The sequence below is a fragment of the Peromyscus leucopus genome, unplaced genomic scaffold (genome assembly GCF_004664715.2).
Source record: "Peromyscus leucopus breed LL Stock unplaced genomic scaffold, UCI_PerLeu_2.1 scaffold_1029, whole genome shotgun sequence".
Classification (NCBI taxonomy): domain Eukaryota; kingdom Metazoa; phylum Chordata; class Mammalia; order Rodentia; family Cricetidae; genus Peromyscus; species Peromyscus leucopus.
Genome location: NW_023504148.1, coordinates 1 through 56006, shown reverse-complemented (window position 1 = coordinate 56006; position 56006 = coordinate 1). Strand labels below are relative to the sequence as shown.

The window sequence follows — 56006 nt, the reverse complement described above, 5'->3', positions numbered from 1 at the left end:
CGTTTTAAGGGTTGGCCTTCTAGCTTCAGGAAGTTGGCAGAAAGTAAGACTTCACGGACGACAGGCAGCCTGCTTCCTCTGGCTCCCAGGTGACGCCCAGGGGTCCAGTCAGATGCTCTATATTCGTGGGTTTGTATCAGACCTGAGGAGCCCCAAGCTTGAACACCTCGAGTCTTAGGAGGCAGCCGCTGGAAAATCCACCCAAGGTATTTGCCAAGGAAAACATTAGTTTTCTTGTCGGGGCCAGGAAATGATCTGGCCTTGTCCCTCCCTCTGTGTTCTGAGGGTGTTTGCTGCGTAGATATTCTGGGGCGGGATGTTTGGAGCAGTGGCTGGTACAAAGACACCATGAAGTGAATCCTTCAGCACAATGACCCGTTTCTGTCTGTCCTGCTCTCAAACCCTTCTGTGTGGAAAGGATCCGCTGATGACGGGCTGCTGGAGGACAGTAACTGGACAGACAGAGACCACAGGCCTGTGCTGATTCCTGTGTGGTGGCAGGTCTGTTACCCAGAAAAGGCTGTGGAGCAGCAGTCCAACACCAGGTGGAGCTGCTGACCGCACAATGGCCCAAGCGCTTGGGTGATACAAGTCTGAAATAAGCCGTGGGCTCAAGCACACACCGAGCACACCAGTGATGGTTTCCTCTGTCACCACACGGAGCAGTAGTTTAGATAGAATGGATTAAGTTACATTTTCCAGTTAATTTTTCTGTTGGTCATATTTCTCAGTGTGACTATTAGAAAGAAGCTTTAGAATTGCATGTTTGAACTTCATTGTAATCCTGTTGGAAGGTTTACTCTAGGGCCAGAGTGTACAGAGTCACTCACTCCTGCCTTAACCTGCTGCGGTGGGACGCTTGAGTCGTCGGTGTCTCCGTTTCTTCTTCCCCTAAAGGTGCTGACTGACAGTGTGTACGCCACAAGGCTGCTGCAGTGGCTGGTGGGACGAGGGAGTGGAAACATGTACAAAGCCCCAGTCTGTGCAGAAAGAACCGACATGCATTACTGTCGACATTGTTAGCATGCCAGAGGACTTGGGAGTTTATCATTGTGGGTGATGTGGTAGGATTGGCTTTACACTGTGGAATTGCTAAGAAAACAAGCAAACAAAACCAATTTTCAGTGGATATTTATGAAACCACGTGTTTTAACAGAACATTTAAAATAGTGTTAAGGAAGTTTTAGAATAATCTTCTGCCTATGAGGCGAATTTGTCATTTATTGTTTTCTCTCGTAACTGTCAGCAAAGCCAAGGTGGCAAGACAGCCAGCCCTTTTCTGCATGGTGGCTTTCGTCCGATCTTTCGTGCTTTGCATTTTCTGTAACCACTGTAAGTGTTCATCTTCTGTATCTGTGTGTGAATGTTTAGTTGTTGTGATGTGTATGTGTGTGTGTGTTGTGAGATGTGTATGTGTACATTATGTGTGTGTGTTGTGTGTGTGTTGTGTGTATGTGTTGTGTGTGTGTGTGTGTGTGTACACATGCCAAGGAAAACTTGCCTAAGTCAATCTTCTTCCGTCATTCGTGTCCAGGAATCAAACTCAGCCTTGGGTCGGGCAGCAGGCATCTTACCCACTGCATCGTCTCTTGCTGGCCCCCTTTGCTCACGCTTCTAATAATATTACTAGCTTTCTAATGTAACGACCTTCTCTCTACATGTAACTGTTAGTCTTTCCACCTGTGAGTGGTATAAGCACCGCGTGTCATGATATCGGCCACGTTCTATGTGGCTGTGACGTTTCCTCCAGAATATTAAGGATCACGGTTAAGACGTAAACGGCTGTGTTCTTAGGACCGCATGCAGGAATTTCATCTGATACACTGGTGCCTGGTCACATGGGGATAGGCCTCCCAACGTTTGGATTTGTGTCTCCCTGCTACCGGATGTGGTTCTGTTTGCACAGTTCACAATTTTACCGCTTCTCTGCATTTTTACATTTTGCATATTTGACCAACAAATTCCGTATCAATACTGTATAAAATTATAATTTAAAAACTTGATGTTGCAAATAAGTGGATATTTTTCCCCCCATGGTGAAATTATATGTTCAGATAAAAATAACATAATTTGTTTACAAAATCTTAGGGATCGTGCGGCCACTTGTATGGGGAGCGTTGCTCACCTCTGCTGTGTGGTCTTCTGTGGAAAGCCAGTGCGTTGACAATGGCCACCAGCTGGGAATGCAGGGACTTGGCCCAGTCGGACTCAGAACGCTTGCACCAGCTGTGCCGAGGAGGAAGCAGAGATTTGGGTTGACCAACTTCCCGCAGATCCGCAGAGGCCAAGTCCTGACTTGAGTTTGGGTACAGCCATGATCCTCTGCGTTTCGATTTATTCCTCCTTCATATGATAGGAACCTAGGGGAATATTCATTCTTGTCTTCTGTTTCTTCTTCTAATACACATGAATGTGGTGATATTGTGTTTCCCAAAATATTGTGCACCCTAGTAAACTTATATGGGGTCAGAGACAGAACAACCACTTGATACAAAGGCTAGAAAATGGTGGCACTCGCGCTTTTAATCCTAGCATTCCAGAGGTAGAAATCCCTCTGGATCTCTGTGAGTTCAAGGCCACATTGGAAACAGCCAGGCGTGGTGACACACGCCTTTAATCCCAAGAAGTGAGCCTTTAATCCCAGGGAGTGATGGCAAAAACGGAAAGACACACAAGGCATGAAGACCAGAAACTAGAAGCATTTGGCTGGTTAAGCTTTCAGGCTTTTGAGCAGCAGCTCAGCTGAAACTCATTCTGGATGAGGACACAGAGGCTTCCAGTCTGAGGAAACAGGATCAGCTGAGGAACTGGCGAGGTGAGGTAGCTGTGGCTTGTTCTGCTTCTCCGATCTGCCAGCATTCACCCCCAATAACTGGCCTCAGGTTTGACTTTATTAATAAGACCTTCTAAGATTCCTGCTACACATGAACATCATTAGAGTACATTATTCACTCACCTGAACTTTGGTGTGTGGTCTTTAGGTAAGACACAGTGCCGGGAGTGGGTGACCCAGCACAGAATTAACACCAATTCTTCTGAGTATGATGTGGGCTCAGGGAAAGCTTATGGAAGAGGAACAGGGTGCTATGGAGTGAAAAGCATTTGAGAATGGGGAGATGGGCTAGTGGGTAAAAGTGCTTCCCCTCCAGCCCGAGGCCCCAAGTTTAATGCCCAGCACCCATGGAAAGGCAGGCCCTGAGCTCATGCATCTGTAATCCCCGTGTTCTTAAAGGGAGAGGGGAGCAGAGAGCAGAGAATCTCCTGACGTTCCTGGGCCAGCTAGCCTAGCACACAGAGCAGAAAAACAGCTAGAGACCTTTTCTCAAAGAAGGTGAAGGTGAGGATACCTGATGTTGTTCTCTGAGCCCTGCATGAGTGCCGTGGCATGCACACACGTGCTGGATCCGCACACACCTGCTGGATCGGCACACACATGCCTATCATATCGATAGACAGAAGAAACATTTGAGCATGCTTTCCTTCTTGGTATATTATCCTCCGCAGTCTTAACGGCCAGCTGTGAAGCCACTGATGAGTGATGATATGTGTTGTGTGTGTGTGTGTGTGTGTGTGTGTGTGTGCATAGTTCCTCCGCACTGTGCATTTCTAACTATGCTGTCGGCTGGAAAGTGAGGCAGACACCTCTAGGATGTTTAAGTTTAGGCCCCAGACCAGCCCACAAACAGGAGACAGGAGGAGGAGAGCTATGAGTGGTGTAAGTGTGGGGAGGGGAGGTGGCTGCCCAGGAGAGAGTCACCTAGCTCAGCCTTGATGGGGCAGGGGACACCCCTCACAGGATGATGGGTAACTTCAGCCTGGTTCAAATGGCACTCGTATTCTGTACGGAGAGAGTTTGAAAAAGTAGACTCTGGAGAACAGAGAGTAAAATCTCCTATATGGACTGCCAGGGTTGCACCTGGGGAGAAGCATTGCATCACTTTCTATTGGTGCTTTGCTAACATTTCATGATAATTAGTGTCGGAAGGACCGTTGCTTTATTAGACAGGAATAGAAAGAGACGGAGAAACAGAGAGGCAGCTTCTACGTCCCAACAGAAGCATTGACTCTGCTTAGATGGACTGTTGTCAAGAACAGGGCACTAGGTTAACATGGCTCCTGTGGAGGATGTCCCAGTGCCTGCTCAGTGTTGGGACTTGACACTGCTGGGCAGCCTTCTCACACTGCCGAGAGAGGTTCCACAGTGGCCCCTGAGACTGTCTGAGTGCCTTCTGTTGAGAATAACGGTAACTTGGGGAAGGGGTCTCAATCCTCGGTAGACAGTGTATTTTGACTATGCAGACAGCTTCCTGACACTGCTGACATGGAGTGCTTTACGTTTACAAATGGGCATCCCAAACCACCCCTCAACGTGTTTGTAGACCCTCCTAACATTGGGGAAAATGGGCAGGAGGGGATGGCAGGGTTAGGGGGGGAAGCTCTGATTTAGTTTTAAAAGAAGCCCGTTTTTACTGTAGCGGTGGTAACTGCTCTTGTCTTTGCTTAGTGCAGGTTGAGACAAATTCACATTATTGCTTTTACACCCGAAAGCTTCGCGTGAGGGTATAGAGTAAGCGTGGAGCGGCCGCCGTGTCTTCTTGTGTGGCCTCTTTGGCTGCCCGCACAGCCGCCTCCCTGGATGCCATCCTGGGTGCTGGCTGTGCCCTGTGTTAATGCTCAGGAGGAGGCTCTTCCCCGACTGCCCGGCCATGCACATTAGGGTTTGAGACTTCCTACCTTCCAAGGGGATTTGGAAACATTGATTCCTACACCACTCCAAAAGCCTTTCAGTCCTCTTGAAAGAAGTACAGTTTTTTTTTTCCCTCCTTATATAAAGCTTGGTGGCTCGTCACCTCCAGTGAGGGTGTGATGCTGCTGTTCATTCCTGTCTTTTCAACAAAATAATATCTGCATCTTCACCAATGTCATTTTCATTTTGAAAAATTCCAACTTCAATTTCACTCAGGTATTCCCTTTTCAAAGCAGTGATGCCCAGTGCAAGAGATGTGGGCTGAGAGGCATGAATGCTAGGCTTACATCCCCCTCTCCAAGGGCTGAAGTAAAAGATAAAATGTCAGAACGTTACACAAGAGCCTTGCTCTGTGCCTGACAATTAGGGAGTCAATTTCCTGCAGATTTCCGATTGGGCATTTGCTGTCCTTTGCTGATGCGTCTCCCGTGACTTCTTGGATAGTACATCCAGTGCTCAAGAATCTCAACCCAGCATGTGCAGGAACTTGCAGTAGATTGTATTCCCCGCATTACCAAATTTGTTCATTTCTTGTGATTTATTCCTTCAGCTATTGTCAATTTGAATTAGACTAAAAACATAAATCATGTTTGCACCGGAAGATATAGGAAAAACCAGAGAAATGGTGTCTGAAACTAGGTGTGAGCTGCCATGCCAGAACACCAGACTTAGCTCTGAGTCATGGTAGTAAGGTCAAAGGCCAACTCAGCACACTCAACACACACACCCCTACACCTACGTAGATGTGTGCATGCACACATCTTTAGAGGACAAATGATACCTCTTCTGTATAAAATCATCTTATTTCAGCATTTAGAATCTTAAAGAGAGAAGCTTGCAGATGTTATAGATCGTTTTCTAAATGGATCTGTCATTGAAGTCAGTAAGGATCCACGTGAGCCACACTTAGAACAGAAGGGCCACTGTGTACGACCTGTGGGTAATGTCTTAATTCTGTAAGTGAACATTTTACTCCAGAGCAGCCCTCGTCCACATCATTGAGCATGAGCAACACTGAGGTAGTGTTTTCAGGGCAGAGTTGAGCACAGTTCAAGTGAGCTGTGTGGTACGATGGCACCTTCTAGATTTCTGAAATACGAAGTGGAAGGAACACCCATCTGGTGAATGACTTCATACCCACCCACAGAAGAAGAAAGCTTATTTTTCGTGAATTTTAGCATAAATTAAAATTTATATTGGCAACAGTAAAAACACTTTAACCTTAGAGCTTGTGTGCCAAACTTTCTTATAGCCTAGTCGTTATTTTTGCATGGAGTACTGAAGTTAAAAAGTGATTCTCGTCTTACTCAGAGAAGGCACAGTGCTGTGTGGATACTGTCTTTAGTGCATTGCTTAGAGTGGAGTCATACACGTCGGTACGGTATGACACTGAGCCTCCTGGGCATGCTCAGAAGGCAGTTTCTTTAGGGTCTTGGCAAAGAGATAGCCATTAGTGGCCTGTCCTATCCCTGGGGGAACTAAGTAAAGCAGGTGTGGTTGTCCTGTGCCAAGAGACATGTCACCCTTGGCATTAGAAATGAAGACTGTGATCTGTTATTCTCCTCCAGGCTGTGGGGGCAGAGCCTAAGGTTCTGTGGTGTCTGATGTCTGTCTCCACCCTTTCTTTGACAGGAACATCTGATCGAGAATGAAGTGTCAATACTGCGCCGAGTGAAGCACCCCAACATCATCATGCTGGTCGAGGAGATGGAGACGGCGACGGAGCTCTTCCTAGTGATGGAGCTGGTCAAAGTAAGAGGGAGGGCAGGTTTCGCTGGCGTCCGATCTCAAATTGGCTTGCAACTAGTCAGGAAAGCATCCTGCGCCCTCTTCACTTTCGCTGTTGGTACACATCGGTGTGGTGTGTGGCCCTTCCTTCATCTGCTCTAAGCTGATGTGGCATCCTTCTTACCTCACAGGACTGAGCTGTTGACATTCCCGTACATCTCTTTTTCTATCCTATAGGGTGGAGATCTCTTTGATGCAATTACTTCTTCAACCAAGTACACGGAGAGAGATGGGAGTGCCATGGTGTACAACCTAGCCAACGCCCTCAGATATCTGCATGGCCTCAGCATTGTACACAGAGATATATCAAGCCCGAGAATCTTCTGTGTGGTAGAATCTCTGCTATTTCATTTTCAACTCATGCTTCTGTTCTTTTCAAGTGATTGTAATACTGTGAAAACCATCACAACGTAAAATGACATTTAGAGTGTAAACCACTGTCACAGTAATGAGTAGAGCGCTGGAGAGAAACTTAAGGAAAATCAGCAAGTTCAAGCTGACTTAGGTGTTTTGCATGCACCCACAAAATCCTAAAGGGTTTCCTGAATTGATGTGCATTTTGTTTTCTAGGCATTAGAATATACGTTTTCATTTGTCTTTGATTATTTAGTTCAGCTTCGGAATGTGGTAATGGAATACATGACATGATTAATGGGTAAAGAGAAAAGTTCGGAGGTTCCAGTCCAGTATAGGTGGCCCTATTGCCTCAGTCCCTGATGGGATTGTCGATGGCGTCTGTGAAGAGCATGAGATGAGGTGGGGTCATTTTGCCCACTTTCTGCTTCCTTGAGGAAGCAAAGTAAGGAAGGAGACTCCAGGATCTTTGAGCGTGTGTCATGATGGACCTTGCCCAAAGCTCTGCCTGCTAAAGGCTCCACACCCGCTGAGCATCAAGCCTCTTACACAGGGTGTCTGGGACCTCTAACATCTAAACTTACAGCAGCAATACTGACTGAAGGAAGGCGAACAAAACTGTATGGCACAGAATGTGGAGAGAATAAATTGGAGACAAGTAGTGGCATGTGGGTGAGAGGATAGAACAGATGTGTTCATTTGCAAACTGAAGTTTTGGTAGTCTGTTCCTTTCAGCTTTGTGGGTATGGAAATTGAAACTAAGATACACTAATTTTTTTTTTTTTTTCTACTTGAAAGTGTCATGTATTCTATTCTACGGAATGAGACATGATTTCTACTGTGTGGCTCAGGGACCTTGGTACATGGGCCCTGTTCTGTTTTTACCAGCTTCCTGACCTGTTATAACCCTGTCTCCTCCATCTGGCTCATCATGACACTCACCTCTAATCCATGTTCAATTCCCCTTCATGGTGAGCCACGATAGCTAGAGCTTATTTTGGTGAGTTCTGTTCTTGAGATCTCAGTGTCTGTGAGGAGCTGGAGGAGCTGGTTGGGGAGTTTGGCATGTACACACCTCCCAGATGCAAGGTAGCTAGCTGGCCTCTCTGTCACCTTCATAGCTGAGTGTCATCGTAGTTACCCTTTACTAGAGAGGCTTATCTGTGTGCTGCTCCTGTCGTCTTAATCCCAGACGGTCTCTCCATCCTCAGCAGTCGAGACTCTCCAACAGTGTCACACCTGCATTTCTTCCGTCTGTCCCAGTCTGTGTTGGTAACGTCCTCCCCCAGTGTGGCTAACCTCTTCCATCTTGGGGGTGCAGACAGACACTGAGCAAGAGTGCAGAAGCACCGCTGCCTTGGACAGTCTCTGGCACAGTCCTGCCCCAGTCACAGCCTTCTCTTGCAGCAGGCTCTTCAGGCCTTTCAGGCAGGCCCTCCCTTCAGATGCTCCTGGGAGATGGGGCCGAGATTCCCTGTGCTGTCTCATGTCCAGCAGAGTAGAACCCACAGAGTGAGCTCCTGTTGTGTGGGGCGGCAATGTCTCTGTGGCATGGATGTCATGACATGAAGCGTGGCGGGCAGGTCGGCACAAGAGGCTTCTAGAGAGGCTGGTGTCAGCTCCAGACCGTGCTCCTGGAGGCTGCCCGGACGGATCTGGTTAGCCAAGGACCCAGGCACGAAGTAGCTAACAACGGAAGAGCTCTGCTGGCAGCCGGAAGCTCCAGCGCAGACTGCCAGCTGGTTTTCCTGGAGGAAATGACGGACAGCGACAGGGTTTCCCATGGCTGAACTGCCTGCAGAAGCTGTCCTGAGTCCTCTTCAGTTTGATAGAAAATACCGCCGACTTCTTCTGTAGCATGCAGTGCATCTGGAAATCAGGGTTACTGCCACTGACGTACACTCCTGCTGCAAGGGATTCAAGGACATGTTCCCCTTCATTTTCGGGACATTTTTCCCCTTTACAAGGGAAACTAAGAACAATGCTATGTGCAACCCTCTCTGGGTATCACAGAAAGGCAGAATTCTTTTTCTTTCTGTCTTCTGCCTTGAGGTATTTACATAGGTTTAGCACCCATAAAACCCTAGTCTGAAATTCAGAAGCATCCCCCCCCCAAAAAAAAATGTACTTTGAGAGCTAGGCGTGGTGGCACATATCTGTAATATAGTGAGTTTGAGGCCAGCCTGGGGCTGCCAAGTGAGATCCTGTCTCCAAAACAAACGAGACTTTTTGTGTGCCAGCATGTCACCAAGTGGAAAATTCCATATCATGAAATGTCATTTCATACTCAAAATAATTTAAAAATACTGCATGAATTTATCTTCAAGCTATGTTTTTAAAGTGTACGTAAACCATAAATGAATTTTGTAGTTGGTATTGGAGCCCATCCCCTAGATACCTCATTATGCTATATTCTAAAGTCTGAGACATTGCTTCTGAGCAGTATTTATTTATTTTAAGAGCTTGTGACTCACTGTGTTTTCAAGGCTGGTACTGAATTCTGAATCCTGGCATCGAGATCATCCTAGCTTCTCGAGAGGCTGGTGCTATAGATGTGTGTACCTCCATGCTGGCTCCAGACATTTTTGTGTGTTTGTGGAGCTAAGGGTTTACCACGAGGCCTCGCTCATGCTGGGAATCACTCCACCACGGAGCTGTACCATAGCCACTCAGTCTCTTAATCTGAATGGTCATCTCCAAACTGGAATGCTGCCTCAAGGTGGACTATGTGGAGGGTAGATATTGCAGAACACTGATGTCTCCAACATCTACCTCGGCAGTAATCAGGAAATCTGATTGGAGTTCCTCTTCTGCTCTAAGTATGTTTTCACCTCTTCTAAATCTGCATTAAGGGCCTGGTGGTCCCCAGAGGGGAGGAAAATGGTTAGAACTAATGGTTGATGTAGACAGGCTGTGGAGTCGGACTCCGGAAATGGCCTTAGTAACATACACATGTCAGAGTGGCGTGTGTGTCGGCCATCTTGTATCTTAGATTAGTTAGCAGGCCGGCATTGGCCTGAGGAGAACGTGCCATTGAAGCACTAAAAGTCGATGCCCCTCGTGACTCTTGCTCTCTTCCTGTCTGAGAACTAATTCAGTTTTTAAGCAGCAGGGCATGCTGACATCTGATTTGCATCCCGTTCCCTGGTAGCAGTGTGATAACTTAAAGCCCTGCCAAGGCAGATGTATGGGCCGTGTGTCAGGAGCATGGAGGTGGCCGTTAGTGCCGTGAGTTACAGCCCAGGGGTGCCCTGTCATAGTTAACTATGGGAGAGCAGTGATAAATTCAGGTTTCCAGGAGTTTCTGGGGACAGGAGAGAAGAGGTGTGGTTTCTCCTAGTTGATGTCCTTCTAAATCATTACGCTGGCATTTTTATTTAGAGAGCATAAGGGATTGGCTTTGGCTCTGGGACCTGCGTTTCTCACGCTCTTCAGTTTTGCATTCTGCCAGCCATTTGATGGAGCATCTCTCAGTGTGAAGTGGGCCATTTGACGTGGCGGGGCTGGGTTTTCACAGTTGTTTAAAATTCATTCAGAATCTGCACACTTTGAGGCTGCCTGGGTTTGGGCATTGTGTAGCTACAGAACCCATTGCGTGGTGGTTCAGTGTGTCGAGATGAGGGCTCCTGGCTGCAAAGCCTGCTTGGTAGCTGAAGCTCGGTTCCGTGTGCCGGTTTCCTTGCCTGCCAAATGCAGGTAGCAGTTCCTTTTCTGGTTGGCCAGTGTGGTCCTCATCTAAGTCTAGTGGCGTGCTTGGGAGAGTATGTAAATCTGCAAAGTTCCCGAGGCTGTCGGTAACTGCCAAGAAGCCTGGGGAACTGCTGTTCTTCATTCCCTCCTCTCTCCTTCCCTTCCAGGCCTCGGGCAGGGTAGGCCAGCTCCCCACCTCTGAGCTGTGCCCCAAGCTCCACGGTCAGTCTCCTAAAACAGTGTCTCTTTGCCATGCGGAGACACCGTGGTGTTTAATTTTCCCTGTCGATTTTAAAGAGAATCTCCAGTTCAGATTTAAAGATGATTAATATTTTCCCTATTTTCTTCTGCATGGGGAGGAGGTGATTCAGATAAATCACTGTGATTCCCCACTTCTCTGTCCAAGGCATACTTCCTCTTCGTGTTTTAGCCCAGGAGGCCTACTTGTCCCGACAACTCAGCAGCTATCGGCTGCTCTGTCCTTCTGTCTGTACTTCGGCGTCTGACGCTGGGTTCTGTGGGGGATGTGAAAATGGCTTCCGAGACCGTCTGACAACCACCTCCCAGCACCCCTAGACATTTCTAAATGAGGGTTTAAAATAAACAGCTTTATAAAAACAGTACCTAATGAGTTGTAAAAATAAAATAACAGTGACGTATCTGAGACTTTGACTCATGGTACAGACATTTAGGAAATCATGCTTATACATGGCCTTATCACTACGGTGTCTTAGGGAATTTGGTTCTAATGTTTGGGTTTCAGTAAATGCACCATAAATCCTAACTCTAATTATATGAGATTGTTCTCACTCATGTTTACATTAAACACCATGGGTGGAGATTTTGTCCTATGTGGCGTGACTAAGAATCTCGACTCTTGGCTTCCAGCTAGACCATTTGTATATTGGAGTATGTTTCTGCTGTGTTGTGCGGTTCACACAGAGCGATACATACTTTAGAGATACAAACCATCACCAGTACTCCATGACTCTCTAAAGTCATGAAGATGTGTATGAGCTGTGTACATGCTGTGGACAAACATGGAATATACTTCCATTACATGGAAGACACAGCATGTCCCAAAGGAAGAAACGTTCTGTAACAGATGAAGACAAGCAGGAGAGGGAGGCAGGCCATCAGTGGTCCTTCAAAATGCCTATAAAGCTTGGATGGCACACCATAGGGTCTGTGCTTTCTATTGATGGCTGCCTAAATCACTCCCCTCAGTGGGTGATACTCTTAGCTGCTTATGTTGAGAAAATGGCACTCTAAATATTTCCCCTTCCAGAGTTTGTAGTGGTTGAAATGAAAGTTCAGTTCGGTAGTAAAACACAAAGAAGAACAAGTAGTATGTAACATGTAAAAATAGAGACTTGCATATTGGTTTGGTCTGTGCAGTTACTATTCTCTGAAATTCGGTGCTTTCCAATAGACACACAAGCGACCGGTGTATACTGGCCAGTTTTGGATTATGCAGCGAGTCCCAAGTTAGCTGTGTACATGCTCCTTGGCTTCCAAAACTGTCTGCTTGTAATGTTATTTCCAGGCTTTTATCACTTAAGGAAGGTTTGCTTGGATATAAGGTAAATCTTACTCAATTATGTGGCCATTGTAAGCACATGGATATGTCTAAGTATAAGAAATCTCAAGAAGGAAGTTCAAGTGACTCAGTGCTGCTCAAAGAGAGCCTTGTTAAGACTGGGACATCGAAGTTCATGTACACTTTTAACTTTTGAAAAACTAATAATATACTCAGTAACTCTCATGGTAAGTATTTTATTGGAAATAATGTAATATCAGCTACATATCATTTTATTATATGTACCACAATTTACTTAGCCATCACTCTGTTTAGCCAGTTGATTGAAAACTGTGTTTAAAAATCATTAAATAAGACATTGACAGCTGGATATAACGTTGGGTCTTTCTGTTCCTTTCGAAGGGATTCTTAGTTATAGATTTTATTGGGCCGAAGTTCCTGTTTAGATTCATGCTGTCTGGATTCTAAAGTGCATTTTCTTTCTAAGCTTCTGAGTTTTTTCCCATGCAATGTTTATTTTTAGGTTTAGGGGTGTTTCAGTGGTTGGACAGCTGTTAACATAACTAGACACTGAGCTCAGCCCTCAGCACCACACATGGAGCTAGGAAAGAGCCCATAATACTCATAGTTCACCAGCTGTCCAGAAAGCAAGCCTGCTGGAGAAAGCCCTAGCATTTACGTTTGATGAAACCCCTTCTTGTTGGGTGCTCCAGTATCTTAAGAACCACATTAAGCACTACATACAGGTCGGTTCCTGACCTGCTGGCGTTGGGACCTTGGCTTCCTGCAAAGGGGAAAAAATAGCATGTTTCCAATTTCACAGTTGAACAAAAATCTCTGAAGAGATATCTTGGCCCTTTAAGACTGTGGTACTCTTTTTTTTTCTTTTCTTTTCTTTTCTTTTCTTTTTTTTTTTTTTTTTTTTTTTTGGTTTTTCGAGACAGGGTTTCTCTGTGTAGCTTTGGCTTTCTAATAACTCACTTGGTAGACCAGGCTGGCTCGAACTTACAGAGATCGCCTGCCTCTGCCTCCCCGAGTGCTGGGATTAAAGGCGGCCCGCCGCCACCGCCACACCGACCACCACACCACCACCACCCGGCAAGCCTGTGGTACTCTACCAAAAGAACTTTCCTCAGGTCTTTCCTGTCCTAATTCAATGTCCCTCTCACAGTTATTGTAGGAGGAGAGAGAGAGAGAGAGAAGAGAGGTGATCGTTGGCTTGTTTCTGTTTCAGGTGTGCGAATATCCGGATGGAACCAAGTCTTTGAAGCTGGAGACTTTTGGCTGGCTACAGTGGTTGAAGGCCCTTTGTACACCGTCTGTGGTACCCCAACCTACGTGGCACCAGAAATCATTGCAGAAACAGGGGTGAGATTCTCCTGGTCTTGGGTCATGCCTTGTCATCGGTGAGAAAGGCACATAGCTGTCCCTGCTGCTTTGTGCTCAGTGTATCCTGGGAAGAAAGCCTGGGAAGCCGAGAGAGATGTGACCTAAAACCACGACCTTAACGTTAAGGAATAGCTTGTTCTTTTTCTGGCTAAGAGCCCTAGGCCTGTACTTCTGTGCTTTGGTCAGTGTTGGGTTGGGGACAGTGGTCCCTGATGGTGGTTAGATTGAGAGAAAACAGATGGCTTTTTCAGAGGACAATTCCTGTGACAGGAATGAAGGCAGTTCTTGAGCAAGGAGGCACGTGCTCAGGTCAACCCTTACCTGCTGTGGATATCGTTCTATATAAATAAAACACTGATGGCCAGTGACCAGGCAGGAAGTAGGTGACCAGGCAGGAAGTAGGTAAGACAAGGAGAGAGGAGAATTCTGGGAAGCGGAAGGCTGAGGGGAGAGACACACTGTAGTCACCGCCAGGACAAGCAGCATGTAAAGACTCTGGTAAGCCACCAGCCACGTGGCAAGGTATAGATTTATAAAAATGGGTTAATTTAAGATATAAGAACAGTTAGCAAGAAGCCTGCCACGGCCATACTGTTTATAAGTGATATAAGCGTCTGAGTGATTATTTTATAAGTAGATTTTGGGACTGTGGGGCTTGGGGAACCTGGAGAGAAGCCCTCCAGCAACACTTACCTGCTCTCCCTCACTCTGTTTTCCAGTTATGGCCTGAAGGTGATGTTTGGGCAGCTGGTGTGATTACATACATCCTTCTCTGTGGATTCCCACCATTCCGGAGGTAACTCTATTTGAATTACAAATTCTCAGACACTTAACTCCTGGCAGAAAGGACCCTAAGCTGGTGAATAAAATTACCAGTTTAAAATGATATAAATACACCTTTCACTATTTATCTTAATTTACAGCCTACGAATACAAACTCATGTTTTTTCCTTGGTGTTTTGGTACATATAGATATAAATTGTGCTTTGAACACTGGGTCATGCTGCATACTCTGCTCGGGGCTGTGACTAGCCGACCATACTTCAGATGTGAGGGCTTTGCTTTGTGTATGAACCTGTGAGCTCCTTCTTGGTGTCACACAGACTCTAGACTTTGCAGCTTCTCACTCATTTTAAAGAAGGGTCGGGTTAAAGCTCCTTGAGTGGAAACCGGGATCAGCTGGGTGTCCGTTTCCAAGTCCCTGGTGTAGGTATTACTTTTCCTTAATTCGAGAGCAGTGTCGTAAACATCTCGATTTTTATATAAATTTCTAAAACATTCAATTCTTGTAAAACCAGCAACTCTTTATGGTAGTCTTAGCCCTACATGTGACATTTCTTACCTGAGAAGTGGAGTCACAGAAAATCTTGGCAGCTCCATGCTGGCCTGGTGGGAACAGAGGCGAACACAGGCATGCTTCAAGCCGGTCATGGTTCCAGGGCTGAGCCAGCCACGTTGGCTACAGCTCTTTTGCTCTGTTTCATCACCTGTTCTGGGCAGGTGACTGACGTGGAAGCAGAAGGGCATCTACTAGTGTGTGGTTGCCTTCCTGCCCCTCCCTCACTCTGTTGGTGAGTGGGTACCCGTGGTGAGCCAGGTAAGTGATGGCCGGAGTGCACAGGCCCCGTCCTCAAAGCTGAGATTTTAGACCCATCTCAGCCACTGTAGGGAACCTCCACAAACTATGTGGCCAATTGAGACTGGAAACTTATTCTCACGATGCTGGAGGCTGAGGGGTTCAAGAACAACACACCAGCAGGTTTGGTGTCTGGTATGGACCTACCTCCTGGGCAAGGCGCAGCCATCTTCTCTGTGCAAATTCTCACAGCAGAAGAAGGATGACCTCTAGGATCTTCTTACTGCCCTAGCTTTTTTTTGTAAATGGTGTTGTGGTTTGAGCTTAAGGCTTCATGCTAGGCAAGGCCTCTACCGCTGAACTATATCCTCGCCAGGGTCTTTCCCAAGAACACTACAATTGTCTTCATGAAGGCTCTGCCCTCCTAATCTGGCTGTGACCCGAAAACCCGCCTCCTAATGCTGTCCAAGTGAGGATTAGGTTTCCCCATAAGGAGTTTTGAGGCGTACACCATGGTGTTTAAATGTTGCATTGGGTCAGCAAATGAAAAATAGTTTATCTTTTCTTTCCTAACATTTGCTATGAAAACTTCCTGGAGCAAAGGAAGTTTTTTAATTTTTTTTTCTTTGAATTCTGACATTTTCCATTTGAGTTCTACGGTGATTTAACTGATAATTGCTGTGAGCAGAGTGCCACAGAAATGTTAGTCTGCTTTGAAGAGCTGCTGGTACAGAGACATGGAGCCCAAGAAATAATGACCCAGACCAACTGACTGGGGGTGTGCTTGCTTGCCTGGCTCCGTGGTGGCTAAGCATAGCGTAAGTGTGAAGAAGTTATCTGATGGATCTTATGATGTAAGGCCAGAAAGGAGGAAGTAGAGGGTGGATTCCTGTGTGGTCTTTTTACAGCCACTTGGGGACTGGGATGGTTTGGGTGATGATTTTGGGGGGGACGCGAGTCAAATGTAGAAGGATGGTGTGTTTTGATGACATGTGATATCTGGACCAGTTAACATGGAGTTCCTCTTCATATCAAGTTCATATCAAGGACGAGGGTTTGGGGATCAGCATTAGGGAATGTATATACTCACAACTCCCTCTAGTGTTTATAGTTTCTGATGCAGCCATGGGAGCGTTGTGTTTGAATTGTCATGGAAGTGGGTTCAAGTCTGATGTCTCTGTCACTGTTGCTGGAGGGCAGCAGCCTTGTGAGATGGAGAGGGGAGTGGGGCTCATTAGAACAGCCCACTGCCTTCTGAAGGGCTGCCCAGTGTCAGAAAAAACCTGTCTCACTTTTACGTTTTAAGAAAATGCTTTTCCTCTTTGCTAGTGAGATAATCTGTGACATGAAACATCTCTTCTAGAAGCATCTTTGACGCACAGACATGTTAGGCAGATTTACAACCCACTGTTATATAAAAACATATATGGGACATTAAGGATGTGTTGATTTAAATGATTATTGTCTAGTTTGGATGGCATAAACTTGGGCATACCGGGGCTGGGGAGGGAGCTCATTGAGTTGTTAGAGGGCTTTGTGACACGTGAAGCCCTTGGTCCAGTCTCCAGCACTACATGAAACCCAGGATGACAGCACACAGGACTTGGAATCAAGGAAGATACAAAGTTCAAAGCCATCCTTGGCTATGTAGCAAGTTTGAAGCCATGCTGGGCTATATGAGACCCTGTCTCAAAAATAAATAAATATATATATATAGATAGATAGATAGATAAATAAATATAAAAATAAAAAGCAACAACAACATATACATGTATATGTATGAATATTAAAGTTCTCTAAGCAAGCATTCCAAGTGCTTTCTTTGTCCTATACGAAGTCACCTTTAACTGGAAGTTTTTGAACTGAGATTGTTACTCTTTCATCATCTGTCACTGAGAGACTGTTTTCTTCTTTTTTTAATTTTTAATTTTATTTATCTTTATTTAATGTGCATTGGTGTTTTGCCATGGGTGTCAGGTCCCCTGAAACGAGTTACAGACAGTTTTGAGCTGCCATGTGGGTGCTGGGAATTGAACCCGGGTCCCCTGGAAGAGCAGTCAGTGCTCTTAGCTGCTAAGCCATCTCTCCAGCCCTGACTGTTTTCTTCTTAATTGCCTGTTTTATACTCACAGCCCATTCATCTAAGGGACATATTGTCTTAGAATAAAAAAAAAAAGCACCCCAAAGCGGCTCCACCAGACCTTGTAGTATAAATGTGATGATGAATCCAGCGTGGATTCAAATGGAGTAACTGTTTGTACCTGATTACCAGGCACGGTGGACCGTCTGCAGGGAGATGCTCTTCACTGGGTGCACAGCTCTGATGATTGACAGCGTTGATCCTTGGGGTCCCATTAGCACTCTGGGGTCTCTTTTGCTGAGTTGGGCTATATTACTTGGAGTCTGTGGACTGCTGTACATGGCTGTTGCAGATGGACTCCATCTTTTAGCTGTGTATTGGCTACATGATCAGGTCAACATAAGCTACCCTTGACTCCAGGGGAAAAAAATGAAGAGGGGATGAATAGAGTGATAGGAACAGTTTTGAAAGTAGATTCTATGTATGTCTTCTTCTAACATCGTCTGGTGTGCTCTTGCTTCTGAAGGCTTCTGTAGAATCCCGCTGTGTTCTTCTTCAGTTTCACTCTTTTTGAAGGGGCACTAAACTGATTACAGCAGTGCAAAGGAGAGAGAACATCATGCTTCCAAAAAAATGTGTGTGCACTCACTTTCCAGGCCAGCAATAGTGACTCTTGCCTTGCCTGGCCGTCCCACCCGGCCCTTGCTCCGCGGTGTACCTCTGTCCTTCTGTGTGGACCAGCAGGTGTCTCCCAGTGCGTCCCTTGACTGTAACGGTCAGTTGGGTCATTAGAAAGACCTAGCTACTGTACCCTAGACCCGGCCCTACGTGGTCTGTTTCTAAGGACTCCACGCTTTGTGCCCTTTGAGAAGGTGGCAACCAAACCCCTAAAAGCTTGGCAGAGATACTCTGAGCAAGCCTAGCTGGCATCCTCGGAATGTTCTTTCTCTGAGACTGAGCACAAAGGAAAGTTGAGTTGTGGGGAACAAGTCAACATCGTGTTCCTTAAATCTAGGTCTGAACTCTGAATGATTTTCAATAATCTTGGTGTTTTGTTGAAAATGTAGAAAAAGGAAGGTTGAGTAGAGGCTGCTTTTGTGCTGTTAGAGGCATGAGCCGTGGGGAATGCCAGTCTTCCCCACCATGGTTTCCATTATCTGTAATTTCTGGTTTTTTGTTGTGCTATATATATAATTATATGAGATCTCTCTCTCTCTCTCTCTCTCTCTCTCTCTCAACACACACACACACACACACACACACACACACACACACTAGTTTTTCTCCCTGAGATAAGCTCTGGCTGTGTTTCTTTGGTTGGTCTTGAACCTCTGGGCTCAAGTAATAATATTGCCTCAGCTCTCCCAGTATCTGGTACTACAGGGACACGCCCCAACACCTGGCTTTCATTTTAACCCTTTATAAGCACCCTTTGTGGGGCATTAAGTGCACAGCCATTCATACCATCCACTGCTGGAACTTTTTCATCTTTCTAAAGAACTGGAACACTCTGCTTGGGTCATTTTCTGTCTCTCTGGCTCCCAGGCCTAGGAAGTGTCCTTTGGCTCATTGTCCAGAAGGAAAATTCTGTTGTCACCATGCAGCTCTGACCCACAGCTGAGCCTTGACTCCGACCCGTTGCCCAGAGACCCCTAGGGACTCTAATTTTTCCCATTTCCTTGTCACCAGTGAGAACAATCTCCAGGAAGATCTCTTTGACCAGATCTTGGCTGGAAGCTGGAGTTTCCAGCCCCCTACTGGGACAACATTACAGATTCTGCCAAGGTACTGTGCGGGGCTCTTCCTGTGTGTACGCAGGGGCCTGTGGGAGGCGCTGAGCAGCCCCAGCTTGGGCTCAGAGGCTTGACTTTTAAAGTGTGGTCTTTTTGTAAGTGTACCCTATCATAGAGTCTCTGAAGTCGCTAATTAGATCGACATCTGCACCACAGCGCTCTCCACTGCTCCACTAATGTCGATAAACGTTCACGCCCTTCTTTCTTAAACAAGTGTATGTTGGGCGCTCCTCACAGTATAGTAATGAATGAATGAACTAAGTGATGAAAGGGAGCGCAATATCCTACTGTGGAGTGAAGGTGAAGGCCCGAAGTCTTAGGAGAGTCAATCTTAGTTGTTGCAGAGTCAGGGGAGACTTCTCATACACTGCTGCCCCGGCCGTGGATGTGGGCCATGTCTCCGCTCTGCAAGTGTGGGTGGTTGGCTTCATGCTCGGTGGCTGAGCTGCTGGGTTGGCTCTTGATTTCTGTATTTATGCCGGGATTCCCCTCTTTGTCCTCTGTGGTCTCCTACCCCTTCCCTCCCCTTCCCTCCTCTTCCCTCCCCTTCCCTCCCCTTTCTCCCCTTTCTCCCCTATATAGGAATTAATCAGTCAAATGCTTCAGGTAAACGTTGAAGCTCGCTGTACTGCGGGGGAGATTCTGAGTCACCCCTGGGTGTCCGTAAGTACCCACATTCCCAGGGATTTATATTGTATGGCCAGCAGCATGCTCCCTTCCTTGTGTGTGTTTCCCACAGAGAGAGTTGGGCATTCAAATTCTATAGCAGATACAATGTCTGTCCTTGCCGGGCGGTGGTGGTGCACGCATTTAATCCCAGCACTTGGGAGGCAGAGCCAGGCAAATCTCTGTGAGTTCGAGGCCAGCCTGGGCTACCAATTAACCCCCCAGAAAGGCGCAAAGCTACACAGAGAAACCCTGTCTCGAAAAACAAAACAAAAACAAAAACAAAAACAAAACAATGTCTGTCCTAATGATCAAGTAGCGTGGGAGAAGATGGCTGACTCCAGAGTCCTCCATCTGCTCAGTGAGTAACCTGGATAGTCTGTCCCTTGCTGGATCTCAGTTTACTCATCTGCGAAGTGATGGGGTTGGCCAGGATGCCCCTTAAGGGTCCCTCCCGTGGCTTCTTTCTAGTTGTGGGGTTTATGTTTCCCCGGAGGTGAACATGTTTCAGACTGTGACTCTGTGTCCTCATGGCATGCAGTCCCTCCTGTGGACTGGAAAGAGAGACGATCTCTCCCAGAGGTGGCAGAGAAGATGTGCTGGTCACATGCTCCCTCTCGAGGTCAGCTCCTGAATCCTGGGTTAGCTAGCCCCAAGGCCATGTCACTGTGTACCTCCTCCACCCTGCAAACTGCTTCCCTGCCGAGTGACTAGTGGAGAAGGTGCCACGTCTCTGTCTCTCTGAGAATTAGGGCTGTCAGCCCAGTGACTTGTGTATTGGGGACCGAGCTTGAGCATGGGGCATGTTCTCTGCTACTTTCTTCTTTTAACTTAAGAAGTGGGTCAAACATTAGGCTCAAGCCACATTCCCTCCTCAGCCTGCCCATAACCAGAGCTACAGCAGAGAATCACCACACCAGACACACCTTCTTGATTAAAACGATAAGCTGTTCATTTTTGTATTTCCATGGGAAGAGTTGTATTACAGGTGCCCCGGGAGAGGGTCTCAGAAACCCAAACAATGCCATCCTTCCTTTTCGTGGAGACCCGTGCTTTCTCCTGGGTCAGAGGTGGGAATGGATGGCACAATGCCTTTCTGAAGGCAGGAGGCCCTCGCTGCAGTGTTGTGTGTCTCCGCCACGCTGAGGATGGAGTGCAGGGTCTACTGCATGCTAGTCCCGTGCTCTTCCACAGCGCTGTACAGAGGCAGCAATGGCCTTCGAAAGAACTGAACTTCTTCTTGTGGCTGGGAGGCGCCTGTTCAGGAAGGAGTCCTTAGGGTGAGGGTGGGGGAGGGGCCGTAACTGTAGAGAATCGACCAAGTGTTAAGGGTCCAGGGTCAACTGTGTTTGTTTTTCTTCCTTTCTGTAGGATGACGCATCCCAGGAGAATAATATGCAGGCTGAGGTTACAGGTAAACTCAAACGGCACTTTAATAACGCGCTCCCCAAACAGAACAGCACCGCCACCGGGGTCTCCGTTATCATGGTGAGTGGGGTGCAGAGCCCTGCCCCAGAGAACTGGGGGCGTCTGGCCTGCCTGCTGAGCTGGAGTTGTCTCTGAACTAGATAGCCAGGGTCCCACGCATGGAAGCCGGTGTCTTCCATGTTCCCGTTTTCCTGGGGGGATTGACTGGCATGTGAAGGTGCTTCCAGCCCTACCCCTGACTCTGCATGGCAGGCTAGAGGCTGGGAGGTGATGTGGAAGCTATAGTGGTAGGTAGGCGCAGGGGGCGCCTGGGCTTGGGCCTTCCTGGGCAGTTGCTGCCCCTCTCATACCCGCTGCTACATCTAGGGAGAGGTTGCCAGGCAGCCCCGCAGGCTGGGCCCGGAAGGCAGTAAGGCCCTGCCTCCTCCAGGCTCATGATTCTCGGACGTGCCATTTCCTTGGGACTTGGGATAAGAAACAGCCAAGTTAACAAACGTCCCCTTTTAAAGACAGCGTTTAATTAAAAAAAAAAAAAAATAGTTGGTGTATTTTTAAAGCCATAGAAGAATACTTTTTTAAAAAAATAGTTTTTCATGGTTAAAATTTTATATAAAAAAGTAACAATGATCCTATTTTTGCACTTCTTCCAAACTACTTAAGGCCACATATCTAAATATTTAAACACATCAAATGAAAACCAAAAGAAAATATAGGACAGAAAAAGAAAACACAAGCAAGGTCATTAATTTCCTGCCCAGGCTGGAGCTCTTGTGAAGTGGGACTGGGGGCCGCTCCGAGCATCTCCCACCTGCTACTCGGCCAGGGCATCTCCAGCAGCAGCTACTCGGTCCTGCCCTCTCACAGCAGACAGCAGGGCCAGCGGCCCCGGAAGCACCCTCTCCCGAGGGGCAGCGGCCTGTGATGGGCCGACTCAGCAGCTCTGTCCCCTCCTAGAGCAGCCTCTTGTCACCTGGGAAAGGTTCTGTGTCAGGCGAATGTGGGCGTCCAGAAAGCCACAGCCTGCACATGGCCCTTATGGACGTGAGCCCTGCTGTTGGTGAAGCCCTGATCCTTCCTGGTACCTGCCGGTCTGTGGTGCTGTGCCTTCCTCCAGGGAGGCTGGGTTCATTCGGTAGGCTCCCTCCATTGTCCTGGTGACGCCCCGTGCCCCGTGCTGGGGACTCTGTGCCCCCTTTCTTCCCCAGGCACAGCTTGAGTCTACAGACTGGACTTTGTGCCGTCTCGTAGGACTTTGGGATGCTCCATGTCGAACCCCAGAAGAGTGGAGTTGTGGTTTTTCTTTCCACCATGGCAGTGTCTTACCAAAAACCCGAGAAAGTCTGAGAGGTCACAGAAGTCCGGCTTCTGAGTTGAAAAGAACCACCCCTGTAGAGCTGACAGCAGGAGGGGGGCCCCTTCCCAGGGGTATTTTGAGACCTCTCCCATGAGCAGAAGCAGGGTGCCTCTATGCCATGCACGGTGGTGTGGGCAGCTTCTGAGGAAGAGGAAACCATGAAGAGTCTGCGTTTGTGCTGGGGTGCAGTGTGCGTGCTTACGTGTGTAGACCTAGCAACATCTAGCAAAGGCTTCAAGAGAATCTGTTGTAATCAGACTTCATATGGTACGGTGATTGGCTTTCTAGTCTTCTGAGACGTGTAACCTTGCAGCCCTGTAGGAGAATTTACCCAGTGGCTCACTGGAATCCATGGCCATAGGCCTGGGCCCTGCCTCCTGACCACTGAAGCTCAGCTGAGGTCCCTAGAGTGATTGACAGTCCTCCCGGGGGCCGAGTGTAAGCTGTGTTCTGGGTAATAATGCAGAGAACCTCTCATCACTTTACCAACAGCAATTTCCCCCTTGCTAATGGAGTTGGTCAGATGTCAAACCCTCTGTTTTAATGGGGTGTTCCTGTGAAAGAACAACCCTTAAGAAGGGGACTGAATAAAAATTGCGTGTTGACGTATGTGCAGGAGCCGTTTGGCACACGTTGGCGGTGACATCCAGCTCACCTGGGTTCTCTGCATGAGCCTGCAGATTGTGAGCACTAAGGAACTGCCGGTGGTATCACTGCATTCAGGATCTCCTGGAGATACTCCCGGGACTCTTTTCTGGCGGTCTCTGTTCTCAGTGGTTCAAAGCCAGCCTGCCAGATTTGACCTATTCCTCAGAAGTAGCCGAAGGCTTCTTGCTTGTCTGTCCCCCAGTCAGGGCTGGGCCTAGGTGTGGTTGCAGGGGAGGGCGTGTGTAACACTTGGGGCCCTCCATCATGTTATGACTGTGCATCGAGGCATCCCATTCCTGCGGACAGTTTTAACTTCTTTTTATGTTGAAAATAAGCACAGAATGCCTGTCTCTGGCATTAATTGGTCATTACTGAGTATATGATCGCAGAAGCAGAAGGGTGGGGTGTGTTTTACAGCTGAAATGCTACTGACCTCTGTGCATAACTTAAAGATGGGGCCTTGCCTTGTGCCACCCCAGCATTGTCCCCAAAGTAGGTACCCAGGCTGCAGTGGTAGGATAGGGACTGATTTACAAAGGTGAGGGACAGGGAAGCTGATGCTGATGTCTGCGTTTCATTTGACAGTTTGATTTGACAGTTTGAGAGGCACCTCACAGAGAGAGTCCCGCTCTTTCCCCAGTTGAGACATGGGAAATCCAGAAGCAGACCCTGGTATTCAACATACTGTGTTTGTGGGAGCCCCCCCAATTCTCAGCCCCTCTTCCAACTGCATGCTTGTCTCAGACTTCTGACCCTCGGCTTCCTGCTGGTCTGGGTCCTCTGAACCACTGACCTCCTTCTGGCCAGCCCAGCACAGCCCAGCACAGCCCAGCACAGCCCAGCACACCTTTGGGGAGCTTCGTGTTAGACCTCTCAGCTTGTCAGCCTGCTTTCCTGCTCAGAGCAGGCTTCCAGCTGTCCTGTGCCCTGCTCCTATCCACATAGGTGACAGTCCTGTGCCTTGTTCCTGTTTATATAGGTGACAGTCCTGTGCCCTGCTCCTGCCCACATAGGTGAAGGTTCTGTGCCCTGTTCCTGTTTATATAGGTGACAGTCCTGTGCCCTGCTCCTGTCCACATAGGTGACAGTCCTGTGCCCTGCTCCTGTCCACATAGTGACAGTCCTGTGCCCTGCTCCTGTCCACACAGGTGACAGTCCTGTGCCCTGCTCCCATTTACATAGGTCAAGGGCATCTTTCTGGAAATGATAGCAGGAGATGAGTGTCTTTGTGAGGTTTTTGTGCTTTGTCAAGAGCTGCTGTGTTTATCCAGTAAGACAACGTGTGTCAGGCGGTCTCTAGGAAAAGGACGTGATCACATTGGAGAGAGTTTCAGAGAGGCCGATGGTCTTTGTCACACTCTGCCTCTCCCTGACAGTCCTCAGCATGCAGATGAGGAGAGTGTATTTGGGAGGTGGCTTCTTTGTCCCAGTGAGGCACAAAGCCTCGGCGACCAGAGGGGCCATCTTGTGGCCGAGAAGGGAAAGACAAGGCAGCTCCTTCCCTGGTCTGGCCGAGGAGGAATGTCGCCAGATGTACATTCTTTCCACCCCAGGGGGCGCTCTGCTGACTTGTAGGGGGTGATGGTGGTGATTCGGGGTTACTGTTTGGATCGTGTTGCTTCTGTTGAAAGTAAGTCCGGTTTCTGTCCCCGCTTCTCTCCCTTCCTGCCTCTCTGCCGCTGCATTGCTTGCCCTGACTAGGTCCAAGGCCATGGTATGTACTAACCGCACCGCCAGCTTCCGTCTGCCATGCACGCTCATGTTCTCGGGGCCAGAAGCGAAGAGGGGGAATAGCTAGGGGCGTGGCTTTCTTCTACCCTGGAGAAAGTCTGTTAGAAGTACGTGCTGCCTGTCTCGTGGGGGTCAGGGGGGCAGAGTGGCCGGCCTGGTCCCAGCAGCTCGGGAGCCAAGTTTCAGGCCAGGGTTCACCCACTCACCCCAGTTGGCTGAAGCTGCCCTCTGAAGGCAACGAGTGCTCAGCTTGAGGTTGGCAGGAGCTGTGGAGGACGCGACCCGCGCTGCCTGTCTTGAGAAGCCTCGTTACCTGTTCTTTCTCCATCCCTTTTTTATTTTTAAATCTGTGTTATTGTAGTGGACGAATCAATGGGACCACTCCCCTGCCTTGGGAGTTAGACTGCAGAATGCCTCCCGGTCCCTTCATCTTAGAAGATGGTACCCAAGACCCACAGTCTCTCCACCTTTAGGAAACCCAGTGAAGCGGCTGTTGCTGGCTCCCAGAGCACCCGGGCTCCAGTGAGGCAGAGGAGACTCCATGCCTGGGCCCCCCAAGATGGTTCAGAAGGAAGCCCTTGAGGGGTTGAGTAGATGGATAATGCAGGGGTCCAGCAGGTGCAGGCTCTCTCACAGGGAGAGGGGCAGGCAAAGATACCATGGAGAGTCCATGTGGCTGCACCCCAGTGGATTCCTGGGCATATTACAGATGCCCTTCGGTTGTAAGGGCATTGTTTCTTTCTGACATGTAAGGGCCACCTATCTGTGACAAGAACTTTCTTTAGATAAGTGTACTAGTGTACTAGAGCAGCTGGCAGAGGCTGCCTGTCGTCCAGCACTCGTGGGTGTGGGCGTGGGCCAGACACTCAGAATTCAGGTGCAGCTCACCCCAGATTCGCTCAGGCCGCCTTGTGCGGGCCAGCCGCGTTTCCCGCCACCCCCCACCCCCCCAGCTCCCAGCACAGGCTGTGATGAGGGCAGAGGCAAAGGGCAGCTGCTGGGATGGGGTGGGGGTTGGGGGGAGTGGGGCTCAGTTCCCTTTAGACGTCCCTCCGCTGGAGGCCTGGTGTATTTCTCCTCTTCTGTTTCTGTGTCCTGTGCATGCATGCTGTGTCTGTCCTGCTTTCTGGTCCTGGGAGTGGGATGGAGCCAGGCCTGGATAATGTGGTGTCTCTGCCGCTCTCTCCCCAGAACACGGCTCTAGATAAAGAGGGGCAGATTTTCTGCGGCAAGCACTGTCAAGACAGCAGCAAACCCGCCAGGGAGCGGACCTCGCCAGCCCCTCCCCCAGCCCGGGAGCCCCTCCCCCAGCCCGGGAGGCTCCTCCCCCAGCCCGGGAGGCCCCTCCCCCAGCCCGGGAGGCCCCTCCCCCAGCGGAGTCTCCCAAGCCCCCTCGACCTCCAGCCGCCTTCTGCTGTGATCCTGCAGGGACCTGGCGCCGCCACCGAGACTGAACGCTGTGTAGACAGGCCCGAAGCTGCTCGCCGCCTCCGCCGCCGCCTGCCAGGAAGGCGACTCTTCACCAGGCCTCATCTCCTTGCTGAAAGAGCCTTTCCGTCCTGACTGCTGTTTTGACAGTTTGTTGGCATGTTCTGTCACGGCCTGGGAACAGGACTGGGGTATCCTGGAGCCCGTGTTCAGGATGGCCTCGTGTACCCTGGGTTCTGCCCTCTCTAGTTCCTGGCCATGTCAAGCCATGTCAGTTGTGGAGACATATTTGGAGTGACTCATTTTAAATCAGCTGTGTTTCTAGTTCAGTAGACACTTGGCGGCTTTACACAGAGAATGTGCAACTTTTATCCGGAATTACATTCTTTTTATAGAAATGCATCGGATGAACTAGGGTTCTCCTACTGAAGGATACTCAAGTGCTCCCTTCCCCCGGGGACACAGTTGTGATTGTTCCTTTGTAATGTCCTGTGAGAAGCAACATGGCCGCCACCTCTTCATGGGAAGCCTGAGGCTCCTGGCTTCTGAATAGAAGAACTGATCACCTCCGATTCCTGACTGAGGGAATGCACCCTGATGCCCCAGGAAGCAGCTCCCCTCTGGCTGGGGTGCAGGGCTCACAGACCTGTCAGACATGCCCTCAGTTTCCCCTAGCGTTCCCTACACATGTATTAATAAATGCTTATGAAGTTGGCCTGGGCTTTTCAGTGGACTGTGCAGCAGCTCCTGGAGAGCAGGATGACCTTGACTGTGTCCCCACCAGGGGCTCCTCCCCTCTGCTGTCTGTGAAGAGCACTCCAAAGCCATGGCAGGTCTGCTGAGACCCAGCGGGGACTGGGGCGCATGGTGCTCCTTGAATGTCCTGTGACAACCTTCTGGAAGGCTGCTGGCAGTTTTTCCTTTTTTTCCCACCGCCCTACTCTTTTTAATAATTGTATATAACTGTATTGTCTTACCTGCTTGTCTTCTGAACGGGTGGGCCCTACAGTTCACTCTCATTGTTAGATTTTTGCCTTCTCCAAGTCTCCCCGACCTGCAATAAACTCCTCCCTCTTCGGAAAAGCCATGGGGTGGCAGAGGTTTCTGTGTGGTTTGATTTGGACAGTGCATGTGATCAGAGCACCTCTCCTTGGTCCAGACCCTCGGGGGCCAGTGTCTGGGGCCACTCCTGCGAGAGCACACAGATCTTTGCCCTGGCTGAAGTGTATGGGACCACAGGTGCTGAGACTCGGGACCAAAGCACCAAAAGGAGCAAGCTGGTCAGAGAGGGAGCTAGGGACAATCATAGAAAAGCTGGGGCTCAGAGAAAGTGGGCTGGAGCAGCTTCCCATGCCTATCCTGGCTGGGGCCCCGCTTCTCTGACTTGTAAGTTACAAGTTTCCCCGTGAGGCCCTGCTTTCTGCTTAGGACACTGCTCATCTGTGCCTCTGGTCACCCAGAGCTGTCTCTGTCACCTTCTCGGAGCTTTACATCGGTCCGGCTGGAAACCCCTGGCCAGGCTCCAGATCTCTCGGCTCAGGATGCTGAGGGAAGGAGACAGCGGATGGCCGGCTGGTCCTGGGTTCCACCCAGAGCTGTAGCAGACACGGGAGGAAGAAGTGTTGAAGAACACTGAGCTGCAGGGTTAGAACATTTTGCATGTGTCTCTTCAGTAACTGGTTAAAAAAAGGTTGAGTCTTAATTATGTGTGTGCCTGTCTGTGTGCATGCAAATGCATTGTCCATGGAGTCCAGAAGAGGGCAGCAGATCTGAAGCTGGAGTTCCAGGCAGGTGTGAGCTGCCAGGCGTGGGTGGGTGCAGGAATCATACTCTGGTCCTCTTGAAGAACAGTAAGTTCTTTTAACCTCTGAGCCATCTCTCCAGCACCAAGAACAAGATTTTTCACAGCCTTGTGGCCGTTTTGTTTTCAGAGAGGGGAAGAGTTAATGCAGAAGAAGGAAAAGGGCAGGTGGTGGCCAGGTGTCTGCTGCTCATCACAGCCTCCTCCCTGTCAGCTGTGGCGCTAATGGGAGCTAAAAGACTGAGTGCGTGGTCAGGGCAGGGCCCACCCGTGTCAGGGAAGAAGATTCCTTGTTCAGCATGTGCCCTCCCTGTCCCTGGGGGAGGCAGGCAGTCAGGGAAGCCCGTACTGTCTGCCTCACAGTCCTTCCCCTGGTGACAGTCCTTCCCTGGTGCGGTAGGATCCCTGGGAAGCCCAGAGCAGACGAGGTGAAGGAACAAGCCGGTAGGCAGCTGGGCCAAGACCAAGGAGCCACAGGAAGGGTGCCTATGCTGTGCCCCACTGCTGAGCCGGTGTCCACCCAAGCAGCAAGGCTGGGATAGGGTTGGGGAAGGACACACAGTTTCCTCTGATCCATCTGCTTGCATCAACACGTAGAAGCTGAAATTCTGTTCTCACGATCCCAAATTATAATACAGTGTACCTTTATTTCCGGGTGCTCACATCCTGTTGAGAGAGTGGTATGTGCCTGTTCAGACTCATTCTCCTCCCCGAAGAGGGGCAGTGTTTGGGGAGGTGGGGTGGTAAACTTGCGATGGTGGGCAGATTAATGCAAGTGGACACCATGGGAAGTGCGAGTACCTGATGCCCTCCATAGCTGAGGCGGAGGATCTTCCCACCCCCTCTCTCTGCCTCCCTTTGCAAAAGGTGCAGTGGGCCATGGACATTGTGTTACACATATTCATTAAATGCATGTTGATAAAACACCAGAATCTCATCATGGCTATAGAGTGTGCGACTTAGGAAACGGGACAGTTTGGGATGGAGTAACCATATTGAAAGAAAAAGTGCTGATTAATGTCTTGTAGAAAATGCTTAGAGCCGTTACACCATCCCATGGAATTATAATATTTACCACTTGTATTAATGTTTTCATAGTACATTAAAAAACTTAAAAGGAACAGGTAAAGTACATCTTGTGGCATATTTTATCTTAACCTAACATCTAAAACATATCCAAAGTATTATTTCAACACGTAGTCAGCATCAACAAAAGCTGGGGATATTTTACCTTCTTGTGTGGTGAGTCTGCAATCTGGAGTGTGTTTACATTCACAGCACATCCCAATCTGGACTCCAAACATTTTAAGTGTTTAAAAGCCATCATGGTCCTAGCAGATGGCCACTTGCAGTTCCGCTCCACAGATAAGCCATGGCTCTTAACATTAGTTCTAGGTGTGAATCTGGTTTGGTTTTCAGACCGATATGTGAAAGTGTGACAGGTAGAGAGAGGGCCCCTGTCATTTTAAATCAAACGGGTTCATGGTAAGCATGGCGGGAAGGTTAAAGCTCTGTGGTGTGAAACTGGCGTGTACTCCTCACCCTGTAACTGCACTTCAAGTGGAAGTGCTAGGCATGGGAACAGCTGTCGCCGATTTGTCAGGAACCAGTTGCTGCTACAAAGTAGTGTCACCCACCACCTCAGGAATGTGTGCAGGACCTGCGGCACACTCGCTGGGTACCCTGTCAGAATAGCTCTGCTGTGGGACCTTGGAGTAGGTCTGCAGGTGAGAGCATGTGAGGGCTTTGGTACCCAGGGTTGCTAGGAACATCAGACAAACAAAAACCTACCTTCTAGAACTCCAGGCTTGCTGCCCTCATGGCACAAGACCTGTTCTTTGCAGCAGCGGGCATGTGTCTTCCCTGGGTGTGAGGCTGAGGTTAATGCTGTGAGAACTACAGTGAGTCAGATTCCAGTGTGTGTGTCACGTGTGGAGTCACGTGAGATTCTAACAGGGTCAGTGGCAGGGTCGGCTGCTTCCTGAAGGATTCAAACTCCTGGAAATGCCCAGATGGCAGGTAATAGACACACAAGTACACATTGCACTAAGTTTTCAACCTTATTTGAGGGTTGCATATCCAAGGGGAAGAAAACAAGTGTATGGAGACGTTCACCTTCTGCCATGCTCTTAAAACGTGAGCCCTTTCATGGCTGGTGGGGCTGGGCCTTTGCTGCTCCAGAGGCCTCCTGTTGGGCAGGGATCAGGATGTCTTCATCTCCATGGACTGATCTGGCAAGCTTGATTGGCAGCCTGTCAGTGTGGAGGCTGACACTGGATCTGAGCTTCGTTTTTCAAGTGACCAAGTCCAAGGCTGTAGAGGAGCTGCTGCTGTTTCCTACAGGTATTTGCAAATACTGGTCCTGCCCAACTGCCCCAAAAAGCTTAGTTTTGGCAGGGAAAAAAGATCCCGACCTTGAGACGAAAATGATTCACTTTATGTTTCAGGTATGTAATCATGGAGACTCCCAAGTGGCGTTTCCTGGGTGTCATCATCTTCCCTGACCTGAGAAGCTAGACAGTCTCGGAGGCTGTGTCTGCCTGAAAGCCGAAACACCCTATTGCCATTCAAGGAGAGGCGGCTTTGGCGTGCTATGTTTGGGGGAAATTTCTGTTTCTGGTAGCCAGGAAGCAGGAGTGGGCACCACTGTGAACAAGCTGGTGATGGTGGCACCACACCTGTAGCCCCAGCTTAATCCCAGGAGCTGGACAGGAGCCTAGGGAACAAAGCAAGTCTTAGATGCAAGTTTAGCTTTGGGGTTTCATTCCTTTGTTTATTTTTGAGACAAGGTTTCTCTGTGTAGCCCTGGCTGTCCTCAAACTCAGAGATCTGCCTGCCTCCACCTCCTGATTACTGGGATTAAAGGCGTGCGCCTCTCTGCGTGGCTAGTGTTGAGTTTTTAAATAATGATCATATGATTACAAGGAACCAAGAAAAATGCCATGAACTCAATTTTTAAATATTTTTCCACCCCTGAAACAAAGTTTCACTGTGTACAGCTCTGGCTGGCCTCAAACCAATATTCTCCTGCCTTGGCTTCCCAAGTCCTGGCGGTGATAGAAATGTATCACCGTGCTTGGCTTCAAGTCCAGCTGAAAAATAACTCCTGAAGATGTTTCTTCCTCTCTAGTCTGTCAAACAGAACTTCACAACATTGTTTTGCTTTGCTCTTTCTCTGCCATCTAAATGATCTTTCTCACAGTGGGATGGTTCGAAACCTCTTAGCTCTTGTGGTTCTGGCAACAATAATTCGTGAAGCCGACAGGATTAGACCTTCTGCAGCGAGTACCTCCCCGGCTAGCTGTCCCAGTTCAAGTAGGAAATGTTTCCTCTCACTGAGGTATGGCAGAAGTGACCAGTTAGAAGAAGCACTGGTGTGTTTGGCTATTTGTAAGTTGATGCAGATTCTAGTTTGAACCTCTGACTGAACATTCTCTGGCCTAATGGGACTGGAGTCACGTGATGAGGCTGTGGAGAGGGTGCTGCTCCACAGCCCAGCTCACTAGAGCTGGCGAGCCTCCCACAGCCTCCCACAGTCTGCTGGAAGGAAACATGCTTTCGCTGCTGACCCAGCCAGAGAGCAGGGCAGGACTGACGCATACACCTTCCCAAACTGTGATCGGTGTGGCCAGGAGCTCTTGAAACCACATCCGGTACGAGTGCAGGGGAGGTCACAGTGCAGGTCTCAGCCCACCAGCCTGTGAGCCGGGTTAAACCGCTGCCTCCTGGTTTTTAAGATCTGCGTTTAGTTATGTGTGTCTGTGGGTCGGAGTGCAGGTGCCTCTGAGAAGAGATTTTGGATCCACTGGATCTGGGGTTACAGGAGCTGTGAGCTGTCTGGCGTGGGTGAGGGGAGGCAAACTCGGGTTCTGTGGAAGGGCAGTCTCAGCCCTGACTGCTGAGCCGCCTTACCAGCCCGCCACCTCCTGTTTTTAACATTGCTTCCTTTGCCTGGAAAGAGTGCATGGAGCCGGCATGCATGCAGGAAATAATACTTGGCCATTTCTTGTAAACCTGACTTGCATGGCCGCTGCCACCGTGCTATTCTTGACAGCACAGGAGAAAGACAGTAGCGCCAGGTTCACATGGTCTGTCCCATTAGCCTTGACTCTGAGTTGCCCATTTCCTGAAGCCTCTCCTGGTTCCCATGGAAGCAGGGTAGTCTCTTGTATCATCTTCTGTTAGTGGACTTTTCTGTCCCACCAGCCAATTTCAAATAACCACTCAGAGATTTAATATTATAGATGCTCAGCCGATAGCTCAGGCTTGTTATTAGCTAACTCTTACATTTTAAATTAACCCATATTTCTTTCTTTCTTTTTTTTTTTTAAAGATTTATTTATTATGTATACAGTGTTCACCTGCATGTATGCCTGCATGCCAGAAGAGGGCACCAGATCCCATTACAGATGGTTGTGAGCCACCATGTGGTTGCTGGGAATTGAACTCATGACCTCTGGAAGAGCAGCCGGTGCTCTTAACCTCTGAGCTATCTCTCCAGCCCTAACCCATATTTCTTATCTACCCTCTGCCACGTGGCAGTACTTTCTTTCAACACAATGTGCTCATCTTGATTCTCACTGCATCTGCTCAGGACTACTGAGACTCCGCCCTTCTTCCCAGCATCCTCTGTGTCTTGCTGTCCCACCTATACCTCCTGCCTAGCTACCTGCCGGTCAGCTCTTTTAAAAACTAATCAGAAGGTGCCTTGGCAAAGACACATCTGCACAGTGTACAAAAAGATTATTCCACAACAGTCTTCCTGTATTATTTGCTAAGTAGAAATGGAAGTATGGTGTCTCATTGGTAAGCAAAGTAGGTCCTCTTTTGAATCAGTTCATAAAACCATTTACGTCTAGGTATTTGGTGTGCCTTGGGTTTTGGATGGTCACGGAAGGATGGCCTGGGCACAGGTTTACATTAATACCTGCCAGGTACTCCTTTTCTCCACTCTCCGTCCTTTTGCTTTCTCTGGGGACCTATTCTTTCCTAAGTGACAGAACCATCAAGACTTGAGGGTCCTATTCAGTGAGAACGAGTAAGCAAGGAAGGAAAGCCCTCAATGTCTAGAGGAAACGTGTCTTAAAGCCAGGCTTAAACACACCATGGAGAACGTGAGCCTGCCAGCCCCAAGTGTGGCTGCGGCTCCTGTCAGAGCTCATCACCTTCATCCCTGGCCTCCTTGACTGCTGTTCTAATTGGTTTTCATTTATTTGAAGTGATGTGGGTTTTTTGGTTTGTTTTAATGAAAATAGTTAAAATTGGGTACCATAAGTAATACTGAATCAAATGGAAGAAATATTGTGCTAAACAGGACCTGCCGCTAAGAAGTCCTTGGTTCATGCTAGGCATGTGAGAGTGTGAATGACTTTTCTTTTATGAAGTATTACTCCAGCTCAGGTAACTTCCCACTGTTTTGAGCTGTAAAGACAATGGTGGACACTGTCTTTATGGCTCCAGGAGGCCTGTGTCCTGCTGGGACATAATGCAGTAGCTTTTCTTCTACCTTATTCCCCTAATTTCAAAGTAAAATACTCCTTTTAACCTCTAGCTGGGACTCAGCTTTTCCCGCCCCCATGTTTTGCTATTTATTATTTTTCTTAGTGGTTTGTGAATGTTGGTAAGTCTTAGTGACCCTTGTTTGGTTGTGGAAGTCCCAGGAAGACACAGAGCGATTTGTCATGAGAAAGCATTCTTGTTTTTTGTCAAGAGAGTCTCTTTCATTGGTTACCACTCACAGACTGAGCGGAACCAGTGTGACATTTTTTTTTTGTGAATAGTTACCTCATCCATGTTTGAAAATGTGTGGGTGAAAAGACATTTCCAACAACTTATGTACAAGTTTCATTTTGTTCTGTTTTTCCGTCAAACTGAAATTTTCATTCTAGATCTTCGCTTTAGACATCTAAATGTGTAGGGGGAAGAGGTCCAGGCAGACTGCACAGGAAGCCAAGACAGAAGGTCAGTTTCAACTCAAAAGTTCACAACATACAAAGATTTTATTTATGTAATACAGACCTTTTCTCAAACATTTTCACAGAATTCCATACAGCAATCTACTAGAAAAAAGTAGAATTATATGACACCCAAATAACATTGTTTCTTCGTACAAACTGCTAATCAAAAGGAAGATAGAGTTCCATAACAAATAGAAGGTGGGTGGGTGATGCTCAGCACAGTACCTGGTAGCCCTGATCTCATGCCAGGATGGTGGGGGTTGAGGTCGTGGGGGGGGGGGCTCCTCGGCTCTGCCTCACTGCAGGGCACGTGACCTTGGGCAGGCTTTGGTACTTACATTTACTCATAAAGAAAACAGGGTGTGAGCCCAAGAGCGTCTCCATCATCTCCCTTGTGCATGAGGAGGCCAGACCAGGAAAAAGCAGGGACTATTTTATGATTGCTATAACTTAGATCTTTGCTGTTTACCACACAGTAAAACAAAATCACCTTCCCCAAACCATAATTTTCTAGTTCTAACACATGCTTGAAGAAGAAGAATATAGAAATAATTCACTGAGATGTTTTTAAATTACATTTGTCATAATTTAAACATTACTATTAAAATCCTAGAAATTCCAGCACTGAAGAAGCACAATTGTCTAGAAAAATACAGGACCCGGTACAGAATAAAATTCCCCTGTCCCAGTGTTAGAGTCCATTTCCCTATTGCTAAAATCAGATTTCTCAAGATTCCAGATAAACGGGAAATGGTTTTTCACAACATAGTTAGAATTAGTGGGGTTATTGGCTCCACTGTCTGTATCCATAATTGGTGAAAATAGACTTTTCATTATGACTAAAAATATAGATTTTTTTAAACTACAGAAACCAGCAGTCGGTTCTCTGCTTTGCTGTTTCCCACCCCCCAAATGTCAAGCAAAGTCTACAAAAATAGCAATTAACTTTTAAAAATATTTTGCTTGTTCAGGCAAATTTAGGTTACATTCAGATGTGAGAGCCATCTCTACGGGGTGATGATCGGAGTCCTTCCTCGCTCGGCCGGGGACAGGACCAAGGTGCATTCACCACCATCAGTATCGGGTCTGGTACTCGTGATGCCAGCGGTTGAAGTCGTTGTAAAACAGAACGATGCTCCCGAAGCCATGCCAGAAATGATGCACCTGCGCGGGATGGAGACGGGGTTACAGGCTGCGTTTCCCGCTGCCTGGGACACTTTTCTTGGTGGCTGACATGTAGGCCCAAGTAAGCTTGGTGTATGGGGCACTGGTTTGGACACCACAGGGACCATGGTCTGTGAGAGGGAACTGTGAACAAAACCATCTCCACAGAGGGAGCCTGCTGGAAACCATCTTCAGGCATCAGAGTCAGGAGAGGAACCCACGGAGCAGCTGCCCCTGGAAGGAGCACACACAGTCCAGGGCCAGAGTGAGCACCTGCTGACAGTGCAGAGCTGAGGCAAGGGGCAAATGCTGCCCCTTTTAGGGTCGGGGAGGGACTCTAACCTCTGGCTAGAGACCTGGTCCTTGTGACCCGGGGAGCTGATGTGGTGATCACTGCAGACAGGAACGGCTTGCCCCCCTGTCCTGAGAAAGTGGTGCAGGGACAGATGGAGACCAGCCAGAGGTGGCTCTGCTCTTGAGCCCTTTCCCAGCAGCGTCTGGGCAGGGCCGGCTCTTAGGGAGTTACAGTCAGTACCTCCTGCTCTTCTTACTGAAACTGGAAGCTGGAATCTGTCACTATGAAGTTGGGGAAATGGGGCAAGCGGCAAGTCCTCCCACAGCTAGTCACCACATCAGAGACTAAACCTGGCCAAGTGGATGAAGAGGACTAACCCAGGAGGAGTGCTGTACGGCTATTCAGCTGAAGAACACATGGGCAAGCAGTAGTATACGAGAACTTAAGTGGCCCTGATGTCTGGAGGCCTTAAGTCAAAAGCACTGTGCGAGAGACGGCACCACTAAATGTTACTACAGCACAGTGATCATCCAAGCCCCAGGAACGGTGCGCAGCAAATATTCACAGAAGGAAGGGAGAAAGAGATGGTTCTCCAGTCAGTTACAGGCTTTAATACCCTACTTTGGAAAACAGAGAGAATAACCGGACAGATGGATAAGAACGTCAAAAATACCAAAAGCCACACAGACTGAACACCAAGCCAACAAGAGCAAAATACACTTATTTTGCAGTGCACATGGAGCAACCTCTGGGAAGCAGCATGTATCAAGTGTTACGGATTTACTGTGAAGTCATGCAATGTGACTAGAAGTCAGTAACAGTGAAAACTGGAAAGCACATAAGCATGGACATTAACGGTGCATCTAAGATCAAACAGAGACCACACTAACAGGACAGCAAGGGCAGAGAGAAGAGGAAGGCTGTAGCTAAAACACATGAGAAAAGACACATCTTACAGACCTAACTTTAGACCTTAACGGCCTAGAAAAAGAGTAAACTGAACCCACAGCTAGAAAGTTTAAGAAAATAGCAGGAAATCAGAATGGGCTTCCTGAAGAGATCTGCAAAATTGATACAACTTGAGCTAAAGGAACACGAGCTTAGGATGATGCTGCACAGCAGCAAATTCAGCAGCTCAGATGAGGTGTAAAGATGCACTTAGTAAAGAGAAGCTGTAGGCCACATGGTATAGTGGTCTACCACGAATTGAAAGGAAATTATCACATTTTTTTTCAAATCCCTCTAAAAAATTTTAGTAGGAAGAAATCACCATTTTCCTGATACCAAAGCCAAACAAGCCAACACTAAACAGCATTATACAACAGTGTTATTTTCTGGATGGGTACCAATGCCAATCGCCAGGAAACTGAACCCATTAATGTCTCATAAGGATTAAAGATAATGCCTATGAGGTTTTCCTCTGGAATGTAAGGGCAGTTCAAGGTGTAAAACACATCCAAAAGTATTAATAGAATAAAAACCCATGTGTCAACTGATGCAGGAAAAGCACTTGACAAAATCCAGTGTCTTTTTTTACTAGTAAAGTGGGAACAGAATAAATGACCAGGTGAGAGCATTTCTGAAAACCCCAGAGCCAACAATTCCACTAAACGGTGAAAAGATGGATTTCTACACCATCAGAATAAAATAAGGACGCCCACTTTCACCGCTTTTATTCAGTATAATGCTGGATGTCCCAACACAGCTGCTAAGCAAAAAGGGAGGGCATTTAAATCGGAAAGCGAATAAAATGATCTCTGTCATAAGGTACATGGTTTCACATGTAGAAATTCAAGACTCCACACAAAACTGTTAGTGCTTAAAAATAAACTCAGAAGTTGTGGGAATATAAAAATTAGTTGCTTTTTGTTTTATGCTTTAAAGACAGGACCTCGCTGTGTAGCCCAGACTGCCTTGAACTCACTATCTCAGCCTATAAAGTACTGGGATTACAGGTATACCATGGTGCCCTGCAGCAATTCTATACACTAATAATCCAAAGTGAACTTAAGAACAATTAACATTTGTAGTTGCATTAAAAAGAATAAAATCTTGGGCTGGAGAGATGGCTCAGCAGTTAAGAGCACTGGCTGCTCTTCCAGAGGTCCTGAGTTCAATTCCCAGCAACCACATGGTGGCTCCAACCATCCATAATGAGATCTGGTGCCCTCTTCTGGCCTGCAGGCATACATGCAGCCAGAACACCATATACATAATAAATTAAGAAATTTTTAGGAATACATTTGACCAAAGAGACAGAGAGCTTATATAGTGAAGACCACAAAACAGTGCTGGAAGAAACAAACGAATTGTGCATGTGGACTGGAAGATACGTTAGATATGTTAATACTAATATCCCCAAGTGATCAGCAAGTTGCTGCAATCCCTATCAAAATGAAATCTTTCATAATGCAAAACTCACTCTAAAATTTATATGGAACTTCAACCCGAAATGGCCAAGAAATACCCAGAAAAGGGGGAGAATTTAGAGGACTCTCTGAACACTTGTTACACCACGGTGTTGTAGTGACGGACACAGCAAAGGTAGGCAGCACACACTCCTGAAGGAGCACACTGTCCAGGAGGAAAGGATGTTAGTGCATGCAGATCGCATGGGTCCCCCACCATAAGTGAACCTAACACAACAGAGCGAAAACCTCAATACACTGAAAGCGAGAAGAAAACAGGAAAACATTCATGACTGGTATTTGTGGTGATTTCTTAAGAGATATCGAAAGCACAGACAACCAAAGACAGAAAACGTAGCTCATAAAAGTTCCCCATTTAAAGAGCACTGATGATCACAAAGACAACAGGGACTGTTGGTGAAACAGTGAGCGGGTCACAGCCGCTGAGAGAGAGGAGGAGCATGCGCAGTGCTGGTCAGAATGTAGAACTGTGGAGCAGCTCAGGGATTCTCCAAGATGTTAGTGACAGAATTACTATATGACCCCCCAGTTCCACTCCTGGGTATAGACCCGGAGGGACTGTAAGGAGGGATGTAAGTGGGCATCTGTACACCACTGTTCACACCAGACCACATACACATAAAAAAACCCCAAGGTGCCCATACACAAATGGGCAGACAAATGGAATATGCATATAACAATATAAGGAAAAAAATCAGGATTCTGACATAATACAACACAAAACCTGGAAAACTTGCTAAGTGAAACAAGCCAGCTCTAAAAAGATCCTGTAAGTTTCCATGTACAGAGGTGGCTGGAAAGGGCCAGTAGGATGGATGTGAGCAGGGGCTGGGGATAAATTTGGGGGTGGTGGGGGAGGTGGAACTAGGTGAGTGGGTACTTGGAATGAAGGAAAATCCTGTAGACTACAGAGGGACAGTGATGGCAGCTGCAACATGCTGACTGTACTTTAGGCCATGAAACAGAATCAGAAGTAGTTCAGGTGGGAAGTTGTATGCATAGGTTGTCATAACGAAAATCAGCAGTTAACAGAAATGGCTATATTTTAAGTGTACGTTGCTAGAAAAACACAGCATCCTCCTCAAATTTACAACCGCAGAGAGTCTCAGAACATTAAGTCAGATCTCTTCAGAGGTGGACATCAAAGGTATTCATAGTAAACATTGACAGCCCTTAAAGATCTTGTTAAAGACAGAGAAAAGGCTGGGGCTGAGGAGATGGCTGGCTGAGTTAAGTTCCTTGGTGGGCAAGTGCGGGGGCCAGAGTTCCGACCCCCAGCACTTACCTTTGGCACTGAAGAGGCAGAGATGGGATCTCCAGAGCAAGCCAGGAGCTAGCTCAGGTAAACTAGCAAGCTTTATGGCAGTCCCTGAGCCTCAGTGGCTTAAATCCTATCTATTTTTTGAGAGTCTGGTTTTATCTAAGGGCCATCAGAAACTTACACTTTGTAAAGTGTGCTTGGAAACTCATGGATTTGTCAGCTCTCTGGATTGTGCAGATGGCTCCAGGACTCCACCAGCCCCGGGTCACTTCAAGTGATCCCCACCAGTCTTCAATGCTCCTGTGATGGATCAGGATTCTGGTGTCACCTACCTCTGGTCGAAAGAAAGGGCCATGGCCCGGATTCCAGCATCACAGCCCGGGTAGGCAAAGAGCTGCCTGAGGTCCGACACCTGCCGCACTATAACCACGCCGTTGTCTCCTCCTGTGAGCAGGTACTGCCCATCTCTGCTCAGCTGCATGGCCTGTGAGACAGCAACAGTCAGTGCAGACCGGACTCTCGGCAAGTGGCCTAGCTGTGACAACTGACTGCTACAGCAGCCCGGAGTTCTCAGGACACAGAATTATGGAAGGCCTGCCATTGTTCAGAAGTCAGGACACGATTAGGCATCACTACAGTGTTGTGTGTCTTGCTCCACAAACTCGGTTCTATTATAGATCCTTGTGAGGACGGGCTGTGGATGGGACCAGCACGGGGATGTGCCCCCTGGAAGCACGTCCATCTTGTATGATGAGCTAAGCCACGGCCTTCCCTGACCTAGCCAAGGGGAGCACAGGCAGCTTCTGCACCTTCCCTAGGCCTGCTGGGTTTTGAAGGCAGTGTGTGTGTGTGTGTGTGTGTGTGTGTGTGTGTGTGTGTGTGTGATGCCACTGAGAGCCACAACTCCGTGGGAGTTAGGCCCCAGGCTGCCGGTATTGTAACCTACCTCATGGTCTGCTCTAGGCTATGACTAGTCTCCCACCTTGTTGAACAGATGAGCTCAGCTTGAAATCTGTTTTGATTCTGTAATATTCCTCCTCTCCCTAAGAAAGCCTGTGGGCCGAATGTGATTTTTTTTTTTTTTTGAAGTGTGGTCTCATGGAGCTCAGGATGGTCCTGAACCCTATGTAGCTGAGGATGACCTTGAACCTTTGATCTCTCATCTCCACAGCCTGAGTTCTGAGAGTTCTGGCAAGCACCCGCACACCTGGGTCCCTGGACAAGCTGGCAGGCACGCTATCAGTTGAGCTGTATCCCAGCTGCGCTATTAGATTTTTAATTGTTGAGACAAAAATTCCATGTTTCGTGAGTACTATGGTTCTTAGTCTAAATGCCCATCCAAAGGTTTTGTCAGGACTCCGGACACCCCTCTGCCTTGGCCACTGTCATGAGAGCTGAACAAAGTTCATGGAGTCCCAGAGCCCAGGACAGGAAGGGTGCACACCCGACAGAAGGCCAGCTCTCCTGCCGCAGCTCCCGGTCCAGGTCACGCTGCTGCTCCTCGCCTTCCCAAAGCGGGGGACAGAGGCAGAGCAGCCCTTCTTCCTTGCCCACAGTGGACATGGCCCACGGACTGCCGCCCTCTGAAGAACAGGCTCTGGCCTGCTTTCGCACACCTAACGTTAGCGTCAACACTTTCAGTCTTGATTATGTGACAATTTTAAACCTAGAGAAAAGAAGGGACTGTTCGCTATGTATTCAGTTCACAAGGATGCCAACTGTCAGTAGTCCACTGAACATAGCTTCTGTCAGAAACACAGACATACATCTGAAAAAAGTATGGGAGACAGCTTTGTTGCAGCTTACATGTTCCCAGTCTCATTAACTAGATACATGTGATTAAGAGTTTTCATCGTGACTAAAAGTCATCCTGCCCCACTCATCACAAACAGCAGTCTCGGGGGTCTGGGAACTGCAGTGGAGACCAGAGCAGCATTCCCTGAGACTCTCTTCTGGGTAAGCGCTGTATTAAAACAAACCCAGCCATCTCAGTTCTTTGTTCTGGTGAGAATCTCTAAGCCTGTCTGTGTCTGGAACGAAGTGAAATGAAGACTTCAGATGCACAGCATTTTCAGAGCATCTTCATCCACCTGGTGCTTCCCAAGGTAAGAACCCTTTCCCTAGCTTCTCTTCAGGGAACCATGACCCTCCTGTGGCACGTGAACCCCTCAAATATCTCCTGCGCCACGCCCTCCCTGCAGTGCAGTCTGCTCACCGCTCTTACTCTGGCCCTCTCTTCAGCTCTAGAGCCCTGCAGGAGCCCAGGAATGCTCGGACTCAGCCCTGGATCCCAAGGGTTTTGGAGGGCGCTGTGGCTGCACTGGTGCTTGAGGACACTGGCAGGCCAGGGCAGTCTGCTGGGGATGCCCACATCCTAGACCAGCCCGGGATCAAGAGCAAAGGCAGTTCTCGTGGGGGGAATGGTGGTTAGACTTGATGATGTAGCCTCGCTGCCCTGGAGGGACTGTGCTCCAGTCTAAGCCCTTCAGCACAGTACTGCATAGTGTGCAGCCAGTGAGCAGAATGTGACATCAGAGCAAAGGCAGGTGGGAAACCCTGAGGAGTGTGCACGCTGCCAGGCTGCCTGGTATGTCAAAGAAGGGAGTTTTGGGTTTGGGCTAGTGGCGGATTCTTTTTATTTCTGGATATCGGGGTTCCAGCCTGCAGTCTCCCTGCTTTCCTCCTAAGGCAGTTAGCTGGGAAAATGTCACTCTCTGGAGCTAGCTCACTTTAATCACGGGGTTGCCACTTACAAGTTAGAATGATAAAGTACTGGCATGCTGGGGAAAAGCAATGGATTGTTTAGGTCTAAAATCCAGTGGGGAGTTTCACAGGGGGAAAAAACTGATGGCTTCAGGGTACAGGGAACCTGTGAGTGTGAACAGGCCACAAGAGCCCCCTGCTGCTGCTGCCTTGAGGCTCTTCCCAGAGCCTCTGGTCTAACTGGAACACCACAGAAACTATTCTAGGCAGTGAACAGCTTCAAATTATTTTTACAGATTTATTAGCGTAGCTGACAATATAATCGCAGCTCAAAGTGACAGATTATCAACATTATTACCGCAAAGAAAGGAGGAGAGGAGAAGCCGCTGATGTGCACTTGGCTTAAATGGCAGATTATGGGAAATAAGGGAGAAATAAAAGCAGAGTGGGTTTGCCTGTGCGCATGCGTCTGATGTGGAGGTAACTCTTGGATAACCGGCAAGTGAGAGGGGAGAAATGGCCACTGGACCAAGAAACTGGAAGTCCCGGAGCAGCCGGGGGCCCTCAATTTTGGACCAGTGAGGCCCATGTGCAGAGTTGCTCACCACTTCTAGACCTTGGAGTTTCCTTGGGAGGAGAGGTCGTCAGGTTATGCCTGGGAGAACTGCATGGAAGCCACCCAGGGGTAGAGGGTATGAGGGAAATGTGCAGAAGCGGTCTGCAGCACTCTCCGAGGTGCCCGATTGCTGCCACCCCAGTGTCCTCCTTGGACATGGTCACATGCACCTCCTTTCCCATCTTAGAAAATGACAGGGCACCCCAGCTTTTCCCACGCCCATAACATACACAGCAGCCTGGAGATGGGAAGGAAGGGACCTTGAAAAATGACCCCGAAAGAACACCCTGGCTCTCTTCCTCAACCTCTGCTGCTTTGGAAGCTGGCCTGAGGGGCAAAGCAGGACCTGGGCGTCCACTAGCTTCACAGTCCGTACAGACAGAAAGGGAAGTGGTTCCTGTCATCTGATGCCCAGCTCTCCAGCATGCCAGGGCCGCCATCAGCTGCTGAGCCCAAGAATGCACAATCCCTCCAGTGCTGCCCTTCACATGCGACGGGAAACCAGTTTTAGGTAGTCTAGGTTAGCTTTGGTGCACGGTAAATCTTAGAGAAAAAGAAACAGACTGCGCGAGGACCACCAAAAGCCATCAGGCTGGCTTCGCAAACTAAAGGCTGCTGACTTCACTGTGGCCATCTCCAGGGAGCACCCACTGACTGATGTCCCACAGCTGACCCGATCCATGACCCTGTCCTCTAAGTGCTATCTAATGGTGTCCCTTTGGCATGGGAAAGAGGCCCCAGCTGTTCAAAACCAGGTTTCTTCAGTGAGCTCTGTCCCTCTTCCCAGTCACGCTTCCCAGTCAAACTGGCAATCCGCGGAGGAGCCCGTGGCACTCACCCTTATGTGGTCATCGGTCTCCATGGTGGCCTGCAGCTTCCCGTTCACACTGAAGGTGCAGAAGCAGCCGTTTTCATAGAAGATGACACAGTGACCCTCGCGTGACGCTTGGATGAGTTTTGGTTTCAGGCAGTTTTCAGGACCCTCTAAAGTCCTTAACAAGTCTCCATTCATGGAATGTATGAGACATGGCCCTTCTGAGAAGAGGAACAGGAAGCAAATTACGTAATGAAAACAGACATGGTGGGCGGTGCACTTCTGTGGGAGGAGTGGTAAGTGTGAGATCCCAGTTCAATCCCCAGTCTCAGTGAACGGAGGGAATGACATCAGCTGGGCTGTAGTGCCACGGGACAGCTGTACACGGCCTCAGAAGGCTGTCCTGTGTCGGGTGCTTTGCAAAATCCTGTCCTTATGGTGACCAGCTCTTGCTTTCCACTGGGAGGTTAAGAAGCCAAGTTACACATACTCACTCCCCTCAGAGCCAGGAAGTTACTTTATAAAACTCTAGGATGCGAATGGGGAGAAGCTAGAACTCCAAAAGGAAGAGTTTCCAATCCCAGAGCAGCTTCATGGGAGGCTGGGATGCAAATGCTGCTGCACCCAGGCACATGGACACCTGCTGCACCCCACAGCCCAGCCAGAGCAGACTGCGTCAGTGCTGATGCAGCCGACCAGGGCAGCTTCCACCCACTGCTCACAGCTTTGATTTTGAAATGGAGGCCCTGATAACGTCTTCTAATCTCCAAATCCACACTGGGTTCCTCGGCCACTATTGAACTGAGTGACCTTACTTCCTCGTGCCCCTGAAGCAAGCAGTGACTTCCAGTTCTCTCATCTCCCCAGGGGCACCCTAGGCTGATGAGCCCAGGGCAGGAACTGAACACCACCCCCAACACACACCAGGGCTGTTCTGTTTCCACTGTATACTCACCATATGCAAAGGAAAGGAGACAAAAACTGTGCGTAAGTGTTGAGAGATGGGGAGGACAGGGGTCTGTGCCCTGCCTTACTTTTGGCCACACGGAATCATTGCCTGCTCCCCACATGGCAACTGGCAGCATGCCTTTGCAAAGGATGACTGCTTTTGTTGGGCACCCCAGAGTTAAACATTTTTGGTGTTCTCCAACATAAATCCCAGCCATGTCTTTGTTTTTGCACAGTTCCAGCGTACGTGACCTTGTTACAACTCGCCAGCCCCACTGCCACACAGTTCACACTTCAGTTATCACAGCAATCGTATAGAGCACACTCTGGAGCTAGCTCTCAGTCCATGAACCCTCGTGTTCATAGCAGCTGAGCACAGTTGGAAGCCCCCAGATCGGTGTTCAAGGCACATCTGTAACCAGTATCTGCTGTTCAGCTCACACCCAGACAGCAAGCATGGCGGCTGTGGTGCCTCCGTGTTTCAGTGATAACCATATGGCATTTTATAAAAGTAGACAACCAGGCTGCAGAGATGGCTCAGAGGTTAAGAGCACTGGCTGCTCTTCCAGAGGTCCTGAGTTCAATTCCCAGCAACCACATGGTGGCTCACAACCATCTGTAATGAGATCTGGTGCCCTCTTCTGGCCTGCAGTCATACATGCTGTATACATAATAAATAAATCTAAAAAAGTAGATGACCAGAAAAGGGTATTGGTCAACAATGATGAACTTCAATAGAGATGTGAATATAAATGGGGTTTTATGTAGAGAGAGCAGAGTCAGCTTCAGATGCTGCCAAGACACTAGATATGTAGCCAGGAAATGAACAAAGGAAAGTTGTTGGCGTAACTCGGCAAAGTCTAACAGAACTGATGATGTCCAGAAGAAATGATACTTAAAAAAGCCTCCCATTAAGGGAGCTCTAGAGGGTATTTCATGACATCTAAACAAAAGAGAAGTGAGAAGCTGGTGTACAGAAGAAGCTTGGCAATTCCCCAAGGCACAGAAAAGATGCTTAGGCCCCCAGGACAAGGGGTGTGCACTGTCCCTCTGTTCCTGAGAACTATTTCACAAAGACATCGATCTACATGGCTGAGTTTGTTTTTAGTTTTCAGTTTGTTTGCTTTAGAGACGAGGTCTTACTATGTAGCCCTGGCTGTCCTGGAACCCAATGTATAGGCCAGGCTGGCCTCGAACTTACAGAGATCTACCTTGCCTCTGCCTCCTGGGTGATGAGATTGAAGGTGTGTGCCATGCCTGAATATTTTTTAATGTTTTGCTAAAAGTTTAGATCATGGAAGAATGATTTAAAAAAATCCCCACTGAGACATTGTCTTAGATAATTTTGTGTGATTTCTGTTTGCATGGCATTTTACTATGCAAAGCAAGGATGATCTGTAATAGTAATTAATTTTAAGGTTTAGATACAATCCAAGAAATCACATTACTTTTCACTGCTTTGACCAACTCCACTTTTCAAAGCAAAACTAAATATTCACTCTGTTAGCTATACTGCTACAGTTCAAGCCACAGATGTGGTGACTCAAATAATCTGTGTTCTGAGGTGACAGAAATTCTCTGTGCTCTGCCTTCAGCAGAGCAGGGGAGAGGTGGGCAGACGAATGGAGGACGAGGCTCTGACTGCAGACAGCTCCTTTGCTGGAGGATCCCAATGTGATGCATGTGCTCTTGGAAGGAGCACTCGGACTCTCTAAACCAAACACAAGGTAGTGCTAACAGCAGAGCGTCCAGCAAACCAGGGCCTTTCCACTCCAGTGTCCGTCATTTCAGGACTGCCTAGTCCTGAGAGCCGGAAGTCACACAGGGCCAGGGGCTGCTGAGGTGGCTTAGCAGGTCAAGGGGCTTGAGCTGAACCTGATGCCCTGATTTCAAGCCCAGGGCAGCACATGGTGGAAGGAAAGAACCAGCTTCACATGTCATCTGACCTCTACACACATGCTGTGGCTTGAATGCAGGCAGACACACAATACAGGCAGGGTCAGGATTTCCATTCAGCTCACTGGAGGTCAGAGGAATGAACACATACACACAGATGCTCCTTGTTCCTGCTTCATGGAGAGAACACTAATTGGCTGCTGTCTATAGAGTATCTTAAATCCTTTAGACCAGGGAGCTAAAACCTGGCTTTTGGCCCTTGTGAGAACGTTCTGGTTGTATGTGGACCTCTCTAGCCCACCCCCAAGCGTAACTACTGCTACTAAGGAATGTGACTTTTAATTCATTTAATTTTAGCTAACTTATGTTTACGTAGCCCTGTGTAGCTACCATAACAGTCTGGAGCTTTAAAGACCAGCAACCAATCTCATTTCTGTTCACATTAATAGATCATAAGAGCAGCCAACACTTTGTACCAACCACAACTTTACCTTGAGAACCACTCAGCACCAGACCTAGTTCAGCGCAGACGGCAGCACAGGTGATCTCATAGTCATGGCCAGTGAGGATGGCCCGCGGAGTGGCGGTCTCACCTTCAGCAGGGAAAAAAGACAAATCAATCCCAGTGTACAAAGAGTAAATAACTTGGTGTCAATTATGATCGATGCCAAAGCTGCAGAGTTTTGAATTTGTCTAAAATTTATTTTAGGTCTAGATCCAAACTTTGCTAAGAGTTTGATTCTGAAGTCTATATGTTTCTGAATTTCAGAAACCCTTCTGTGATTATCCAGCACTACAGAGCCCCCCAAAACCACTGACAGAGTTGAAATAATTTGTTCCCAAGGCTGATCTATGCCAAGCCTATATAATTTGAGATTCTATCCAAGAATTATTACAATGAAGCAAATAAAAACTAAAACCAAGAACTCAGGCTCAATTGACATTTCAAAGAAAGGTCTCCCCCTCTTCTCCAGTAGACTATTGCAACCCCTAGCAGACAGTCTGAAGTGGGGTTCCGATCTCCAAGCAGCCTTTCTCTAAACAACTAAGAGCTGAGTATTTTCTGATGTGAATTTCTCACAGAGTACCTCCCCACATTCTTGTCAACCAGTAGAGGCATAATGGACCCCTGTGTGATTCTCCTGATGGTGCTGGAGGGTTTGGAGGAAAGAGGGTGGAGGAGAGGGGATATAGTAACGGAAGAGAAGAAGCAACTCTCCCTGCTCTGTGAGTAAAAGTCCAAACTGGCCACAGCTCAAAGAAGGGGCACAGTCACAGGTTTCAGTTGTGACTTAATTTGTACAAGGACACAGGGGGTTCTGTACTTAGCCAGAAGTACCCTATTTAAACTAAACTCAGCCTCTACTTCCACAGTCTGTAAAGACAAAGCCTTTGCAGACAACTAGCAAGCGGGATTCTGTTGGCATTCTTCAACTCCTCGGCTGTGAGCTGCTTTTCTGGCAGAGTTGAGAACTGATACTGTATAACCCCAAAGGGCAATGGGCCCAGAAAGTAGCTCACTCTGAGCAGCTTTCGAAATGAGTAACCTGCCACTGGAACCCGGACACTGGTTGTCTTTAGAGCCGTCGGCCACTCTGAGGAAAGACCCCTAACAAGTCAGGAACCCCGTCAGAGCCGGCTGCACCTGCAGCGGCCAGTGCTGCTGTTAAAACACTGATCCAGCCCGGGAAGCGGGAGTTCTCAAGACGTAGGTCTGTGAGCTCTTCCAACATTCTTGCAAAATATGTGCACATGCCAGGCTTTCCAGGTGGCCGAGGAAGAAAACAGGCTTCACTGAAGGCACGAGATACAGGACCCCCTACAAGGCAAGAGGGAGGACTCTGCTCCTAAGAGAAGAGCTTGATTCCTGTGCCTCCTGGGGAGCCAGCAGTAACTCAAGTCTGTTGTGACATGTGACAGGCATGCCATGTGTATCCACACAACGCACAGCTGGGTCACATGGGCTCTCTTAAGGCTTTGGTGACTATCAGTAATTCTGAGTGAGATTTTATCCCATGAGGACTTGTGTGTTACCCTGGGTGTGCTCTAGGCCCCAGACCCAGGCTAGCCCATATCCCTAGAGAAGGAAAGCAAGATTTCAGCTAATAGACTAATGGGCCAGGGACAAATGGAACCAGGGGCCTGGTTTCATCTGATTTCAGGTTGGGCACATATAGGAGGAACATACCTAACTTATTAGAATGTCTACTTGGTATTTTCCAAACAAAAAAGAATCTCTCAGAGACCATTTTTTTTCTCCTTAAGTCCATAAATTTTTTTTTTTTGGGGGGAACCTTCAAAGAAACAAATGATATAAGCCCATCTAAGTTACTTAATTTTGTATTAAAAATCATGAGATTTAGAAACAAACATTCTATGTTTGAAGAAGTTAGTATGTTAGCCATCATTCATGGCCCCCTCCAGAACCCCCCACTTGTCATATTCTAAATTCCACAAAAATAGCATTATGTTATTCTTGAAATTACTGTCTAATTATATCTATTGGCTATGTTTTTTTAAAATCAACCATTAAAATCATTATGATTTAAGGACTACATTTTCAGTGTGATTGTTCCTTTTTTGTTTCTATAAATTACAGATGATTTTAATGGTGGTGAGATTTGTGTTTTAACTTAAATAATCTTTCCTCAGTGGAAAGTGAAGTTTTGAAGGAAAATAAATGAAAAATGAGAGCAATTTGCATATAAGCCAAAATAAACAAAGGACAGATGGGTCATGGAGGGGCCAGACAGATATCTTTAGGTAGCCAATGCTTTTTTTTTTTGTTTCTAGATTTAAGAATATTTTCTCAGGAGCTTAGTGAAGGGAGAAAGGAAACTGAGCTCAACTATTTTCTTTTTTTAATGTAAGAGATGAACTGAGAATAATCTACAACTATGAAATCAGAAGGTAGGAAACCTCAGAAAAGAGGTTAAGTTATAAACGTTCTCCTTTGCAAACTCAATTCACTATCTGCTCTGCTTATAAAATACAGCTTCCCGAATGCAAACATACCACATTGCTTTCACTACAGAAGTCAGGAGATACATGTAGGAAATATCACCAGGATAGAAAAGGGGCTCTCCTTTCCTCGGGTCTGATCTCTAAATAAAGGCGTGCTCAGCGCTGGACTTTGTTGGCAAAGTGTTTCCTAGTCCAGGAAACAGGTTAGACGGTTCAGGAAGTACGAGGGGGTGGCAGGGAGGCCCGAGAACACAGGCTCGCGTAACACAACAAATTAAAAGCGTAAGGGAGAGCCATGGCCACTTGCTGCTTAGAGAGCTGGATTTACAGTAAGAAATAACAACAGAACAAAAACCCAACTGTGCTCAACTTGCCTCGTGTATAGGAACAGACATGTAAGGCTTCTGATTCCCAAGTCTACTACACAAAAGAAGAAAAGCCATTTCCAGCTTCCTTATCTGAAGTACAGACAGAGCATTCTTCACACTTTCTCCTTATCAAAAAGTATGTTCAAAATAAAAACCAGTTGGATTTTTATAAGTCCCAATAAACCAAGGGCTTTAAATATTAAAATTTCACTATTACCAGTATAATTCTATGATACGGGATTTAAGCCAAATCAATGTAAACTGCTTGAGCTCAGCGGACATACTGGGAATCACTTAGAATGAAATTAAAGGCAGAGGGAGGTCATTGACGGCAGAACACTGGTTCTCTGTGGGCTTCTGGCAGCTCTCACTTCTCTTTAGATACACAGGCTACATCACCTCCCGGGCTCTAGAGGAGCCAGGTGAGAGCAAACAGAAGAAAGGTAAGGCCCCATTGTATCTGTGAAAAGCCAAGAGCAAATGGCTCTGGTTATAGCCCTCCTGTCAGCTCTGGGGCTGCTCCTCCTGGCCACTTGTCAGCTCCAACCAGGGTGGTAGGGGGGGGGGTATCAGAACCAGCAGGATGATTCTGCACATGCGTCACATTTCAGACTCCAAAGGCATTCCCAATCTCACTGAAAGAACAGGGGAAGTCTTCAGAAAAACGCCAGGTTAATTCTTTTGATAAGAACCTTCACTCACTAATGGATGCCGACAGTCTGGACCTCTGCTCTCTCAGAGAGCAGGATCTAGGATCTACTCAAGCCTGGACCGACCATAAAGCACCACAGGTCCCCTTAAATCCTTTAAAGTCTGACTGTGTGAAAGTCGCCATGGCTTTCAATAATGCTGGGAGAAAATTTATCTTGTTGGTAGTTTAAGAAGCCACACTTCAAACTTCTTAAAGAAAAATGAAAAGAGAAAAAGGACAGACTTCCAGGACTGCTTTGAAAAGCGGGTGCGCGTACTTCAAAGGAAGGGTCTTTGTGTGAGAGCAGTTTTATGACTACTGATGCAGATCCTACCAAAGCTGAAAGGGAGACTCAGGGCATCTTTAGGGATGGCCTTAGAAGAAGATGAACAAGCCAAAGGAGATTAAAGACAGCCCAAAGCCTGCCACAAAACCCAGGCACGCCAGCTCTACAGATGTGCTTTTCTCAGCGCACAACAGTGAGTGCCCCGGGAAAAGTGCGTGCCCTTGAGGAGCCCAGCTCAAAGAGCGAGGAGCCCCAGGACCCTGTCAGTGTGCACACTGGCCTGTCTGCAACCCGGAGCAGAGTTAGCGTAACAGCACTGGGGAGAAGGATGCATTTCTCTATTACTACAGGTGTGTCTTGTCCTCCTCCTAACATTCAATATTTTTATCAAAGGGAGTCTGAATTTCTTAGAATTTCATATCTGAAAGAGGAAAAGTAATTCCTGTACTATCTTGTTCATAAACAGCAGATGAGAAAGACAATTCCCAAGATTTACCTCCACTGATGTAAAGGAGATAACTAATCCATGTAAAATACACGTTTTGGCTATTTTTCCAAGTGCAGGAGGATCTTGCTATCCTGTGCATCACCGCCCCAGTCCTATACAGTGAGGCTTTCGGAGTGTGCAGTGCAGGCCTCGTGAGGGCTTCGTGTGCTGCAGCAGGCCCCAGCACGCCGCCCTCACAGCAGCGACAGGAACGGAGTGGGCTCCGCACGCCCTGCTCTCAGTCTTAGAAGTACAGAATTCCTTCTGCCCACCAATGCTAAGTGATGGCTCCTTGGTCCTAAGTCAACACATTCCGCTGCTCACTTTCTCATTCCCTCACTCTGGCATTCACTTAGTAATGTTTACTGCGGCTGTAGGTATTCTGTGACACACTGGAAAAGAAGGCCAGGAATGCAATATGGCCTTTTGTTTGAAAATGACTGGATGGACAATGGTCACCGGTGTCTGAGGGCACTCAATGGTGCACTGCTCACTAGCAGAAGGCCTTGGGGGCAATCCTAACACTGCAAAAGCAAAACATCTGAAAGTTTGCCTATTTTACCATAGTCCTACAAATTGTAAGTGATTTTAAAAGTTCAAGCCACCACTGAAACTCAAGCACTTATTACAAGCGTTTTGCATGCAGAGTCTGCATTTAACATTAATTAACAGAGTCTTTAACACCAGTGATACAGTTTTCCACATTGGTAAAATCTCATGTATCTAAAGAAAACCAAAATAGAATATGAAAGTTGATTTTGTTTAAACAAACAAACAAAAAAACAGAAGTCACTTTGGATCTAGGTATGCTTTAAAAAAAAAAAAAAAGCATAATGAGGTTTAAGCCTAAGTATTTAAACCCCCCAAAGTTAGCCACCATAGAAGCTATGCGGCTGCTTCCCGGAGGTAGGTGCTTGTCCGTCACACACGCAGCTGTCTGTTAGCTGCTGTTGATTAATACGGAACATTCACGTGAGAACCAAGGACCTGGCTTTCTCATGTGGCTCGCCACAACGGCAAATCAAGAAAGGAAATAGCTTTTGCTGATAAATGTTTCCTTTATCCCCTGGTAAATGTTTCTTAAACCTTTCTATTAACTTCCCGATTTTTCAGTGGAAATTCTATCTCCTTTTAATTATGCACAACTAAATTATTTGAAATTTGTTCTAGTCACCCCATCTTTATCACCGTCCCCCCCTAGCATCCATCATGGGCTTTTGGTGTGGTTAAACGTACAGACTACAGTCAACATGACCACAAGTGCATCGTGAGTGCCACATGTACCAGAAAAAGGTGCTGGCTTCTTCTGTAAATACCACTACCATTACTAATGTAAGGCCGGGCAAGGTCGGGGGGAAGTCAGTCAAAGCTCTTGCTCATATCATTTTTTTTTTTTTTTTTTTTGTTACAGTGGACTCCCTCTTCTAAGCCTTTGCTGAAGAGTGAGTCTGTGTGGGAGCTTCTGTAACACTGTCCTAGGGAATCGCACGGTGAGTGGAAGAATGCACCGCACAGGAGCAGGCGCTGGCCTCAGTCCTCGGCACGGCACGGAGTGTGTTTACATATACACCAAGAAAGAGGAAACCCACACCTCACAAGCTCTATCATGACACGCGCTGTCACCGGAAATCAGTGTAACAAAACTGTCTTTTTATGTCTTTTGTAAATACTCAGTGCTTTCATGATAGGTTTCCATCAGATTCTGTACTGCTGATAATCCAGTTAAATCTAGTAAAACACTGTAGTACAGTTTAGTGGTTAAAAAAGAGGCCTCTGGGGCTGTAGCTCAGTGGCGAGGCGTAGGCTTAGCATGCGTGAGGTCCTAAGTCCCATCCCCAGCACCACAAACAAAAGCTATGGCCAAGTGTCTGAATTTGAACCCAGACTCTGGCACTTGCCCACTGGGTGTTCTCTCCATTTACGAGTGGACACACAGCTCTAGGTGGGAGACTCAGGGGCTTCAAGGCCAAGACAGAAGAAAAAAATTTTAATGTCATAGTTTCTCCATGTGTTATCCATAAAGACAAGGGACAATAAAAGACGTTTTCACACAAGACTACTATAAGAATAGTGTTAGCTGGGTGTGGTGGCTCATGCCTTTAATCCCAGCACTCAGGAAGCAGAGGGCAGAGGCAGGTGGATCTCTGTGAGTTTGAGGCTAGCCTGGTCTACAAAGAGAGTTCCAGGACAGCCAGGACTGTTCTACAGAGAAATCCTGTTTCAAAAAACCAAAGGGGGGGGGGGAGGAGTGTTAATATGCAAAATGTCTACAAGTCTTAAGCTCCCATGAAATATCCACCCAACAGTGTGTGAGAGTGTGTGTGTGTGTGTGTGTGTGTGTGTGTGTGAGAGAGAGAGAGAGAGAGAGAGAGAGAGAGAGAGAGAGAGAGAGAGAGAGCGCTCAACTTTTATTATCTGATTTTAGGCTGCATAAGTGCCAGTTAGAGATGGTTCTTATTATTTTTCTTCCTTGAAAAGGAATAATATTCCTTAGTTTCTCAAAATTATATTCTGATTTCTCACATTTTGCCTTCTCTCCGATTTTTCAACTTTCCCCAACAATTCACACACCTGTGAAGAGCAGAAAATGCAGATAAATTTCCAGTCAGGTTTATTTTCCAATTTTAAATATCTCTGAATGTCTCTCATTATCGAGTATGACATGCTCATTATAGAATGTCCAGGTAAATTAGTAAATCATGAGGATGATGAAAACTTGCTTCCTAGTCCTACTAACTTGAAATGAACTTTTCTGGCCTTTGCCTGGCTATGATTCCAGTTTTTGTATGCATTTATACACATGGACTTTTAAGCATATGCACATAATTTAACAGTATGCATAAGACGTGATATAGTTTGATGATTTCTGCACTTAGCGGTACAGAGAACATTTGCGTCCATGTCCATATCACAAATATGCAGCATCTTTGATAGACGTTACACAGTTCTTCAGCTTGTTCACACACTACCCTCTACTGAATTACTGTGCTGTTTTTCTCCTCCTCTGAGACTCCTTTGTTGATTCTCCATAGTGAGACTGCTTGGGCTTAGGCTCTAGTTCATCTATAGCTCCTGCACTTAAATGCAAGTATCTAATAAAGTAGACACACAGTTTACCTACACAGAAGGCGCATGCCTTTAATCCCAGCACTAGGGAAGCAGAGGCAGGAAGTTTGAGGACAGCCTGGTCTACAGAGTGAGTTCCAGGACAGTCAAGTCTATATGGAGAAACCCTGTCTCAAAGAACCAGAAAAAAAAAAAAAAGTAAAGAAAAAAGAAAATTGATGATGTAAAACAGTGTTCACATTTCTTGATATCCAACATTGAGTTTTATGAATATAAATTAAAAATTTTAATCTGTTTGTACTAATTACACAAATCATTTAAAATTCTTTTTATTGGGCTGGAGAGATGGCTCAGCGGTTAAGAGCACTGAATGCTCTTCCAGAGGACCCGGGTTCAATTCCCAGCACCCACATGGCAGCTCACAACTGTTTGTAACTCTAGTTCCAGTGTACCTGACACCCTCACACAGACACACATACACTAATGCATATAAAATAAAAATAAATAAATTCTTAAAATTCTTTTTATTGTTGCTAGTTTTTATTTTTTAGGTTGTAATTTAATTACATTTCTCCTTTCCCTTTCTTCCTCCTAAATCCTCTTCCTCACTCTCCTTCAAATTCATGCCCTCTTTTTCATGAATTGTTATTATGTACAGATATTTAGATACACATATATTCCTAAATCTAACCTGTTGAGTCCATATAGTGTTGCCTGTGTGCAGGTTTTCAGGGCTGACCATTGGGACTGGACTACAGTTGGTGTGCTCTTCTCTGGGTATTCCCACCACTCCCGATCACAGCTTTCCTCAGTTGCCTGTAGTGTTTGTGTAGGGTGAGGCCGCATGGGCTTCTCCTGTCCAGTTTTGCATGTCCATTGGTGTCATCCTTGTTTGGCTCATATTTGGGCAGTCTTGTTGGTGAGACTTTAGGGGCGTAGCTTCTGATACTACAAGGAGACACACTCTCACAGCAAAGTCCCTGATATTCTGGTTCTTACAGTCTTCCTGCCCGCTCCTCTGCAATGATCTTTGAGCTTTAGGTGTGGGATTTGGACTGGGCTCTACAACTTTGAATTTGGAGTACTTGGAATTTTCTGTAGCAGTTTCTGTCTGTTGAGACAGGGTCTCACTATGTAGCTTTGGCTGGCCTCGAACTCATAGAGACTCACCTGCCTCTGTCTGGTATTAAAGGTGTGTACCAGCACCTGGCCCTAAAATTCTTTTTAATGTATCTTCCTTATTGTTTGTAAGGTTTCTTTGTTAAATACATGTAAGTTAGGTACTTTGAAAGCCATACAGGGTTTTCACATCTTTAGCTATTAAAAACATCTTGGTCTGCCCTGGTGTAATAATGGTGCATGCTTTTAATCCCAGCACTTGGGAGGCAGAGGCAGGTGGATATCTTTGAGTTTGAGGCTAGCCTGGTCTACATTGTGATTTCCTGGACAAGCAGAGCTATATTGTAAAGACCCTGTTTTGAAAACAAAACAAAAAACAAAAACAAAAAGCCTTGGTCTAAACCATCCCAAAGAAATAAAGTAATCTTCTCAGTTCTGGAAAACTACAACCTATAAAGAGAACACTAGAATGCCCCCCACCCCCACCCCCCGTTAGAGAGTTCAGCTATAAAAGGAACTGAAGTCCAGAGAACTTTTTTCTTCATTTAAAAATAGTTCCAGGGGCTGGAGTGGTTCAGGGCATTTGTTGCTCTGGCAGAGGACCTCAGTGTGATTCTCAGCACCCACACAGTAGCTCAAACTCCAGTTTCAGAGAATCCAATGCCTCATGACTTCCATGGGCACATACATACGTGAAGACAAAAACACTCATACATATAAAATAAATAAATCTACAAAAACAAAATCTTCTGATCCTAAAACTGAAGTCTGACCAAACCTACTAGAATGTAAGAAAACTTACTTGAAAAACCAGTGGATAAGAGACATGCACTAACCAAACCTACTAGAATGTAAGAAAACTTACTTGAAAAACCAGTGGATAAGAGACATGCACTAATATATCTAAGTAGTCGATAACAACAAGCTGG

General features: G+C 47.3%; 1 protein-coding gene and 1 pseudogene across 1 annotated transcript; one reads left to right on the top strand and one right to left on the bottom strand.

Annotated features, from left to right (window-relative positions):
- The first annotated feature begins 6376 nt into the window (after positions 1-6376).
- LOC114684197 lies at positions 6377-26347 on the top strand (annotated as a pseudogene).
- An 8194-nt stretch (positions 26348-34541) lies between these two features.
- Positions 34542-47250, bottom strand: LOC119087064 (lipopolysaccharide-responsive and beige-like anchor protein). Its single transcript, XM_037201663.1, has 4 exons — positions 46588-47250; positions 43277-43473; positions 39452-39603; positions 34542-35134 (listed from the first exon to the last, which is right to left on the bottom strand). The coding sequence occupies exons 2-4, from the start codon at positions 43448-43450 to the stop codon at positions 34978-34980; spliced, it is 483 nt and encodes a 160-aa protein (XP_037057558.1). The 5' UTR covers positions 43451-43473; positions 46588-47250; the 3' UTR covers positions 34542-34977.
- Positions 47251-56006: the final 8756 nt, after the last annotated feature.

Coding starts and splice junctions, on each gene's coding strand:
- LOC119087064 (XM_037201663.1), bottom strand. CDS start 43,450: ATGAATGGAGACTTGTTAAGGACTTTAGAGGGTCCTGAAAACTGCCTG. Junction 39,604..43,276: donor AGACCGATGACCACATAAGG/GTGAGTGCCACG, acceptor GCTGTCTCACAG/GCCATGCAGCTGAGCAGAGA. Junction 35,135..39,451: donor GCCCTTTCTTTCGACCAGAG/GTAGGTGACACC, acceptor CATCCCGCGCAG/GTGCATCATTTCTGGCATGG.